This window comes from Oenanthe melanoleuca, chromosome 3 (genome assembly GCF_029582105.1).
Source record: "Oenanthe melanoleuca isolate GR-GAL-2019-014 chromosome 3, OMel1.0, whole genome shotgun sequence".
Lineage (NCBI taxonomy): Eukaryota > Metazoa > Chordata > Aves > Passeriformes > Muscicapidae > Oenanthe > Oenanthe melanoleuca.
The window spans coordinates 96613448-96685536 of NC_079336.1; positions in this window are offsets into that span (position 1 = coordinate 96613448).

Here is a 72089-nt window from a genome sequence, read left to right on the forward strand (position 1 = left end):
AGAGAGAGTATTATGTATTCATTCCTTCAGTATTAAAAAAGTAACCCAAAATTTATTATGTACATAAATCTTCCATGAAAGAATTAATCAAGAAAGAAAAAAAAATATCATTTTATGATATTTCAGTACTGAAAGAGGCTTAGAATAACTGTGAAAAGGTGAATAAAGAAACCATGATATAATAGTTGCATCTGACCATCTTTGCACTCAAAATAAAAATGAATAATATCAGAGGGGGGGTAGATATTTATTGGATGATCAAAAATGAGAAGTTCAGGATATAATCAAATAATTTATCAGTAAACTTCCTCACAAAAGCTCAGGCAGGCTGTCTGTATATCTGGTATAGTCAGAGAGGGAATATTTCCACTTCGTTTTCCCTTTGCATGGTTCTCTTACATCAAAACAAAGAATAATTTGCAGATGACAACGAGCACTGTGAGTTATGTATTGTCAAATGTACTCTGTTGCAGAGCTTCTTTCTCAATGAATGAAGAAATAAATCCTTAGAAAGGAGGAAAAGAATAAGATTAAATCTGGCTACTTCATTTTAATTGAATTTACTATATTTTAGTGACTGTGTATGAAGCAAGCATAGAAAAATGGCACAGGAGGAAAAAAAGAAAGACATTTTTTGATAGTGCAGACAATGGAAGAAGCAGGGATAATACTCTGCTCACAGAGTGTACACCCCTACACAAATACACCCCTACACACACAGTCCCTTACCTGGACACTTGGAAAACTGTACAGTTTTAATTTTTATACAGTAGAATTTTGACACAAAAACTGTATATTTCATGTGCCTCAGCTAGGTGTTAGTTATGTTCTTCAAAAGGATAGACCAAATGAAAATGGTTTTAGTCCAAACAAAGTTTTAAAATAAAATATGCAAAATGTATTTTATTGATACCTTGAGGTTACTTGAAGAGGGTTTAATTCACTTAAAAGAGAAATAGAACAATAGAGATATTTGTAAACCTAATAAAGCTGGAAGAAAATGGAAAAACCTTGAGGGAAATAACAGACTATATTAAACCCTGAAGGAAGACTGACTCTGAATTTCACATAAAGTGCAGTGTATGAATATGTCTATTTGGGACTTCTTCTGGTCTTGCAGTTTACTCTAGATGAGATATGCTGCAAGCTCTAACTTCTGTGGACATTATATTAAATCAGAGGGCTGCAATACACACTTCAAATGAGATGAGCTTCACATCTTGCAGACAGATATGCTACCCAAGCTTAATCACCAGCAGACTGTGGAGAACTCTTGGTTCTATAAATTTTAATAGGTATGTAATTGTGTCATCTCTATAGGCATTTGAAGGCATGCATTCATTTCAAACTATGTAAATCCCCAACACATTGTTATAACCTTATTATCTACCCTGCCTGTTTGTTTTCCTTCAGTTTCATCACTGCAAGCTATCCCTTATTTCAAACACAGAAATGAGAGCTTTTGCATGGTGACCAATATCTTATGATGCTCTTCATGGAAATGGCAAAGCCAGTTGGACTTTGTCTGCACAAAATGAACTCCTTGATGATAACCATCTACTACTGATACAAAACTCTCCACTTGAATGAAACTTTATGAATACTAAGTGGGACAAATTCCCACTTGGAAGAGTTGACTATTTAAAATAAAAATTACAATCTGAAGAAGAAAAGAAGAATTACCTGAAAGAATTTCAGTTCAGCCATTTAAGAATTATTTTCATTGCTTCCAGTATGTGTTGTTTTGGATACCAAAAGGGAAAGAAATTGTCAAATCCTGCAGTGAAACTTCTAATTAAACATTAGTCAAGATTTCATGGAATTTTCATTTTTACCCTTTCCCAGTTTTTTTTGTTGTTTGCTGCAGGAACAGTTCCATTAATTTCAATGAAAATTCTCAGTGGAGAAACAATTGTACTATTCACAGTAAGGATATCTGAATCCCCTTTGCAATTATTTCAGCTGAGAAACATTTGCACACAGAACTTCAGCCGAATATAGCAAGGATTTTAAGAATTCTCTTAATGGATCACTTTTTTCACTTGCAGGTGTCAGAACTATTTGTCCTTTTGACTACTTGCTGCTCCAGATTTGTAGGTGACCAGTCAACAACCTGGAGTCAGGATATCACATAATCACACAAGGCAGGAGAAGAGAGAGAGCAGTGGAGGTGAGAGTGATTATCTTTGTCAAGGGCAGCAGTCAAATCAAGAAGAATAAGCCAGAAGCACACACCTTAAATTGATCAAGGGATGGCTCATTAGGAGCCTTGCTTCTTGCTGCTTCTGAGGTAGCAAAAGGGCAGAAGACAGACAATAAAGACTTGAGAAGACAGATGCAGGAGGAGCTGCTGCAGCAGAGGGGTTTGGGAGATAAACAAAAGGAAAAAGAGGAAAAAAGTCACCTGAGACTGAGTGGGAGATAGAAAAGTTTTCTTAGCATAAGATACCACAAGAGAATGATTTTAGGCAGTGCTGAGAGAAAGGCAAGAGCCCCCAAAATGCTTGAGAGAGGAGGAAACTGAAGGAACAGGTAAAACCCCCTCAGAGTTTGATTCAAGGGGAGCATCCAATTCCAACACTGTGGTGGGCAGTGGCAGATGGGAAGAGGTAGGAAACTAAAAAGAAGAAATGTTCAAAGATGATTCTTGGCTCTGCAGAACAGAAAGAGACATCAAAAATGTTCATATAAATTTCCTATGGTGACATCAATTTTATGACTTGGGTGGGAGGAAAGGAGAACTCTTTCTTGTTTATTTGTTTGTCTGTGTCTGGTTTTTTTTATTGTTGTTTTTATTAACATATTTGTTAACAACCTATTGTTGTTTTATTAACCTAGTATGTAATTGTGCTGCCTTGGAAGGGTGACAATGAACCAGAAAATCATTTGGAAAGGTTTCTCTAAATACATGACCTGTTTGATGACTAGGAGTTCCCAACACCAGTTAGGAAATTTAAAAAAAAAAAAAAAGAAAGCTTCTCAACACATGCTAACAGACTTTGTGCCCTTGAGATTCTGCAGCAGTGCAAACACAAACTACAATTCCAGTGAAATACTGGATAGGTGTGTGTCAACATTTAAAAAAAAAAAATCCAAGTATGATATTAACAAGTAGCTGGCTTTATTTGCAACAGTGATGCTTTCCAAAGTTTTCTGGGGACAATCTTCATCTACAGCTTTATATATATATTTTCTTTTTTTTTTGGTCTTTTAATCAATATCTTCATTGATTTTAATTAAAACTGAATGAAGAGATGTGTGAACTCATTCAAATAAGATCTGAATTAGGCATTAAGGGTTCACATGCTGTTCATACAGTAACACTTGCATTGCAGGCAAAGTTTTGCAGAAACAGTTGAATTAATAGAGTCCAAGACTTTCAGCAGCTGCTGAGGAAAGCAAAGGCCCCGTGAGACATGGAATCACTCCAGGACAGCAGGTGGTCACTTTTCCAAAGTTGGACCATTCCAATGGTCTTCCTAGGAAAGCTGCTGTTGGGAAGAAGGCAAAGGACTTCTGCCAGTGTAAATCTGTGCTCAAGGCCACCTAGGGTACCACAGCCAGCACAGCTTGTGGTCCCAGGAGCTCTCTGTGGTTTGGGGAGCATCAGTTCCCCTTTCTGAGCCTTGCAGGAAATACCTGTGGACATCCATGTGATGTATCCAGAGCTCCATCAGCACCACTGCCCCAAGCTCTTCTCATCAGGCAAACATCAGCACTCAGGAAACCTCTAGTGAAATGGAAAACAAATAGCTTATTAAAACAGAACTAGATTAAGGCTTATTAACACTTGTAGACTGTCATTACCACTTCATGCCAGATGGGAAGCACAAGGAGAGTGCAGGTGAGAGGCTGACACCTGTCAGTGATGCCTCCAGGTCCCTCCTTGGGTTGCCAGAATTGATGCAGAATCGACCTGGAGCAGAGCAAAAAGAATAAGATAGGTATTTATTGAAAAGACACACCTTTCCAGGCATCATCAAAATCAGGTCATATGAAAACCTTCCTTTTATCATTGCTCCTTTGAGGCATTAACAAAGCCCGAGACATTTGACTTAAATTTTGGATTTTTTTTTTCTTTCTGTTTATTACACACCCAGAGAGGCCAGCTGAAAATAGGTGATAGGAAATACTGAAATGTTTCAAGGCTCAGAGAAACAACATCCTTTATAAAACTTTAACATGTGACTACAGACAGACATATTCTCTGCATTTTATTTGACAGAAGTGATGACAACAATGAAATGAAGAAGTTGAAACAACTTCCAGGAAATTTGAAAATAAAATACATATAAAATATAATTTCACAAAATTCTAGACTACATGGTAACACAAACTGAGTGCTTCCTTCCAGTTTAGCTGGAATGCAGACAGAATGCCAAAGATGAAAAGCAACAGTGACATGAAGGTTAACACCATGTCACAACAGAGCTACCTCAGGGCAGGATGTCAAAATAAAAAAAATTGAGTGGTCTTATTTTCTATAAATATATTTATATAATTTCAGATGTCTTTACATATATTTATACACACAGGCATGCACACAAATTGTCTTCAAGTGCATGCACAGTGCTGGATGAACACACCACCCACATCTGTGAGCACACCCTATGACCCCAATCAAGCTCTTCAAACACCCCTGAGGGATGTGAGCTTTGGAAAGCCCAGGAGGTCAAACACTTTTCTTTCAGAGTCCTTTAGAAAATGCAGGCGTTCATTTCCAAAGGGAAATTCAAATCTAAAACAATCTGCTTTTTTTTGGCCGACCTTGCAGCTTTTCAGCAGGTCTCCAGTGAGGCCCTTGGTGGTGCATGTGGCTTTTTTCAGGAGCTGGCAGAGGGATGCTTCCCCTCTCCAGGCTCAGCCAGCCAGGTGCCAGGGGGCTCCTCACTTCCCACACCAGGGCACTGTCACAGTTATTTTGTTCCTGTGTCCCCTCCAGCTCTGAGCACTCTTCTCTCTGAGTTTCTGACTCTGCAAGTGCCAAGATTAGATTTAAAGGGTAGTTAACAGGTTTTTTGCTTACAGTCTTCCTATCACTTGTACTTGTAGCTTAATCGATCAAAAGATTCTTGTTTCGGCCCTTTCACTTCAAAGCAAGTTTCCTTCTGGGGAAAAGAGATCACAGCTAAAGTGATGAGTTTTGCAAGGATGTTCCAAAACAGCTTTAGAGGGAAAAACCAAATCACCTCTGTGTTTCCTGGTGCAAGTTTCATTAGCACTAGCTCACTAAGGCTCACAAAGCTTTCAGGCATGGAAATAAAAGACTCTCTGTCTGAAATTACTGCCACAGTTCTTCTTAAGGCTGGGAAAGGAGAATATACATGATGGCAAAGAAAATCGATGCTCTGAAGAGCTTTAATCATGTGCTATGGGCCCACCCACAGTTGGGGTGTTTTTCTGAGCTGCAGTCAAATTTGCAAGGAATATTTAAGCTTTTAAGATGGTTACAGGTGACTGTGCAGATTTATGAAACAGTCTAATGGAGTTAAGCACCTTATTTCCCCCAACATTCAATAGTTTTTAGGTACTTCTCTCCTTATTAGATGCCATAATTTAATTTGCCCTTTAGCTATATTTTTTCTCATAATACTAAAGTAAAACACTCTCTTACAGTAATCCTTCTATTTAAACATTGTTGACTCAAATATGCTAAAAAAAATGTACAATCATGAGCTTTTTTATTTGTCAGATATTCACCCGTTCATATAAGAAATTGCACATGCCTTTGCCATTTTCAGGTTCCACATCTTAAAGTAGGAATAAACAGAAAACATTTTTATATTTGTGGAGTAAAAATCCTAAACAGCATGTTCTCCTCTAAAATGGCAACCCCTGTGAAAAACAGAAGCAGCACATATATCTGTATATCCTTTCAAAGTAATAAAAGTCTCTGAGCTCTGCTCCTCAGTGAGCTGTCTGCTACAAACTGTCACTTAAATACAAATCCATCATCATCCTATGCACCCATGCTATAGACTTTTCCCCACAACCTCTGGGAAATGTGCCTTCTTCCCTAAGCCCTTAACCAATAAAACACATTTCTACCAGGCAGCTCTGAAATGTTTATGCTTGCTTGTCCTGGAGAACACAGAAAACAGAGGGATTGCCACATCTGATCAGCTCAATGATCCATCTCAGCCACTTTGTCACCCCCAGCCCTTGCCAGTATCTGAAGGGAGCATAATGAAGCTGGTTTTAAAAGGGTGCTTGTTATCACTGTGCAGAGTGCCCAAGATACCACTTCCAAGGATCAATCAGGCTCTTCATCTTGCTCAAATTATGGACAGGGGAAGATACAGCCATCATTTGGAACCTGCAGAATTCCATGAGTTAGGAAACATGTTGGCACGAAACGTGATGAATTAAAGAATGATGTTTGCTCCACTGAGATCAATCGACTTACACTGATCTGTGGATCTGTTTCAAATCACCCAACTTGGAAGTTTCAAAAGGGATTCTTCTTTTCCTTTGTTAGTTTTTAAATGCAGGCATCCATCTAATAAACTAATAATATTTTAGGGTAAGTCCTTAAGTGGCTTGTCAACTATGATTTATTATTATTCTCAGGAAGATCAGGAAAATATTTTGAAAACAGAAAGAAACTTGCAGGGAGGCATTCACATCAGATGGTTGCTGCAATAGATTAAGACTTTTTTTTTAAATAGAAAAATATCCTCAGTATATCTCCATGCTTTTTGCTGAACATTCATTTTGCAATACAAATAAGGCATTGATTTGAAATACATTCAGATTTTAGGCACAGCTTGACTATGAAAATTCTTTACTCTGTGACAATATAAAAAAAATCCAAACCAACAAAACCCACCAAAAACTTGCACATGTTCAGAAGTTTTTTTTTCCTATTCTGACATGTGGCATGAATTTAAGTTTTCAGAGTGGCAGAATTCACACAGAGCATGCATGTCTTGATCCGTAGGGAAAAAAAAAATTAAATAATACAAAGATTGTTTAAATAATTCCAAAAGCCCCAAAATCTTGCTGACTCTCCCTTAAGAAGTCTTCCTGGAGCCAGGAACTTGCATTGGATAAGCAAGGGTAAAGTTAACACAGCACTGGAAGTACAAAATCTGTCCCTTCCTTTCCTCTTCTCCTGTCTCAATCCTGCCTTGAGATGCTGAACTATCTGAGTAAGATATTTAGGCTTTTTTTTTTTTTTTTTCTTGTTATCTGTTGGCTCTCACAGGAGAAGAAAACCCCAGTGCTGTCTGAGCTAAATCACATAACTGCAAATGATTCCATGAAAATATAAACTGTGGTCTCAGCAAAATTAGCATGAAACTGAGATCAGACCTGATCCCAACAAACTTGTGTTTGGGCTGTAGCTAGAGCTAGTAAATAAACCTAGCAGCAAATTTTAGGCAGAAATATTTAATAAGGTCATTTCTTAGCTGCACTAGCCTGTGGTTCCAAAATTAACTATTTTGTGAAGTGATCTGGGTTTGCAGCTTTTCTTTTTTTTCCCCCAAATTATATTCTGCACTGCCATTCACCTCTGAGAGCACTTTGAAGCCTTATGGCCATGATTTAAGGCAATTTTCTGCAGTCAGGAAAGGCTGTTGTGATTCCTAGGGAGTTATGTCTGGGCACAGTATGCACATTTGTGTGTTTGTGTATATATGCATTTAAATGTAAATCTATGCAAAACATTTTGTCTTTGCAAATTTACCTCATTCCTGAATGGAGGAGGCAGATTCAGGAATAACTCCTCCTTTTCTTAATTTCTACCTGAGGGGTGTTATAGACTAAAAAACTGCATTTCTGTGTCAGAGTAGTAGAAGTATTACAAATAAATGAATATTTTCAATCTGGATCTTTAAAATTTCAGACACTTACAGTGGCAAAACATTTTCTTTTCCTTGTAAATTAGATAGTCTTTAAATGACTGAGGCCAAACATCCCCAAAAAGGAAGGATTTAAGACTTGTTGCTATTTTCTAGAACTGTCAAAATTAATTACATGAGCATTTTATTTTGCCTGGCTACCACATCTCCTTCAGCAGATGCAGTTTTATGCCAGTTTATTATTTTAAGGAAGTGTTAAAGGTAACCTAGCAGGCAGAAGAAATGCTGCCTACTCTGCCTGTCTTCTTTCTTGAAGACAGAAATGGAACCACAGTGGGTCAGTTCTGAGAACCAAACCTAAATTTTCTTCCTCAAAAGTGGTTGCATTGTCCATAGCACCCCTTTCCATGCACTGTAGACATTTGTTTTCTCAGAATGGACACCTCCATCTGGGAGAAATGGCAGGAGGAAAATCCTATCTTTAGGAGACACTCTGACCTACTCAGACCTAAGAATTCAGAGATTAAAAATGCACAACATCTTGAACAGAAGCAAGCAGCAGATGGGAAACCATTATGAATCATAAGGGCAGCAAACCATTGCAGCTGCCAGAAGGAGGTAAGCAACCACAACAACAGCCCAAGCTCTTTCCTGCACATTGAAACTAGCCTGAGCTAAGAAAACCAGAGAAATCCAAATGACCTGAAGTCCTGCAGGATTATACTTCAAAGAGAGCCCACCTCCTGTAGGAAGCATCTCAGATTTTGAAAGGTGGCATTCATTTTCTCTTCATTTCATAGCCTGCTCTTTTCAAATCAGTTGTCACAACCCATACAACACAAATAATAGAAACCCTGAGATTATATAAATATGGTATAAACAAATGAATTGGCAATATAAAATACCCAAATCTGTAGACAAATATGTAAAACTCAATTCAACAGGCAGCTGATCAAAGTGAACTTTCCTGGTATGGCATTAACACTTACCCAAATAAAGAAATGGAAACTTGTTTCTTGTATATGGCCTAGCATCATTCAAAAACAAGAAAACAAAAAACCACAAAATAAACCATCAAACAAACAAATAAACCATCAAACAAACAAAAAATCAAATACCACAAACAAAATTACTATGTATTTACCATCTGGTGTATATTTTACTTGCAAGACCTTGAAGGTTTCTTTGCCTACTTTGCTTATCAATTATTTGACAGGAGTGCTATTTTTTTCTCAGTTTATTTCATGCCCTTGAGGCTAGGAAGGCTCTTCTTTAAATTAATTTCTGTCGTCCTGGTCATGACTGATTGTGACAAATGTTTTATAGATATCTCCTCTTCAGACTCTCAGATAGGGCTTAAACTACTTCAAGACTACTGAATAAATATAATTTATTTCATTAAAACACATTAAAAGGAATTTTGCTCTGACTTACCTTCCATTATAGAATCTTGAGTCAATGGAAATGTAGTGCCTAAATTGGGAAAGAGTCTCAAATTTTATTACATCTCTCATTCTAAATTTAGTGTAAAGGAGAAGAAATACAGCATTTGTTCTCAGAAACAACTGAAATCTGTTCTTTGCATTGGCTTCTTCCACACACAGAGGCAGTATGGTATGAGACATTTATCTCCTGGGCTTTTAACCTAGCTTCCAGTCCTCAAGCCTGGATTATTTGTTGTGATTTAATAAGATGTATTCTGTAGCTAATAAACCATTTAATTCAAATAATAATTGCATTGTTCAACTAAAATTGGAGTGATAATAGTATGTGGATTCCTCCACTGAACTCCTCTTCTCTGTAACTGTGTCACAGAGCAATGTCATCTCAAGTAATCACTTTAGTTTAATAGCTCAATAACCATAAATTATTTAAAATTACATTAAATGAATTAAGTGACATAAAACAATTTGCACTGAAAGGGGAGGGTGTTATTTTCAAGGTGGAAATGGCAAGAACACACTCATCCAGCAAGGTAGCAGCATGGGATGTGGAGCACCTCTCTTTGCAAAGCCTAAAATGCTGCACAACACACCAAGAACTCTTCCAAGATTTAGGAATTTGCCTTAGAAGCCAAATGGATGTGTCTGTAATTTGAGCAAATAAGACTGAAGTGTGACCTGAGCTAATAAACTTCCCTTCCCATACATTTATTTTTTTTAAAAAAAACAGTGGCGTAAAAATCATACAGCCCAAGACAAACCACCAAGCATAGAACACACGAGCTTGCTTTTGTTTCATTGTCCATGATGTGGTTCTAAAAAGTGGTTTTTTGTCTAAAATGTTAAAAAGTTTTATTTTTTAAGAACCATTCAGATAGACTTTTGTCAAGGACAGTGTAATTGTTGAATGCTAAATGGGTTCTACCAAAGTAGAAGTAACCTGTCTTCAAGAACCACTGCATACAATTTTTCCCACTGTTCCCTGAGTTTCATTATGGTTGGTGGTGCTTCCTCAACACTCTAGCTTGGCCTTCTGTTGGCCTCTTAGGTTTCTCTTGGAGTTTAACTCCCTTAGGCTGCCAAAATCCAGTTGTGATCTCAGTGAGGAGGTGGCTGTAGCAAGGGCAGTGTAAAACCACATCAGCTCCATGGCGGAGATGTTTGGTGACAACCACAACCCAGAATTCTGAAGGATCACAATACTCTAAAGCACCAGTAGCACTGCAGAAATAAAGAGTGAATCTAACTGAAAATAATTGCTTTAAAGTCACACATCTGCAGTGATCAAAAAGCCAAACCCAACACAGCATTTCCTCACTTAAAGCAGACTGTGACAAGCAGAAGAGTGGGAGATTTGAGCTCAGGTAAGATAATACAATATTTTGAAGCAGATTACTGACTGATCTTCCAGAAACTATGTTTTTGTGAAATATACCCACCAGTGTGACCCACATCCAACACCCACTTCCCCTGAAGGTGAACATATCTAGAGAAAGAACATCCTCAGGCAAACAGGCTACCCCATGGATTAGGAGAGGTCTCTGCACTCAAATCAGGCTTTGGAAATAAAAGTTGCAAGGTAAAGGCACAGAATCAAAGTCACACATATTTAAACTAGAAGAGACAGAACCAGTCTAGTCTGACATTCCACAAAACACAGAAAGAGTGTTTTCCTGACTGCTGAAAGGTTTGCTTTTGCTTGGTACTGCAACACAAGAAATAATCTTTTCAGCATGGCAGTGGATATGTGGCTAGTAATGACAAAAATTGGCTTTCCCTAGCACATAGCACCTCCTGCTATTTACGGCTGTGACAAGAACAGAGATTTGTGCATTTTGTTGACACTGTTCCAACATTAGTGCATTTATTTGACACACCAAAATCTGAAACATTACTACAGGCCTTAGAAAGAGACTGTGAATATTTTTGAAATATCCTTCACAGTTTGGTCCCCATAAAAAACCACAAAAACAACGAAGGAACCAAAAGATACCCTTTAAATCTTCCCCTTTGTGAATCTGTCCATCATAACAACAGGCTTCTTCTTCAACTTGGCATTAGAATCATTTATTAAATCTTAAACTCCAATAAAAATGTCAGACTGAAATGGGATAAAAAAACACTCTCAGCAAAATACAAATTAATAGCATGATGTTAAAAGAGAAGGGACATATCCTCATTTTGAATGTTGACCAATCCTATTATATCAGAGACTAATTTGGTTTATTACAGCCTTGGGAAAGCATCTTGCTACAGTTTATGTTCATAGGAAGACAAAATAAAAAAGAGCATGTAGCAAAAGCTTTTATACTTTCTCCTTCTCTGTTATCACACACCCAACCCATACTCAATTTAATTTTTTAAGTGCCTGCTAACAATGGCTTTTAAAAAGTTAGGTTTGAGTCAGGCAACCAGAAAAGGAGACTCCAGAGATTCTGGATTGTTACAACTCACTGATCTTTTGTTGTTCCTGACTCTTACAGGCAGGAAAATCTTCCTGCTTTTGAATGGTATGGGACATGGATCACCTAATTTGTAGGTAGGTACTTGCAGGTTTCTTGGATGAAAGCACCTTTAAATTGATAAAAAACACTAAAAATATCTGATAATTTGTAAACTGAGTATAAATGGCCAGACTAGCTCTAGAAAGTGACTGAATGCTTTTATGGGTAATGAATGGGTCGAAACACTTTTCATAAAAACTAGATAGTATCAGTTTGCAAAAACAGGTCCTTGCCTAAATATTTGCACAAAGAAAACAGCACATGGCAATTCAGACTGCTTCAAATTCCATCAAATAAAAGAAATGCCTAGGCCCAGAGGAAGTGATGAGGTGACAGGGAAACATCAGACCAGGGCATCTGCTCTGGTTAGACACATCATTCTCATGCTGACTTGCTATCACTTGCTGTCAAACTTTTACTATGTGTACTTTAACTCCCTCATAAAATAGCCATCATAGCCACCATTTTTATTTGTCTTTGAAAATCTATTTTGTAGATATCAAAATGACCTTTCTAAAAGATTGACAGAACATTTTGCCAGTGCACTTACATAATCACCTGTAAGTTGGATGATTCAGTGTCATTGCTATGCTGTTCATTTCCTGGTTAATCCTCAGAAAGTAGCTTTATCCCTCATTTCACCAGAAAAAATAATAGTAAGAATACTGGAAAGATAGAGGTACCCAGCTTTTCCTATCAGGAAAACTATGTCTGTCCACTCCTGTCTGGAATCTGACTGCTGCAGGTGCTGTTCTCTGCCTGTGGGATGATGACATGAGCCTGATGAGAAGTCATGGAACTTATCAATTAAGCCTTTTACTCTGATGATATGGCTTGTGATGAGGAGGGAGGAGGGTGTTGGGGAGGGAATAGAGAAATCTTATAAAAGCTTAGGCTTCTTCCTTTAGATGATGCCAAATAGCCACAAATACCAAAAAACCAACAGACATCCTGTCCCAAGCCTGGCAAGAAAGGTCTAAAGATAAGGGTTACAGATAAGAAAGCCATAAAACATGGTAATTTGGTAGTTTCTATAAGTAGCATGCAAATATTAGGAAATTAGTATATTGTATTAAATTGGTTATTAGAAATCAAAATATTCATTATAGAATAATACTTATTGTATTGTAAAAGGGAAATCGCTCTCTTACCTCTTACCTCTAATCTCTAATCTCTCTCTAAACTCTCTTGCTCTCTCTCACCCCCTTGCTCTTATCTCTTACTCTCCATGCTCCACACTCTTTCTTACACCCATACCCTCATAATAAACTACAAACCTAAAGAACAAAAATAGTGAGCTCATAAGTCTGTCCAGCGACCATCCAACAATCCAACCCCCACAGGAGGGTACATCTGGATTAATTTTTTTGTTTCTTTATTCTTGCAGCCAAAGAGAAATATTCTGCAGTCACCTGACTCCCTGGTATCAATTTCAGCATGAAGCACAGTCATTAATGTGAAGGTGGTAATTCATGACCACTTGGGATGGGCAGGCTGCCTATGTTTCTCTTCAGCATTTGAATTAACTGCAGTGTGTAACTTTTCAGGTAAAGATTTTCCATGTTCCTGTGTATGGTGTTCATTTAATTTATGGAAAGTTTCCTGTTATGTCCCAGTACAAATTCATCCAGCATCAATATTCATATAAATTTATAACAGCAGGTTCAAAATAACAGTACCCAGAACACATTAGCATTCCTCTTCCATCCAGCAGGCAAGAGAAATACATTATGAAGCAGACCCAAAAGATTCACATAGAAGTACATTGTTTCTGCCCACAAAACATTTGCTATTTTGTTATTCTTAAACAGATGCAAATTCTAAATTACATTTGCTGTAATTAGCAGAAGGTAAGACTAGGGCTTTGAGAGCGCTTTCTCCTTTAAGGGAAGGCATCCTTGTAGCTCAAACGTGCTGTTGACAAAGGCAGAGGCTGACCTAAGAAGAGCTGATGCCTGCTGGGAAAACTCCATGTACCCATGGATGAGACCTGTCAACAGAGTTTACATTGATAAGGTCAGACAGACTACAGAGATGCATTTGTCTATGGTTTTTTTTTTTTTTTTTTTTTTGGTGGGTTTGGGCTGGTTTTTAAATTATCCTTGCATTTGGGAAGCTATTCTGATCATAACAAGAGCAATTTTAGGCAACAGTAACTTCTAAAGAAGCATTTTGTTTCCAAACCAAATAAACTTAGCCCATTCCCATTAAGGTGGACAACAGTCCCTGTATCATCTTTGTAACAAATTTAGCATAACCCTAAGGCATGGATTTGGAATGATATCAATCAAAGGTCAGAGCAACACTAGGTATTTCTAAAAGCCTCTATACCTACTCAAATCACAACTTGTTTCTGAATTCACCTTGGAATTTCATTCCGGAAAAACATTGCTCAAGCTGATACCAGCACTGGACTATTTTACTAGTCTTAATTCAAAAATATCTAGAAGGACCTACTCTGGTGGACATCATGCAGATGATCTTTTCTCTGTTCTCTTTTTCCCTTACAAAAATCTCCCTTCTTCATTCTGGTGAGAACAGATACTAATGCCTCCTGACAATACTTAATGACTCCTGTTAATCTAGAATAATCCCTCAAAATGACAGATGTTTAACTGCTGTATTTTCCAGTTGAAAATGCAGTCCTAAAAACTCAGAAAGCAACTGGGAATCCTGGCTGTGTTAGGTTGCTATCCTTAAGAAAGAAAGTGAGTTAAATGTAGCCTGGCATAGATCTGGTTAGGCAAGTGGGCATGACATTGTGCCAGTAACCATCCTCTTTCTGTCATCACTCATAAGTGAGAACTATTATATTGTAATCATAGAGTAATTTAGCACCTCTGTTTGTTTTTGTTTTTTGTTTTTTTTTTTTTTTTTTGTCTTTATACAGTGGAATTTAATAAAGCCATGAACTGTTTCACATAAAAATGCATAAAAATCCTGCTAGATAAAGCACCAGCCCTACTGGTAAAATGCACACAATCCCTAGAAGCATCCTCAAGTACTGTAAAAAAGATCACTGGCATCACTAAGGAACGACCAGGAAAAGGGTGAGCTAAAAATGTAGAAATGAAGAGTATGTGCTCTGGAAAGCATTTGAAAGGAATGAGCACAGTAACCAGCAGGGAGCCAAAAATGCCCTAATTTGCATGCTGTGGTACTCTCTGATCTGTAAATAAAAGCAATTAAATCAGAATTCTGCTACTGGCTGAATATTGTTATACAGTGGCCCGTAAGAACACGGGTTTCAGACTGTTTATGCAGCTGCTGAGGCCTCTGCTCACCCTGCTGAACACTTTGTTATCTAGGGGATTTCTGCTCAGGCATGAGAAATGCACACAGTTGACTCTGAGTCCACCAAAATATCAGAAATTCTGACATCTTGTATTTCAGCAGAAATGTCTCATAAATATGCAGGCCAAGGACACAACACCTCTCCTGGGATCCAGTGGCTCTCTGGAGGCAGCCTCACTAGTCTCAAGTGTAGCACACAGGTACAAAAGCAAAGGATTGGTTACTGTGACAGGAGAGAAAGAAAATATAACCAGGATTCAGAGACCTTGCTTAAATAAAAAGACCAATCACAACCTCTCCATAAAAAAAAAAACTCCAAGAATATTGTGACCAGATGATTCAAATCTTTTGCCTAACAAAACCAGTGGCTATGTGTGATGCTAATAGAAATCACCTTTTAAAAGTGTTGTCCAGCATGACCAATTACTTTTTCTCCTGAAGTCAGAATTGCTTCTAACCCTTCCTTAAAGCCTGGTAGAAAATAAACCCCTTTTTTCTTTTCATATTCACACGGCTCCCCAGATATTTGTCCACTCTCCCATTTCTTAACCCAAGAAAACTGCTGCAAAACCTGTCTCATAATCCTTCCAAAGGGCTGATAACACCTAAATAAACATCTCATTATAGGACTTCCCTTATTTTCCTAGAGGGATAGGATTCCTTTGACTCTCCTTAGCCATTTGTACCAATCTGCACAGATTCAGATGCTGATTTTCTGCTACACTTTTGGCTGTTGCAGCATCTCCCTTGTCTGCATTCAGTACTTTTCTTAGAACACTGTATTCCAATTATATTTCAGTCAAATACAGTGACAGGAGAAATAGATCAATTTCTCCTAAAATGCTTCCATGTACTTTCAAAATGTAGATTACCATAGATCTTGGAAAGTCTATATTTGTATTAAGTTTCATCTGGAATAATCACACATTTACATCTTTGCACTACACTTTCATGCATATATATGAATGAAATAAATATAGATAGTCACAAAAATAGTAAACTCCTTATGTTTTATTTCCTCCACTCTTCCTTTAATGTGGGAAATACATTTTCACATCAGTATTAGAAGAAGCTGTCTTTTGAGAGCAAACTCTTCCACTGCACCAGAATTTGTGTCATTCCCTCCACTGGAAGACAAAGAGCTTCACCAAGAAAAATACCCTATAAAAAGAACATTTGGGATCTTCTTTTATACTGTTTTCTTATTCCTTCTCAGTATCTTCTCAAAGGCTTAGTGCTGTTCACACAGATCTTTTCCTGTGATTGCATTTCTGTGTGCCATACCACAGTTAGGACTAATGCTCCTAATGAATGTCACTTTTTTCTTTTCCCTGGTTTCCACTTGCAGATCACTCAACTTCAGTGGAAGGCAGACAGGCCAGCTTTTCTTTTACTGTGGGTCATTTTATCATTATCACCAACACTTTTCTCTATTTCCCTGTCTCCAGCACATATCATTGATGAGCTCTGTTACTGAATCACCGTGAAACAAATTGCCATGTTCCACTATAATTTTCGAGGAAAGATGGCTTACACAGAAAATAACTGGCTTTAAAAATCATAATTCAGTTTACATAGTAGTTATTAACAGCAGGCTCCTTTCACCCTTTCTTTTATTTTCAGGTTGCCACTTTCTATCATATGTGGTTATACCTCTGCTGAAAACACCCACAGCCAACAACAATAATAAAGAGCAGTTCTCAGAGTCTCTGGATAGCTGAGGACTATTGATAGCCATATGATTAAAGAGATTAAGTTTGCTGAAGCCCATTTATAACACCAGGAATTTTTCTTTTAAAATATGAACCTTTAAAAACCCATTACAACTGCCATGAGCTCATTCCTTCATATCTGGGTGTAGTAGGGCAAGATGTGTTTCTATAAACACATGATCCAGGATTCTTTTTTTTAATGAAAGAGTAAAATAACTTGACAGAGTGTCTCAGCAAGTCCTCAAAATGACATAATTTTATAGCCAAGATATTCCATGCTTTGATATGCATTCTGAAGCAGATGGTAGGTCTTGGAAGAAGATGAAGAATTAGGATTCAGCCACAGCAAAATGTTCTGGCAAATTAATGCAGATTATAATGTAAAAAAATTATAAAAGATGGAAAGATTGATGCATCAATCATCTCTATTTTAAAATGAACTCAAGTGAGAGCTGCACAAACATAAGGCTACAACTTCATGGTCACAAAGAAGGTGTCATTTCAAAAAGCTGTAGAGGCTCTTCTCATTCTTCAATAAATGGTAATCATCCCTTGTTTAAATATTGTGGTGCTGCTAATATTTATCAAGAACTGTAATTTCTGGAGTGCAGTTTCCAAAGCAGTGTCTTCAAGATTAAAATATGCTGGAGATTGAATTCCTAGAAGCTTGCTTAGATGTCAGGATGAAGAAAGTAGGTCCTAATGTTACTCTGAAACTGTTTAGGAAAGTTCAGATTTCTCCACCCAAAGCAGTTTCCAATACCTTATTCCAAATTTCCTCTAGTGACCTACAGAAAGCCTTGAAAATTCTAATTAAATTCCTGGTGATCCATAATTGAAAAGCACCATCAATACAGAGATCCTGAGTATCTAAAAAAAAAAGAAAATTAGCTTGACACTCTATCCTAGTAATGGAATGAATGATATTCAACCATAAAATGAATGATATCCATCCAGTTTCTGCACAACAAGCAATACATAGGATTACCACTGCACCTTGGGAGATCATTTAGTGGCAACTACAGAGAGGAAAATGTGGTGGTGCTACAAACTGGTGACAATGAGGCTGCACCATGCACTCTGCAGGCATGAAGGCCTCCCATTCTAATAAAAAATTCTTAAGTCCTTGTACAGAATCTGCAATAGTTCTCAGCAGATGAGAAAATAATAGTCCAAATATTAAAAAAAAAAAAAAAAAAACAACAAAAAAAAAAAACTGTGTGAAGTGTATCATCAAAAGAAAGCAGTCAAATTCTCAGAAAACGAGATTTTTATATTGCTCATAGGAACTACTGCAGTGACCTAAAAGGTCTCATTTTCTAGAAGGTACAGAGAAGGTCATTCAGCTTTTCTCATTGTCTCATGAGAATAATATCTACAATAAGAATATCTGCACAGATTTCAAGGTAAAGACTGCCATAAACTTAATAAATAAAAAAGGTGGCATTTTATCTGCTTTGAAAAATCTTCAAAGACATTTTGACCTGTTTGAAAAATGCTTTTCCCCAAAGCATATGGTGTGCTTCCTGGTTTATGGTCATAGACTCCCTAATAAATATCCTTATTTTGTTACCTGGTTTAGATTATCCAGAACAATAACATACATTTAGCATCCAGCATTTACAGTATAACTAACTCTCAAAACTTTATTCTAGCCACTACATTTTTAAAACTGAGCTACAAAAGTGTGGCAAGTCTGCAGCTGGAAAAGCCAACTTGCTTTTAGGTCAAAATTAAATGAAAAAATATTTTATAAAATATTATCTTGGTTAAGGTTTAACTATTTGTCTTAACCATATAAAACTTCTGGTACATTGTTTTAAACATTTTTGATTATGCAGGACAATATCATATAATTACCTCAAACTATTTCCTAATGGTAGCATCAGGCAAAAAAAAAAAAAAGGAGTTTTGTTCCCAGACAAAAAAAGGTACATATTTTTGTTTCTTGCAATGGAAAAAAATGTGTACTGACACATTCTTGGCCCAACATGAAGCTGAGATGATACTAAACTAACCTCAAATAGTAATTAGATATTATTTCATTTCATAGAAGAAGCTGATTTGATTTTAATGGCTTAACGTGGTAGGTAAACACATAAGACATTTTATTAAGTCAAAGGGTGTAAGAGTAGCAAAGCTCTTATTGGTCTTGAACATACTTAATTTAAGCCAATGTCAGATCATCTATGTTATGGAGAAAATTTAATTAATGATTTTCTGTTTTGTGCTACCCCAGTTAGCAACCAAAAGGATTTATGTACTAAATTTGAGAGGTGAGTGTTCAGTCTTTCACTATTTCTGCTTGGAACACTTTAATGACTCAGCTAGACCTCCAAAACCCCTGCCTGAACCTGCTAAAAATGACTGTGGTTTCTCCACAGATTTCCTTAAAGTTATGTTCATTCAAAATTAAATTAATTTGTTCACTTTTTCCACGAAGATACTCCCCAGCTTCCTGCTTCTGTGTTCACCTTTCCTGAACTCTCTGCTGGGTTTCAGCCCTGTTGGTTTCTCTCTCCTCAGAGATATACTCTTCAAAGTTTTTTCCATTTCCAAGTGTCCAATTCCTGTCCTTATTGTCTCTCTGCTTCTTTTCCTGGTCTCTCTTTTCAGGGATCAGTTTTGTGTTCCCAATATGATTATTTCTGCAATGTAGCACAGACAACCTTGATTTAAACAGAATCATTCCCATAACCCAGTCTTGCCATAGCACAGAGTCCCACTTAGGCTATTTTCTTCCTCTTCTCCCCACTTCTTGTTTATGTATGTGCCATACACTGGAATTCTGATTTTCAAAAATCTCTTGTTAAAGCACAAACCAGCTGTCACCACCAATCCTCTAATTTAATTTTTCTTTTAAACTCTCAGGGCTTCCTTCTACAAGTTGTGCACCAACCAGGTGCTTAAGAGGAGAAGCAAAAGAATATAAACAATATACAAATCATAAAGATATTGCCAGTTTGGTTTTTTATATCAACTTACTTTTCTCTCAATTAGAATTACTGTCTGTGGGAAATCTTAGGCTTGTACTGATGCCTGGAGAGGCTGACCTGGAATAGAAGCTAGACAGTGTTAAAGGAATAAAGTAGGTATTTATTGAAAAGGTCTTTAAAGGATACACCTTGGGCAGTACAAGAGCCTGGCTGGGGTTCAGCCTAAGATAGACCCTGAGTCATGAGTTCTCACACTTTTATAAGTTTTGGTCCATCTACACATTTGGGTTAATTATCCAATAACAGCTTTGGGTTATCAAGTCCCATCCTCCCAGTTTGCTCTCCTCAATTTGCTGCTGTTTATACTTCTTTGGGCCTGAAGCTGCAACATTGTCCTGGCTGCTCTGGCTGGAAAAGGATTGTTTTGTACAAACTGTGAGGAGAATTTGTTAACACTTTATATGAAGTTCTGAGTTACATAGTAAGGCAGTACAGAATCTAGAAAATATAAAAGCTAAAATTTAAGGCGTCAGTACAAGGCACTGTTTGCATTACAGGGGGAAGCATTTAGTTCAGCACAATATAATTCAGGCACCAAAACAAAATTCCTGCTATTTTTTTATGCATAGTTGCTTTCTGAAACATGACTGCTTCCTCCCTCCTTGCCAAAGAAAGTTAGGCACATTTTTTTCTGTCAGCTTAAACCCACATTTAAGGTTATTTGAAACAAAGCCTCAGGCTTCAGTCTTGCAGCTGGAGACCAATTCCATCTGTATTAATGAGCTCTATAATTGTCCTATATAACATAGCTTTCAAATCTGTAAATCTTTTAAAATTATTTAAATCTCGTTTTAAACTTACAGAAATATTTCACGGATTCTGCTTCCACTTGTCAGAGAAGACTTCAAGCTAAAACTGTTTAAGCTGTATTTCTTACACATAAAAATAGTTTTAAAAATCAAGTATTTGCATTCAAGAATTAACTTTTGTTTATCATGCAGTCTTATCCATCACTTTCCTAAACCCACAACTAAGCTCACACCAGGTCACTTCAGCTCAAACTTTTCAGACATGTTAATCAGAATGCACATGTCAAACAGGAGCAATTATATACAAAGATTGCTTCAGCTGGCCCCAAAACCAAAGTTCTTATTGGCTCATTCTATGCCTAAAATGCAGAAGCAAAATGGTTGATCAAGATGCTTATGTCTGAGACATCATTTTAGTTTACAAAAAATATCCTCGAATTAAAGCATTTTTACCAAACTTGCAACACTCATTATCTTCAAGTAAGAGTTGTGATCTCAACATCCAAATAAGATTTTAAAGAAGCTTGATCTCATATTAAAGAAGCCCGTAATTCAGATCCATATTTCCTTCTCTATTTCTGCAGACTACTTTAACAGCTTTGGCTAAAACCTTACTAAAATTTGAAAAGCAAAACGTTGTCAGCAAAAAACCAAAGCTCCTAGAGACTTAGACATTTTTTGCATAACTACTTGACATTTTATATTTCCTAGCTAAACCAGGAAAGTGCCAAGTTCTGTTCCCAGCTATACCTGTGAAAAATTGGAGAAATTCAACTGATTTCAGAAGAATATCCATGGATTTACATTGGCTATGGAGTTCTTCCTTTGAAACTTTGCTACAATGTTCATTGCCAGTGGATTTTAGTAATCTACAGGACGTAAGATGGTGAAAAATTGGTGCACAACCACCTGAGTGGTCAGCTCCTCTCTGAAATGACTCTCACACGTATGCAAACATGGCAGGGATTACTGGACTCCACACTTTGAGAAGTTAAAGAGAATCTCAGTTTATTCTGTTGTGATGAATTCTGACACAGCAGTCATGGCTTTTTTTTTAATCTACACAGGTTTTTCCCTTTGGTTAATCAAAGTATATAGAATTGGTTAATCTGTAAAAATTCAATAGCAAAAAAAAAAAAAAAATCCAAACAAAAAATAAACAACACAAGCAAAAGCATTTTAGAATTATCACCAAGAATGTGGTATCCTCCTCAAACACTTCAAAGTCAAATTCAGTTTTACTTGCTGTGTAGAGCTGAAATTGTCTGGCAATGATAAAAAGAAAGGATTGCTGTAGGAGGTTATGAACCTTTACACCTAAATGAATTAATATCCTCCAAATTCCCTTCTCACAACTGCTTCCTAAAGCTCAGAGTTCAAGAACACTGAATGAAAAGTCGAGAAATATACAAGTAAGTTTTAACTAAATTAACAGATCTAATGATACATGCCTGAGATAAAAAATCTACCTTGACATGAAGCCAGGTTTCCTTTCATTTCTCTAAGCTTGAGAATTTAATTCTCCAGCTTCTTGCACCAAAATTTTGTGAGAAAATGTTAGCAGTGCATTTTGCAGATGCAAAAGACTTTCAGAAATGCCCAGCCCTGAGGGGTCACATTGAGAGCAGAGATCTCCAGGGAGTATTTTTGATAGATTATACTGGAAGAGCATCATTTCTTTGACCATGGCACTAAAGTTTTATATTTTTGCACTCCACTTGCACGCTGCAATGCTATTCTACAGCCAATGGCAGAGTCACCAGATTAAAACATTTCTTTTTTTTGCTATTCAAAACTTCTTGAAATCTTTGATGGATGACATTGTATCAAAGAAGGACAGTGAAACAAAAGTCCTACGAAAAGACTGTTTTTTTAGATTATCTTTCCAGTGGGCAAAGGATTTTTCATATTGTTCATTTTATCTCTATTTTTCCCTTTTTTCAAGAAAGAGTCACGGCCTTTATGTTTATGCCTGTGCTTAAAATGAGGGAATTCACAAGAAGGGCCCTGCTGTGCTGCCATCACAGCTCAGTCCAGTTTTCTCCCCCAAGAACAGCAGCTCTGCCCCACTGAGAGGGGTGGGAAGATGGTATTTCTGTCTGACCTGTGGACATTGATATTGCTCTGCCCAGTGTAACTCATTCTTCATCCACTCAGAGGTAAACAACATTCCACAACTTTTCCTTTAACAGCATCCTCCAAACAGGAAGGATCGAGATTTTAGCATCCTTTTTTCTGTTCTGTGTCTTTTCCCAGCTCTGAGATGCTGGCTTTTCTCTTGACATTCAAGATTTCCAAATAATGCAAGCATCAGAATCCTGTTCACAAAGCAAGGAAAGCATTTTCAGTTCTCCTTGCTGCCCACCTCTCCCGTGGCACAGCCCTGCCAAACAGCCAAAGAAATCCCAATCCTCTGCTGGCATCCATGGGTGCGTGAAGACATTATTTCATCTACCCCTTGCTGTTCATGCTGTGACTTCATTCACATATAAGGCACTTGTGCTGGGGGCTGTTTACACTTGTTCAGCATCCAAAAACCCCACCTCTGGCTGGGACTCACTGGCTGTGGCTCAGGTCAAGGCAGGGCTGGTCTGTGTGGGCCAGGGAGAAATGTTATCCTGCTTGCAGAAACATGGGCTAAGAAATAGAAATGCTTAAATATTTGATGGAAGTAGGAGGCAGGAGTGAAAAAAAAAAAAAAAAAAAAAAAAAAAAGCAGAGAAAAAAGCTTACTGAGGACAGATCTTCCTGGAGTAGCAAACCAGGTATTTCAGAATAGGGAAAATGTCTGATGGCTGTTTCTGTTACATTCTGAAAAAACAGAGCTTATTTAAAAAACAAACAAGCTGAAATTGCACTAGAAGTGTTGCCAGTTCTTCCACCTACACAAAGTATTCTTGCAGGGTCTTTAAATTTGACTAGCTGGTCAGGTTATTGGAGTCATAGTAGCAAATTCATCTCCTGTTGGTATTGCAGCTTATTTTCAGCAGTATGAGATAGCAATCTACATATAAATTAATCAGTGTTTTTCTCAATAGCACAAAAACATAAGCTTGCAAAAACAAGACTACCAATATACAAGCATTGTTTGCTAAAGTCTTTGTCAAGCCTGTGTCATTACATTTACAAATCAGCATAAGTCCACTCAGACTCTCAGTGCTTTCCTGTGCAGGAAGCTCAGCAGTTTGGCAGATTGCAGGCACAGATTCAATATGATGCTTTAGGGAATTAAATCTGCTATTCTTCAAAGTAAAGGTGCCATATTAAATGTAAGCAAATCAGATATGACCTGTAGAGGGTGCCATGGCAAGCTGTGTGTGAAAAGAGAAAATAATGATCAGCTGAGTTCTTAAACACCGAGTGAAAACACACATTAAACCTGAAAGGTATGATTAAATTCACAAAGGGGTTTGGGGTGAGGTTTTTTTCCTTCAACTGCTTTGGTCTTGTTTTTTTACTAAGTCTAGATATACAGATATACAGCCAGGAAAAGGGAAAAAAAAAAAAAAAAAAAAAGAAAAAAGAAAAAAGAAAAAAGAAAAAAAGAAAAAAGAGCAAGTTATAAATAAAGAACTGACGTTAGGAGAGCTGATAAAATATGAATACCATTCCAAGGAGCTTAATGTGTCATAGCTGCATAATAGAAAAGGGAGTGAAGTGCGTATGTGCCCCTGCTGCTTAACAGTGGGTTTGAAAGAGGCAGCAAAGGCAGCACAAGTGGAAAATTCCCTCCTTGGCTGCTTTCCAAGGCATCTATTCAGCTTATGAAAAATACGATGTTTTATTTGACATCAAGTGTATGGATCGGGTTTTTTGTGGTTTTTCTACACAGAAACGATTGGAGAAGAGAGTGGGACACTAGAACCCAGTATCTTCTGTCATTCCCCCTGCCCCCTCCTGCCCTGCCCTTCATTATTTTTAAACCTCGCAGCAAATCTGCAAAAAGCTTTCTTCATACAACACAGCCAGTTGTCTATTTGATGGGTAGCTTTAAAATGCATTTCTGTGATGATCTTCCCTGGTCTCAGAGGTGAGCAGTAGCCTGGTAACCAGGGGCTGCTAAATTCTGATGCTTTGATTCAGTGCAGCTCTGCTAAGCCCGCCATCTTCCATCTCCCAGGGAATCACTGTATTAAATTTACATTAAAGATGGCTGTGTGACTGACCCAAGGGTCATATTAGCATTTTTACTCCGGTAAGTTGGTCAGCAGAACATTTTTGTACCACGGAAATTATTCCGGTACTCTATTGTTAGGAATTAAACATTCATGAGAAATTTGGTACAAGCATATTAGCAAGAATGAGCTGGTAAAAAGTGCAATAAGGGCAGAGCAGTAACAATATGTAGATCTGAGAGAGAAAATCAAATTGGATTCTTTTCATCTCAGAATGAAAGTGGACACCGGGAAACCAGCAGGAACTGACTGAAAGGAATCCTCTGTTTACTGGAAGAGACACTACAAAGGTAATGGTGACAAATATGCTTAAACCCCCTTGTTCTGCAGCACTCACTGGGCTCTGTTCTCATGCAGACCCTTTCATCAGATTCAAAGTTGGCCAGTGTAAAGCAGCTAAATATTATAAGGCAGAATCTCCATTTTCTGATGAGCACAACCTGCATTTTGCATCTTAAACCTGGATTTTACATCTTAGAGGGTCAGTCACAAAGCAGAGAAGACATTTATTCTGTGCTTAAAAGGAAAAAACCACAATCATATGTTAAAAAGGATCAGCTGGGAAAAGACAGTAGAAAACAGAAATCTAGATAACTCACGGCTGTATAAGTGCAGGAGGAATGAAAAAGATCCAGCAAAACTTGGCATGCAGAACTGAATAACAATGACCCTCACAGCCCATTAATATCTATTTGTCTGTACCCTGGATAATTCCCTATAAATGAGAATGACCAAAAAAACCCGACTTAACAATCTAATAAGCCCTGATAAGCACATTTCTTTTCAGTGAACAATAAATTTAAGACCAGTCCAGCTAGATTTCTACTATATTTAAAGGAATTTTGGCTGCTCTGTGCCTCCCCCTGCCTCCGATTTTTGTACTTTTTATCTCTAAAACTACCTTCTAGGAAAAAAAAGCTTTTACTGGCAAGGTGACATCAACATGCTAAGGTAATTTGTAGTATCTCCCTTCTCCATTTCTTGAAAAAAAAAGGAGGATTGACTGGGGGGCTTCCAAACTGGGAATCTGGCTCTGTAGACTCTAGCTTCTAGTTTGTACTTCTGTTTCAATTGCCCATATGTAAAATGAGAAAGAAATAGCTCTTGGATACTTCGGAGTTTTAAGAGAATACCTTATAGAAAGAATGTGAGATGATGCAATGTTTGGAAAAGGGATTCTCAGACTTTTGTCAGACATTTCCTCATTGGATCTAGAAGGAAAAGGATGACTTTTAACTACAGGAGAGGCAGAGGAAAGTAAATTATCTCAGACATGAAGTCAAGGAATTGAAATACAGATATTTCCATCTGATAGGCTGTGCCAGTTCCTGGAATATCTTCTCAATTGTACAATCCCACAGACGAGAATATATTGATTAAATAATGTACTAAAACAAAGATTCATATGTGTCTACACCAAAGAAAACTCTTAGGAGGAATTTTCTAATCTCTAATTAAGCCAAAAAAACTCTTTAAAATACTTTCTCTGATTTTAGCAATAATGTGCCAACTTCCAAACTAAACTGATATATCTGGCACGAGTGACTGACTTGAACTAAAGCCCTGTGTTCCAGAAGGAGCACAAGGACTGCACAACAAACCTGTACTCTTTAGTGAGTGTTGAAAAGGAAAAAAAAAAAAGGAAAATCAGTTTAGCTTGCCATGAGTTCCTTTTCTCCTAGACTGTGGGTTTTGAGGATTTGATTTTTGTTTGCTTGTTTTCTTGGTGGTGTAGTTGTTTTGTTTTGGGTCTTCTTTGGGCTTATCCTTTGCTGTTTTCTCTTCCAGGCTCATCTCAGGATACTCTTAACCTTGTTTTGCTAGGTGTGGTCATTTTTTTCCTCATTTTGTCTATTTAGCACCTCCATCATTCCTAGCAACTTACATTCAGATTCCTGACCATCCAAAATCAGACTGGAACACATAAAGACTGAAAGTCTTTCAAAAGTGTTTGACACACACAGCTGTTACAAATGCATCCACAGTCTCTTCCAGGAATGACACGACACTTCAGTTGGAGCCAGGACAATGGAATTTGCAAGGTAAGGCAGTGTTGGGTTCACAGCACAGGAAAATTGCTGTTGAGCACTAAAAGTGCTCTCGAACGCAGCCATCCTGCTACTGTGCCAAACTCGGGGGAATTCAGCCTGGTTGCCTTCTGGGGGTGGCTGGGAAGTGTCCCAAGCCCTGGCACAAAGCAGGAGGACTAAAAGCTGCTCCAAGTCACACCTGAGCAGCCAGTGCTCCGCCAGCCTGCTCCAGCAGCAGGGACTGGCAGGGCTCCGACGCGCTTTGGCTGCAGATCCTCCATCCTCCAAACACCTCTCACAACAAGAACAGGCAGCAGGACAAAATCCTTGACACTTTGCCACAGGAAGTCCCTTTCCTCTGAAGAACTCTCCTGGGACGACATCCATGGCATTTTAATTGTTCTTGGCAACTGCAGGAGGTGGAAGGACACGGCTCAAATGTGCCAACAGCCTGAATTCACAGCCTTCTGCTCTGGGGTGCCATTTTGCAGAAAAGCAAGACTTAAAGCAACACTTCTAAAGTACACAACAAAGTAGTTTTAAATATTTATTTCCTACTTCATTTTGGACATAATAGCTGAAAAGTTTTACAGTCTCACTGTGCAAAAAATTTGAATTTCTTTTGAAAGAGTTGGATTTGAAAATAGGGAGGAATTTTTTTTTTTTTTTAATCATTAACTATGTGATGATTTCAAAGGTACCAAACACCACCAGTTACTTTTGGCTATCCACAAAATGGTTAAGTTAGTAATAACATTTAAGAGAGCAATTAGCACTTCACAAATTAAGGCTAGGCTTTAAGACGGGCTGTTTACAAATGAACCACTATGAAAAATTGGTGCAGTTTTTCTTTCTTCCATGACAATGCAGGTTTCCAGAATACAAATATTCAGTTGGGTTGCAAAGTAAATTGTAACTGAGAAACAACTCTCTCCCCATTCATTCACATGACACAATCAATAAATCTCCGTCCTTCCTCCCACTTGGAACCTGTACCTCCTACCACCAAAGGAAAGACCCAGACTACCAGGCCATGTAAAATTTCAAAAGTAGCAGTTTGATAAACTTTATACTATCAACTGTTCCACTTTCCATGAGGAGTGTAGTTTGGAGAGAAAGAGTGGATGAACAAAAGCAGGGGCAACCACATCCTGGTGATCTCAGTAGTCACTGTGAGAGGAGCTGACCCAGCAAGAGCTTGGTTCAATGAATGCATAATGCTAAGTACATAGTGGTGTGCAGGCAGAAACTCACTTAATACTTCTCCCAGAGAGACCCCCAAGTCATTAGGCTGTGGTTATATTTTTTTTCCTCTCCAGCTCAATAAATTATTAACTACTTAAGGCAGAAAAACCTTCAAGCTAGTGTGACTCATGAATCTGGCACTGCAGAGCAACAGATAGCTAAGGCAAAATTGAAGGAAATTCTCTGACTTTGGGGGAAATGAATAAAAGGTTTCATGATCATTTCTTACTTTTGCACTAGAGTTTCATTGGGTGGTTTCCTCTACTCTCATACCAGAAGAAAATCAGCCTGGAGATAGAGGCTCTCCTGCAGTAGAGTTTGACAACTTTGCTTCTGAAAGGAGAAGGGCTTCAGCCATATCCCCCAAACCAGCATTTCTTGCTGGTGAACTCAAGCTTTTCAAGCACTGACTATTCATGCACCCAGCTCCCCTCCTGCACTACACACAGGACCTTTATTGTGCTCAGGTAACACACCTGAGTACACCAGCCAACAAAGCACTTCAAAGCTGGTTGAGCTCTGCCCACACACACCAGCCAAGATGAAGAAAGTGGGTTTAAAAGCAATAAAGCTTGTGACTGCTCTCTGCCTCTCTATGTAACAACAACAGTAATGATTCTCCTCCTTCTTTTCACTGTGTGTTTCAAAGACCACTTGGGCAATCTGAAAGGCTTGTGCAAGCCATGGAATATCAAGCTGCCTTCCTGCCTTTATTAGTCGAGCCATAAAACATTCAGAAAAATAAACTGTTTATATTTTTGTGCAGGATACAGACTACAAGTCTGACTTTAACAACATTCTACAAGGTTGCACACAAGATCTTTTGAACTTTCAGCAGGTGCTTTGTATAATCTCATATTGCTAATGATTTTAGGCAGCAACAAACAGCCAACTGTGCCTGACTCAGCAGTCTCTCACTTTCTATATGTATCACCCAGATGAAAAATGCAGCATTTCCCTGCTGGCTGTTCCTTTGAAATTTGCCTTGCACCTTCAAATAAATAGGGAGATCATGGCATTCATAAGGGACAGGGGGAAAAAACAACAAGATCTTTTACTTGGAAGCTGTCACATTGAAGTCTCTCAAATATTTGCCTGCAAACAAAATTAAAGCCTAACTAAACCAAACCAGAAATTTATTGCTCACAGGATCATAGGTCACAGTTCTGCAGTCAGGTAGCTCCTGTGCACTGGAAGAGTGTTGGTAAAAGGTTTCAGTAAGACTATTTATCTACTGGGAGAGGTTGTGTGACTAATCCAGCATAACTGGTCATGGCAAAATAGGTCCAAAATGCAGCAACAAACCATCTAAAATTCATGTGGCGCTGGCCCAGAAAAAAATATGTTTGATGAATTGAGGTGCTGAAGTTTGACTCTGAAAATCTGAATCTTTACCTCACAGGTAAGTTTTCTGAAATGTCTGCTTTCCACCTGTATCTTCTGAGGCACGTGAAACAGATCACAATATATCATGGGAGCATTGCTCTTTACCTCTCAAATTCAACAAAGAAGCAGCTCCAAAGATTGTCTGATTCCATAAGAAACTCAAAAAGGCTGTAGACAAATTCTTTTGGGGTTGTTTTTGTCTATTTCCCTAGAGAAGGAGGACTGAAGAATTGAATGAGAAGTCTGTGTTAAAGGAATTATAGAAAGTATGAGCTAAAGCCAAGATGAATCTTTTTTAACCACAGGCAGTAGAGGCAATTAGCCTCAGAGAGGCAATTAGCTTTAGCATAATTTCACAGTAAAGTGAGAAGGAAAAAAATCAGTAGAGCCTGGAACTTACATTTAAACTTCCCCTGATCCTTTAAAACAGAAAAGTGGTGAGGAAAAGAATTGTCCTTGTTTTCTATTGGAGCAACCAATGATTCTTCAGAAATTTTAGAATTATTTTTGTTTACCTGTTTTAAACAAGACCCTATGGTTTGCTGTGTCATTATGTCTTCTCCAGATTTTTCTCTTCACTGTTTTGATTTTGAAAGGACCTCACACTGTCTCTGTATGTCCCAGACCAGTTATGCCAAGTGATTTACAGCCCTGTCATAACATCTTGTCAGCTAAGAAAGAAATAGAAAACCTAATAAATTTAAAATAAAGTCGCTCAAACAGCAAAAATGTGTGGAGTACAAAAAGCCCTTAGGTCCAAAGAAACATGCTAAGCAAGGACTAAAATGGCAATGCACATTTGGCTAAGGCTCTCTAATACAGGGAAATGAATAGATCAGAAGATGAGAGAACAGAAATGCAGTAAAGACAAGTAGAAATGTTTATTAACTAAGCCATTTTCTTTTTTGGACAGGAAGACACTTCTAGAGACCTGAGTGAGACCAAGGAAAAACAGGGCAGGTTGAGTCAGAGAGTGCCCAGGGGGAGCAGGACTGAGCTGTTCCCTTCCCAAAGTCATTTCACACATCTGCTCTCAAAGGCTCTCTCTGACCAGCTCTGTGCATCAGCCCTCAGCTATGGAATCTAAGATCAGTCATAATCTTCTGTGGTGGTTTGGATAAAAGATTGCTTTCAGGTGCATTTTACACTTTTCATTTCCCTACTTTATGCTTTCCTTTTGCAACAGCCTTTTCAGCTTTGTAGCCAGGAGCTTCTCTCTTGTTTTAATTTTACCTGGTTTTTTTTCAGTAGACTGATGTCAGTCTGACAGTCTCAAGACAAAAGGCATTTATGAAAAATACAAAATCCTAATAAACTCATGGTGCTGACAAACCCTTTGGGCAATCTGCAGTGAAAGTTACATTGGGCAATTCCAGAAGCCAGGTTACTCCTCCTGCTAGCTTGAAGAAGTCCCTTGGAGAGTGGAACTGCAAGTTACCAAAAAACCCAAATTGCGGATTTAATTCAGTACCCTTTGACAAAGCTCAGACAGTGCGGGGGTGGGGGGGGGGAGGGAGATATTAGATTTATATTGAGTTGCAAGCATTTTATTTGAGTGTTCATTAATATTTTTAATATCTTGAGATTTTCAGTTCTTCAGAGCTTCAGTGGAACAGAAAGTTCTACAGCAGAGGCTTGCCAAGGGATATTTGAGTATTTGGATTAGGAGAGCTGCAGGCTTCAAGATCAGCAGTAATTATGGTAACCTAAGTTGGATTCTGGAGCTTGAATTAGCAGTTGTACAACAGTTTAAAATCAGACATAACTTGCAGTTTCTGACAAGACACCTGCAGCTCCTCAGTCTGAGTATTACACCTTACCATCAAGACACTTTGAATCTTAATATCCAGAAATTGCAACTGGGAAAGGAATGCCTCCTGCATTCCTTAAGTATTGTTAGGAAAAAGTGCATTACATGTCCTTCCACATCACAGTTTTATGTCTCCAGTGTTAGAATTGTTTGAGAGGCTCTCAGCTTCAGCCTGTGTGTGTGCCCCTGCCAGGCCACCAACTCTCTCTGAGCCATAAAACACAGATGCTTCACAACCCCTGAATGCAAATGACTCATTTTCTAGTGGATCTGATGGATACCAAAACATCCCCATGATGACTTGTCCCTTCCTTTTTGATGGGATTTTATGCTTTTTCAAAAACAAAATAAAACACGCCCAAGCTTCAAGCTCCCCAGAAAAGGCTCATAAAACTGCAATGGAAACTATTACCTGGTAGATAGTTTAGAACTATATTTTACTACCACTATCCTATCTATTGATTTTCTTTCTAGTATATCTTTTGAATAGAAATGTTAATAATTTCTGTTCAGTAGGTTTTACCTATTTTTCTATTTATGAGCACACACAGTTCCTCCACTTCATTACTTACAGGACTCTTGAGAATGTTTCTCCTGTAAGTAGATCATCTCTTTGCTATGAACTGTAAATTTAGATTGTATAATCACTAAATGCTCTGTGAATCTGAGTGGTGTTCTTTCCTGAATGAGCCATTCAGAAATACTTTCATTTAAAGTAGTGAAACCTACTATGAAATAAATGTTAAAAATAAAAGAAAAAAAAAAAAAAAGAAAAATAATTGCTATTTAGTGAAAACCTTCAGAACACAGCATATATGTCACTGTATATGTGACAACCATATGGCAAAAGGTGACCATGAAAAGGTGGAGAATGCTGTGTAGCTGGATTTTTATTTTCAGCTTAGAATTAATGGTATCACTCTTCCTACTGCTGTTATAAAGTAATGATATCACCTAAAGATTCATTCGTGGTTTTCTGACACATTTTCTTAGGGAAAGCATCCATTGAGAATGTCAGCAAAAAATACCAAAACATAAAGGGTTATAAACCCCAAGACTAAAGTGAGGAATGCCACAAATACCTCAGGTACAAGCAGTCAGAAAAAAGCATTTGCATAGAACATTTGAGGGTGATTTTCACTGCTAATTAATGTGATCTGACAAAACTAGAGGCACAGACACTTCATAAGATGTTCTTACTACAAACTATGTAGAAACTGCTGTTCCCCTTCCCATCTTACATATAAAACAGCAGCAAGATGCAGGAGTCACTGAAAAAATCAGATTTTTGCCCATAGAACCCTGGCTTAAAGGACATACTGCTTATGGAGACAGCTGATACATTCCCAAGGCCTTTTGGCTAATTTTGGAGGTTCAAATCTTTTGAGATGTGAGCCATGAAGCAAGTCCTTGTTTGTGTTGGTCACAACGTTTTCCATCTGATGATTAGTTTCTATTAAACGAACAAAAATAACCAGCACTTATTACAAGGGCTGGAAAACACAAGCTCTGAAAGGATTAAGATCCCTTCTAAATGATCAGTGGGGGAAGTTCTACTGCTTTCAGTGTAGTTCTAGTCCCAGCTGCACAGCCAGGAGCAGATCCTCAGCTGGGGCAGAGTGTCACAGGATCACTGAAGATGCTCCACACCAGCCAAGCATCTGCTGCCAGCAGTTTTTAAAAACTGCCCACACTTCTTTGTGCATCAGTTGAGCAGTGGTGGATGTGCTCCTTATGTTCCAGCTTCCAGCTGGAGTAGGGATGACAAAACCAGTCAGCTCCAGAGCACAGAGGTGAAAAGCCCTGCAGTGTTTGTGGGTGAGAGAGGACTAGCTGGGCTGAGAACCCCCATGGCACTTTGCTTAATAAAACTTTGCTTTGCAAAATGCAAAAAAAGGAGACATGCCAGCTCTTCAATTCCAAGAGAAACAGAGTGCAAGAAATCCAGTATCTAATGCAGCAGCATTTCTCTGATGCCTCATCTGCTATCACTGAAAGCAGAAAAAAAATGACCATCAGTCTCCAGAAAAAAATAACACATTTTCAATTAGTGCTTATGTTCAAACTCAAGAGCACCTCCTGAAATGCTCTCTAAAAATCTCCCCATTCCAAATGAAACATAGTAAGTTAACTCCAAATCTGTCTTTGATAAGAGAAGAAAAACTACATTATTCATATTTGAAGTCAAGGAAAGATTTCTCCAAGGATGTTGGAGAAATTAGACATCAATTATGTTTACTCTTGCTGTGTCTGAGAGTAAGCACACCCATTTCTTTCACTTCTACTGAAAGGCAATCACCAATGTATATTGCTAGTAAAAGAACCATGGAGGGGAAAAAAACAGAGAACATCATTCTGTAGCTGTATATACCCAGAAAATGACAGTATTTTGAATAATTCAAGCAGTTTTGGCCCCTCTTTCCAGAACTTTACAGGAGAACTGGAAAATCTTCATTACAATAGCAACAAGAGTAGGGTAAACACAGGACAACTTCCACAGAAGGGATGAACAGGCTGAAACAGAGATGTCTAAGGGCACTTCTGATGGTGGCCTATGACATTATTTGTGTTACACAAAAACAAATGGAAACCAAAAGTTTCCTGTCCTACCCACTGCAGACCACCAGCAAAGCTCAAAGGCAGCAGGCTTAAGCTCCATATTAAACAATATCTCCTAGAATTTACCTCCTTTTAGTATCTTTCTGCAATATTTGGAGGAAAATCCCTTGAAAATCTGTTTTCTAGATAAGAGAATGTAGACGTACGAGCATGATAGCACATTCCAAGTGCAATTTCCACATTAGTTTTAACTAATTCTGTCACTGTCTGCAGGGTCACTGTTAAGCATAGTAAAGCAGTGAGATATTTTAAATGTTAAGAATGGTCCTTTCCAGATGGACTAGTCCTCTTCCCACTGAGGGAATGAGGAGCACCATGGCAGGGCCAATCTTTTTCTTCACCTGAAACTCTCATAGTAAAAATTCTAATTACTATGATCTGCAGTCCCAAGAAAGAAAAGAATTGTTTTTGTATAAGCAATTAGTATGGTGTGAACTGGAAACAGGCAGCATTATGCTGCAAATATTTTCTCTCAGGTGTGTCACATTTACAATGACATTTAATTCCATATCAGAAATATTAGTTAATTAAAAAATAAATAAACTTGCAGGTACTATAACAAAAGTTGGAAACCGGTTAAGCAATCAAATTGCCTCAAGAAAAGAAAAATGTCTTTGAAGAAAATATTATATATAGCTACCAATGTTTAAAAAGCTCTAATTTTAAAAGGACAAGCAAGAAGAAAAGTTAAAATGGTTGGATATTTTTCATTAGGTGGTCTAAGAATTCTTCTTCTGCTAAAAATAAGAGCATTTTGCTTTATCAGTAAATAATGGTATTTACTTTTAACTTTCCTGTCAAAAAGAGCACCTTTGAACTTAGATGGCTTCACACCACCCAGTATCAACATATTATTCTCTTTATGACCCAGAGGACAGCTTTTCCACCAGAACTGCACCTTCCCTCAAGCTAACTGGGAAAGAACAAAGTAGATCAGCTATGACATGCAGTAACCTCTTATTACAGAACCACACTAAGGCCTGGGATTACCTTAAATATTTACAACAAATAATGTGCCCATACTGAGCTGGTTTTTAATATGTAGGTACCTCCTGAGAAGCTGGTTCACATCCATCCATCCAGCATTTGCTGGTGCTCCATGTGCAGGATTTTTACAATCTCACTTCTGAGCCCTAAACACAATGATGATAAAGATTGGATTTTGCTCCAAAGAACTTACATTGTACATATGTACTAGACAAGGGTAATTTTATTGGAACCAGTAGAAGAATCACAGCTAATATGCACTTCTATGCCAAAACCCTTTCAGCAGAGAATTGGCTCATGAAAAAACCAGTTATTTAAGCAAAGCTGCTCTTGGTCTGTTTGCATCTGTTTCAAGAGGAATCTGAAGAATTCTTCCAGCTTATGTCACTTACTGGAAATATCTCATTGGAGCAGCCACTTCTCTCCTGCCTACACTTCCAAAACCTCCCTATGGTGACATGTGGAGAGGCAGAGAGGAGTGGTGGAGCCAGTCCACCTCACTGATGCCAAGTAGACATCTGCAGCTCAGTTCTTGTGACTGCTTTCCACAGCCTGAGCGGGACAGGGTACCCAGGACGGAGGAGAAGGAAGCTATTCCAATATGTGAAAACTTATTCTAAATGTTATAAACACTTCTGCAGTTACTTGTGTTCATTTTCTCCGTGTTTAAAAAACACAGTATGAAAACCTTCCATTCTTGCAGATGGTAGAAATACACAGAAAACAAAAATGAGAAGCTTGTATATTGATAACACTCCTCCCTTCAGCACTGAGTATAAAGATGCACTTTGTGGCTCCAGAGCCAGGAGTAGGAGCACTGGATCCCCAGGTGTGTTTTCATCTGAAAGCATGATTGCTTTATCTTGCAATTACAAAGATTGCTAACAAAGAAATTTGTATAATCTCCCTCCTTAAAACTCAACCTTTCATGAAGAAAACCACTTTCTTCACATTCACAATAAAGCAAAATGGTAAAATGAAGGTGGCAGAAAAGAGGGGTAGGAAAAAATCACTCATCCCTGTTCAAAGAGACCTTATGCTCATGAGACTGGAAGACTGTGCATCCCTTTCTGTAATCATAAGGGAGGGAAGATCTTTCCCTGAGGAAGAAATGAATTTAATCTTCATTTAAAAACAAAACTCACTTTAATTACCTTTGTGTATTGGTAACTAGCACACAACAAGAGTCTCATGGGGATACTACTTGGCATAATTTAGCTCTCCTATGTCTTGGTCTACTGAATGATAAAACTCTGCTCAGATCCCAGTTGGGCCAAGTGGGTTTGGTCACCAAGTTTACCACCACTTTCACTGTAGTTGTCCTCCCTGATTTAAATTAAGCCTCAAATGTTGATGTTTCCAATGAAGTGTAGTGAAATGGCAGTTTGCATTTTTCTCCACTCACAGTAAATGTAGATTGACTGAACAATATTAATACAGGCTTAAAAAGAATAAATTTGCAAAGCTACTAAAAATCACTGAAGCGTACACAAATGCCTGAGTGAAGTATTTTCATGCACACCTGAGTGGCTGAAGATTAAAGATCTCTGTAGGCCAAAGAGAAAACAAAGAAGTAAATAAAAATAAATTTAAAAAATAAAAATAAATAAAAAATACAAAAATCTGTTTTTAAGTAGATGTAAAAATGAAACACATTTTTTTTCTGTCTTTGAATATTCAAAAATCAAATATATCTTATTTAAGAAACAAAAAGAAAAAAGTTGCTCTTTACTAAGGGAAAAGAAACGTTCCACTTTGAGGTTAGATTAAACAGATTGATCAAATCTGCTTTTTTTTATTCTTTTTTTTATAGCCAGAAAGCTCCATCAGTGATTTTTCCTCTAAGTAAATTACTCACCAGATTCTCCCTTCACCTTCTTTTCTAGTAGAGTTAGTAAAATAATAGAAAATATAAAGTATTTTTCTGGGACTTTTTGCACAACCACTGCTTAAATCTGTTTTTAAATATATTCTTTGATGCATTATTATTTGCATTATTTCTAATGTGCTAAAAATCAGAGTTTCATTAAATGTTACATAAGTTGTATTTTCAGCACAGTACCAAGCCTTCAGTACAATATTTTGGCACAGCTGATCTTGATGAATTAATTCAATTAATTAGCTTGATGAATCAGCTGGACCTACAATTTCTATCTCTAATCAGGCAGTTAACCTGCAAGACAGACAAAATAATTTAAGAGTTCTTAACTCTGAACTGATGTCATGTCTCTAATGGCAACCAAACAAGGCTGTATTAAGTGGAGGTGTTAAACTCATTAATAGCCAGCTATGCTGGGGAAGTGTGGATGCAGAATCTTCTTTTAGTTCTCAGCACCATGCTGAATATGAGAGACATTGCAGTGTGATTTCCAAGGCACAGACTCAGAGTTCACAGTGAACCAGACTGGCAGATGCATCCGACCCTCAGGAGACTGCCTGGGAGGAGGCTGCTCCAGCCCTTCCAGGGCTCTAGTCCAAAGCAAAGCTTTTACCTGAACTCCTCCTCTCTTATATGATGTATGTGAAGGAGAAGGTAGATGTGAGAAGGACTGGTTATGCCATGCTCATCAAATTTTATTTTTTTATTTCCTTACTAAAATGGAAAGGAAGGAAATACTATGTCAACAAACTGCAAAACAAATTACTCAAACAAAGCAACTGGAGAAATAAAACCTAAACCCTCAGCAAGCATGATGTTTTACTGCTTAACCATCTTTCCTAGACTTGATCTGTGATTCATGTGAACATCTGCCAATCCCAGGTTAACCCACTCCCAACAGTACGTGTTTGGGAATGGGGAAGAGCACAACCCTAATAACTGAGGTAACTGGATACATGAATGGTGTCAAGGAATGCCCACAAACATACTTAACCTAACAAAAATACTCACTGGAATTTTCTTTCTCATTTTCAGCCACCAGATAATGGTAATTATTGTGGAGGTACAAAAATAAACTTGAGACACTTTTCATCTGTCAGGACGTCACACTTTACAGGCTGTGAGCACACAATGAACAAATGGTGGCAGGACAAATATTGTCAGTTCTGTCACTTCTTCTGGGAAGAGAGGAATCAGCCAGCATGGGGAAAAAAATTAAGCAGTCACAGAAATTCTGCTGCACAGGTTTAACAGCCCTGATAATCTGTTTCCTGGACAAACCATAGAGGAATATTAACAGAGACCCCAGAGCTAGCACTCAACAGTGTTATTCCAGCAGATGCAAGGTCTTTGGCCAAGATAAGTTTCAGAGAAGTGATATAAACAAAATAAAGGACAGTTGTGAGAACATCCACAATGTATAAATAAAGATGATTCCCTTTCCTTCTTGATTTGAAGGGGCCAAGTCTCCTTCTGATAGGGACTGACATGGTTCTACTGTCTACTCCAAAGCCACACCAGCAGAGCAGAAATTCAGGCAAACAAAATTCCCAACAGAAGCACCTGACTATCAAATGGGCCTGTGAGGCTCAAATCCTCATTCTGGCCCCAGCAATATCTCTTGCACACAGCTAAGCATTAGCTTGGATAGGAAAACAATCTATTCTGACACACTCTTTATTTGACAACCTCTTCTGTCTCAGTCCAGGTCAGGAGATTTCTCTGTATGAAAGACCAGATGGTACATACAGAAATTATTCTCTATAAGAATTTTCCTTCTCCAGAGAGAGGAAGAAAGAGTGATTACATCACCTCTCCTGTATCCCAAACCCCAGAACAGCTTGATTGGTTCAGTTTCTGTTTCCTGATTGGATAGACAGCATGTAATAATAAGTTTTCAGTTGCAAATACCTGTAGGAAGCAATTAAAGCACATTAATTCATGCATTTATCCAGAGAACAGAAAGGCTGACAAATAGACTGTCAGTTTTATGGGTGTAACACTATTAAGAAACCACAGGGAAAAAAGATTGCCCTCATTGTGAGGACAGCTCATAGATCTGCCAGCTGAAGCTCTGCCTTGGTACCCAGAAATATTAATTCTGCTGGTTAGTACCACACACAAATTCAAGTATGTCAACAGTGTTTAATTGTGGTCCACAGAGTGCAAGTAAATGAACAAACTCCTCTTTTAGAAGACCTAAAAAAAAATCTTACAGCTTATCTGCAAAGATAATCAATTTTTCAAATCCTAGCTGGTGAGCACTTTAGGTGCTGAACTGAAAAACAACATGTAATTAAGGACTTGCCTCAAAACACTGTGGCCACATACAGAGATTAAAAAAACTCTAGCATGCTCAAAGAATGCAAAAGCTAACTCTCCCACCAAATTGACTGAAACCACCACTGTGACAACACAGCTGGGGCAGGAAGAAAATTACATGAGGTTATCTCACATCTGCTTTATGGTTCAGGTCCTCTAGCCAGTCACAGCTTCCTTGCACAGCCAGACACAGACTCACAAAAGCTGGCTGGACATGACAGAAAACTCAGGAGCTGCTTCCCTAGTGCTCAGCAGGCACAGATTCAGGGCTTTACAGAGCCATCAGCTGGAACCATCTGTGACTGTCCTACTACTTCCAATTTCTGTAGGAAGCTAGCCTTAGAGAGCCAGGGAGAGAAAGACTCACACAGTCTCAGCTATTGGAGCTGCAATAGCACTGAAAATTACTGCTGCCTTCTAAAGCTGCCTGCTTGGTTGGGGAGACTATGTTCATACCAAATCCTGGAATTCACATTTCTTGGGCACCTCTACTTCTCCTAGTTAATATAAGCTCAACCAATGGCTGAGCTACCTGAAAGCAACTACACAATTTAGTAGCCTAAACCCATTGCTTTTCTTATACACAGAGAAATACCACAGCTAATCTCACAAAACAGAAGTTCCTTTGATGTTTCAAATCATATATAATGTGCAATAATATTTCCTTAAACCTCAAAATATTTTTTTAGCTGTGAAATTCCATAGATGCTGGTGAAGCTTCATAGAGATGGATTCCAGCCACTCTTATGGAGATGAAAAATAAACAAGGCAGTAATATAAAAGCCATCAAAATCTGAAGTTATCTTGCCAATGAAGTAGCTGAAAAAGGGTAAAAAAATCTTCACCAGAAACCTTGGGCTAGCATCATTACAAGGCAGCTTCATTTTGCTATGTAGAACAAAACACAATTCTAGTGCATGGGGAAAAAATGACTCAGTGCTTTTCTGGAATTTATGAGTTTAAAAAAGAGCTCTATTCTAAGGCTTGGTTGACTCCAAGGGCACAGCATTGGCTTGCTTATAGTATGAGGAGAGTGTGCCTCAGGTAAACCCTCCTTGTCTATCATACAAAGGCTTGCATATAGATCTTTTGCAGACTCATTCTTAATAGATAACACACAAACACTTCTGGAACTGGAGGCAAGTCAAGAGGAATTTCATTCCCACAGCAATCCATAGATGTTGTTAAAAGAGACAGATGCTACTTCAAAAAATTTTATTCTACAGGGTTTGGCAGACATGAGTTTGAACTAATAACTTGTTAGCACCAGAGGAAAAGACCACACACACACACACACACACACAGAGAAAAAAAAATAAAATAAAAAAGGCAGCTTCTTGACTGTAATATTTTTGCCTTCTCAAAACTTCAGAAAAAGCTTTTGAGGTACTGCTTATTATTTCACAGGGCCTGAAATAGTAAGCATGCATTGAAATATCACAAGATTATAAAACAAAATATATTCTTTTGTCTTGATAGCAAAATTTTTTATTGTAACAAAATGAAAGGACCTGCACTCAACATAATCAATTTTGAGACTGGAAGATAAAGGGAAGCACCAGAGAGGGAAGAAGGTGCATGAGGCATTAAGGACCTGACACCTAATAATTAAAACCTCACCTGAGTAACCAGCACAGTATTAAGACCTCATTAGCTTTATTCAGGTAGACAGTCAACATGACAGGGCCATAGGAATTGCTTTCCATTCTGGCACTTTGAAGGGCAAGGCAAGCATAGTTTAACAATTATCAGTGGCCAAAGAGTTTAGCTTAAACCTCTTGGTACATCCAAAGCCTAACACCACGTGCAGCCAGTCAAATTCAGTACCTCAAGATTTAAACCCATCCACCAGGATTAGAGCCACTTTTTGTATCCTGTTTGAACAGGAAGCTTCCATCCCTTTGGCAGCAGATCAGCCTTTCTACCCCCTAAGTCCCCTAAGAAAACTGGTTAATGTGCCAGTAGCTGGACACACTCTTTGCTCTTTTTCTTCATACACTATCAATATGGAAATAAGAATTTATTTTTTTTCTCAAGTATAATGTTTTGATTATGGCACATCTGGGGGGCCTTGGGCTCTCAATTCCACTTTCTGCTCTGATGATATTTAAAGTGATAATTGATTAAATATCATGTCTTTTTACAGGTGTCAGGAAGGTATAGTGTCAGGGAATGGCAAGAACAGTGTATTGGAAAAATTCTACAGAAAACCCACAACATACCAAAGTGCTTTATACTACAGACAAAAGAAAGTGAAACTGTACCAACTACAGTATAATTTAACACTTTCTGTTGATTCAGTAGCACATATATGCACTTCATTTTGCTATTTATAAATAGCTTTCATAATTGCAGACCTTGATGTACCTATCAAAGGTCATACAATTACTAAAAATTCATAAACCTAGATATTTCCCTCCTTTTTCATACTTTATCCCTCCTTTTTTTATACTTACCTTTCCTACATTAGCTGCTTTAGGGCCCAAAATATCTAAGAAGAGACAGAAAGAATACACAAAAAAAAAAAAAAAAAAAAAAAAAAACCCAAAAAAAAACCAGAAGGAACATAGCACCCAGAAAACAGTGATGAGCAACATCCCTAACAAGTAGCTGAATTTCTATTCACAAACCTGTCTTAAGTGTTGAGTTGAAGGGTATTCAGATTTAAAAGTTTGAATGGCAGGCTGATGGCATGTAGTGGAATTAGGAAGAAAAGTGTTGCATAATTTCATTGCACCAATGAAAGTGGTGCAAACTGACTTAAAAAGAAACAAAGAAAAAAAACTGTGATGATACTAAAATACTGCAATTTAATGCCATAGGTCCTTTTTTAACCAAAATATCAACTAATAATTTTCTCTTTCCCAAACTTTAAAAAAATAGGAAGAACCAATATTCAATTTTCCCACTTACAATCATGAGCAAGAAAGAAAAAACATTTACACTGAATCTGACCTGGAACCAGCTCATGCTGTACTGGGAGTCCCCAGACACACCACATAAATATCCTTGTTTTCAAAGGAGAAACACAGAAAAATTTGGAACAAAGCAAGTCCATTTTGTACCATTCAAGATTATGCACTTTGTAAGGCAGTCATGAGATAGCAAGAAACTATGGGAAGTGAGCCCAGAACCACTGAATGTGGCAGGAGTTAAGGCAGTGACAAAAAACTTTGTCATATTACATGTATTTACTGTATTGTTGCTCATACTGGAAAAAACATGTGGTTCTTTCGGAGGATTCACAGCTGCAGTAATACCAAGGATTTTTTTTGTAATTCAGAAATGTTCCTGGGAATTTAATCCAAATATTCCCATATTTTCCCCTCAAACTGTACATAGGGCAGCTTTTTTTTTTTTTTTTTTTTTCTTTCTTTCTTTTTTTTCTTTTTTTTTTTTTTTTTTTTTCTAGGTAATACTTCTAAAAGTTAGCAGTTTACAAAATAACTTTCTATAGGTTTTCAGCTAGGCAGAATAAGAGTACATCAAAAGACAGCTTTGGGCATGGAAATTCTAAGCCTAGCTTTTTCAGAGTAGATAATAATGTCCTTTATTCTGGCTGCTATATTTCAATATATGACAGTACCTGACAGCAATAATGGTAATTGGTATCTGTCTCTTATAATGGCCAGTTAATCTGGTAAGTGCTTTTGAAAATTTCCTGGCTTGTTAATTAATGTTCTGACATTATAACATTTTGAGGTTAAACTACTAGTGCTTAAACTTAGATGAAATGATAGCTCTTCCACAAACACACAAATATAAGCCTAACTAAAGGGATAATTAAATGCCATTTCTAATTAAATAAACACTGATTTTTTCCAGTGTCCTGGTTCTTTCAGGAGTGCTCTTAATATAGGAGAACCTGCTCCTCTGAGAGGAAAGAGACACTTTTGGTAAAATATTTTCCTTTTGCTTCTTGTCAAGAAGAGATATGAAGTGCCAAATAGCAGAGTGATGTGGAAAAATACAAGTCTGGGTAGAAGCAGCCTAAGGAACCTATGTGAGTCACACCCTGCCAATTGCTTCTGTGGCTTCTGACTGGAGATGGAGGAAAACAGCACAGCCTGATACAACTGAGTCACCTGGAGTGGAAATCTGATGGAAAACTGTCACCTGCAGGTGACTCAGTGTGAGAGGCTGGAAAGGTGGATGTCTCAAGACATTTGGGGAACATGAGCTGGGGGGGCAGAGCAGTTTGAGCCTTGCCTTGGAGAAGCAGTGCCTTGCCCCACAGCCCCCATCCCTAGAGCCTGTATCCCAGGGCAGCAGTGGTGCCAGTCCCTGGCACAGCAATGTTCCACACCTGCCCCTGGAGCCCCAGCCAGCTCCAGTGGCCAAATGACCACAATTCCCAACTGGGGAAAGGCCCAGGAAAGCCAAGGGGTATTTAAGGCAGAACATGAGATGAGTGTGTCTTGACCCTACATCCTTGTGGAGTTTCTATCAGCTGAACATCTTTGGAACCCAGGAGCTGGTAGCTGTAAGTTCCTCTTCTATATCTCCTCTGTTTTTCTCTTTCTCCTTTTAATTCCCTCTTCTTGGAATTTTTGATGAACTTAAAGTCGAGCTGGTTGAGAGTTTGAAGTGGAATGGACCAAGCTAATGCTTTGAGAAGTGTTTTGTGTTGGCTGAATGCTGCTCTAAACCTTTTGCCAAAGTACTCAGGTTTTCTAAACTTGCCAGTAAAGTTGCTTCTGGTGTTCTGACCTCTTGAAAAGATCTTGCTGGTATTTCTCCCTGCCCTCTAACTCAGAGTGCACAAACAGCTGTAAGCTCTTTTAGAAACCTCACAGAGTTTTTTGGGGCCTTGCACTAAGCCAAGGAGAGATGAGGAAGGACTCAGAGACAGTTCCCCAGTTTGCTGCAGACATTACCACCAGGGACCAGGAAAACACAGTCCCAGTACAGGTGCATGCAGCCCACGTTTTTGGGAGGGAGATAAATGAAAAAAGAGGTGTTCCAGATCAGAATGGCTCAGTGTTGTAGTCATTTTGCATCAGTGGGAGTGACTGTGCAGGGAAAAGAAAAACCAGAAGTGTAAATCATACTTTAGTGGCTAAAAATATAAGGAAAGAGGGAAAGGCTAGGACAGTGTAAAAACAGAAGAATGTGCCCATATTTTTAGTACTGCCATAAGACAACTACTGGCAAGTGCTGTGTAATGCTTTGCCTTAAAGGAAACACTTCATTTTAACTAAAATAAGTAGGTGATATTAATTGCCATTACCAAAGTAAATGCTACAGGGAGAATATCACACAAAGGGGAACTTGTGGGGAACAAGTGAGTGACACAAGAGCCCAAACCTGCCAAAATTAAGGGAGCACAATTAAGCTGTCTCTTGAGGTTTTTCTGGCCAAAGATGGTGTGACTGAAGCTCTACTCAAATCAGAGGGGTTTGATCCCTCCAGCTGCCTCTCACTTTGGACCTCAATATCTTGGTTCCCTTATCATCAGTAAAACTCACAGCTTAAAGTATAAGAATGTTATACACAACAGTCCTTAAGATTACTGAATTAAACAAGAAGGTGTATTTTCTATTTGTTGTGGGAGAAAAATACAATGTAAATTCAATTTAACTTTCAACAACAAGGGAGGAATAGATAAGCAGAAAAAACTAGAGCATTCATATTTATAAAAGCCTGAATGTAGTGCAGGAGCATTAATAAGCCCTTCTGCTTCCTTTAGCACTCACAGCATGAGACTGTTCTTTAAATGAGGAGCTCACTGTAAGGGTCATAAATGAAAACAAGTCCAAGGAGCTGGTCAGCTACCAGTAAAATATAGCAGACATTTGCAGTATTAAAGAAAAAAAAAAAAAAAAAAAAAAGTATTACCAGAAGTTTTTTATATCATCTTATTGTTGCTCTAAATTTGAAACCTGCAAGCCCATACAGAAAAAGGCTTTACTCAGGAATCAGCATAAGTAAACTCTCTAAGAAAAAAACTTTTTTCTCTTTCTTTGGTGCATAGTAAACATCATCTGACACCACTTATTCTGATTTGCTTCTTGCCTACTAAAAAATTCATCATCTCATTGTTCATCTTGATTTGTTCATGTCCACTTAACAATCCCCATATAACTTTATTCAGCTTTGTTTCTATATCAAGCATTTAACTGCCATTATTTGGCATTATCATCTTCATTTGCTTGGTAATACTTCCTTGATATTCTTGTTCAAGGATTCATCAGTTCTTTGAAATTTCTAATTTTGTCAGTATGTCAATATTCCTATCTATGAGCACTGTAACTAACATTTTTTATTGTTCTGACCTGCTTTGAAAACTGATTTTCAATGCCAGTAAATCTCATGGAAAGGCCTTTCTCCCTGCTTCACAACAATGAATATTGAACATTTCCCATATTTTTGTCATGAGGTAAAAAGGAATATTTCTAAATTTATTTACAGCAATAAATATGTATATATATACAAATATATAAATATATATAATGCCATAATTTCCAGGATAAATAAGTATCACTTCAATAAATAATGCATTCTCTTGACCTCCTGCCTTCAGAATAAAGATGTCAACCAGCAGTGCTGTATTTAGAAGTACAACATATTTAGCCTTTCTTAAGCTGAAGAGGAATGTATTTCATAATTCATTATGCCCTTCTGCCTTAGTCTTTTGTGGGTAAAAAAACCAAAATAAGTAGCTATTAAATAGAACAACAAATATGGTATCTCCCTTACTCTTGAATTTTCTTCAAGTGTTTCATATTTTTAACATTAACCTCTTAGAAAATACTCAGCATTTTACCTGAAAATAACAAATATTTCTCACCCACCTGTAATTCCTCAGTCAAAGTGATCTAAGTAAAATAACCTTTTATATTATGCAGAGTGTAAGTCTTAGTTACAAATATTTAGTGTACATCCAAAAAAAATGGAAGCGTTCTCCATTTTCTAATTGAAGAGAGTTCTCTTCAGTTGTTTGTATGAATACAATTCATACAAATTCTTCTATTATCTGTATGAATAGTCTGCAAATTAATTTTCTTGCTGGCATATCTGCAGAAGGTGACAATAGAAGACAAATAAATAATTTATACCATGTGAATGAAGGTATTATAATTATTTCATGAACTGCTCCAAGCAGCACAAACCTGCCCAGCCTCGAGACCTGTTGCAGCTGGCATCACTTGGTCTGGCTAAAGCACTGGCCAAGGGCTCCAGAAGCTGCACCTCAACATTTCCTGTGATTGTAGGTGACTCATTGTACTGAAATTAAGGAAAACTGCAAAAAAGGGCAGCATTAGGAATCTAACCTTCTCTCACATGCAGGAGGTTGAAGTCCTAAGAATGAGATCAACTGCAAAACCCACTATATTTTCAGTCAAAGACACCAACCTTTAAGCAAAGATGGGCCAAATACAGCCTCCCCCTTTCATGACCTTCTGTTCCCTTCTCCTTGTATACAGATTTTCTTATTGCTTTTTCCTAAGCTTCAGCTTGCTGAGCTGCTCAATGAGTTCAAGCATCCCACCTCACTTCCCTGCTGTCCCTTACACACACAAGTTCCATGTTTCCCTTCCCACTTCCCATTGCAGCATGAGCAACATAAAACTCATCTTTCACCAACTATTTTGGCAGCTCTGCCTCTAATATCCCTCCTCTAGGGTATCTGTATTTCTGGTCCAATGTGCAGTTAAGTGTGCTGTAAAGCAAGCAAAATGATTTTCCACTTCTGGCAGGTAAACCCAGCTGAAACATCACTTCAAGCCCTGTTTCTTTATTGTGCATTTCCCCAGTTCTTGTCCCTAATTCTTTAAATTTGATATGTTTGTGGCAGATACAGACCAGTACAAACCTATGGAAGGTAAATGGGACACAAGTTGGGAATATTGCAGCCTAAATGATATCACATTTTCAAATTTCTCATTTGAATTCAGCTCAGTCTCTTTCTTTCCAATTATGCCAACAACACATACAAACTGGCTCCATAATAGCTATTAATTCATCACAGAATTAATGTTAAAAACTGTATTTTGTATAAACCTTTTAAAAAAATATATCACCAAGATATAATTTTGTGACCTTCTCATGCCCTCAGCTGTCTCAGTACAACATTTCCAACACTATCAAAAGAAATGGGTGAATGTGCATTTATATTTCTCTAGGGAAGTCTAGTTTTAAGTAAGAGTAGCCTTCTACCTCCTAAAAAAGTTTCAAGTTTCTTAAGGTAGCTGAAGCTAGCTTAAGGATGCACAAGACCCCCCTATAAGAGCCTCAAATGTGACTATTAGTATATATAATCTTATTATTCAAGACAAAGAATTTCATAAAGATTCATAGATTTAAAGAACTTGAAAGAAAGGTGTGGTTTGATTTTGGATTTTTTTTAAAATGTGGCTAAAGATCATAGCTGGTTCTGAGCAGATTAAGTATCTACTTCTTCTAGTTCTGATCAAAAATAAGGGGAAGGTGGAGAGTATTTTTACGCCAGAAGTAGAAGCAAATTTTTCTGTCTTTTTTTTTTTTTTTTCCTTTAGTTGAATACATGGGTAGATAATATGCATTAGATTCAGGCTTATCCTTCTATCTTCATTCAAATTTCTAAATTAGCTATCCTCGTCTTACTGAAATTGTTGCATTTCTTCTAGATGGAGCTTCATTATAGCTTCATTATATATTATATATATATGCTTCAAGACTGTTATCAAAGAGTGTAAATCTCACTACATCATTTGAAAGGTGATAAAGAGCTTTAGGTAATAAATAACAAAAGCTTTCTACTGGCAAGGTCTGTTACCATGTGAAATAATCTTTCCTGCTAGGCAATAGAAACCTCATTATTTGAGATGTTTAAAAGAAGCCTGGCAGCAGCACTAGGAAATACAGTATATTAAATAATCTTTTATTATAAAGAGAGGATCTGACCAGATGACCTTGAGGGATCCTCCCCTTGCCTGGTTTGTAACAGGCAACAGTTTAGCAGAGGAAAATGCAATTAAAATAGGCTGAGGTAAGGTATGGAGTATTCAGATTGTGTGTGAAGATACAGTATTAATATAAATAAATATATATGTACCAGAAATGAGTCACAAAGTTCCCTGGGGAGCTTAAGTTAGCTTATGACTAGGGCAGTAGACATGCTGTAGAAATATGACATCAAGAACTGGATATTTAAAAAAGATTATCAAATACTTAAGCTTCCTCTATACCCACCTCTGAAAATATGGGTAGATGCTATGTTTTCTTTTCTGGGTTTTTTGAAGGTGTTGGAAACATGAACAAAATGGATAATTTCATGTCTATCTGCAAATTATCCTATGGGGACTCATAAGGAACACACACAGTTTGCTAATTTGTGCAGGACAGGATGGGTGTTTAGTGCATGCAAAAAGGGTCTGAGTTTTGGTTTTCAAATTAATTTTTCAGTAATTAGACAGTATCTCTGCCTCATGTGAATTGAATCAAAGAGCTCATGGATCACAAGTGTCTCAGCGGATCAGGCAACACTGTCTAAGAGGAATTTATCCTTTTTTCTTTCTTTTTATATCAGACTTATTTCAAGCAATAAACTTTGCATTGCAATTAAAACACCTCTGTGCTAAGGTTTTCTTTATATTTTCATTTAGGTAAATATCCAGAACAACCAAAAAATGTGTTGGAAAGGCTTTCCTCAAATCCAGCACAAAACCCCCATCCCTGGATTGTTCCCGTTTCTTCTGGTGCCTGAGCTTTATTTTTCAACATGCTGTCTCTGAGGAAGTGACATAGCATGGAGAGCTTCCAAAAAGCTGAGCTTCAAACTGAAGCTAACAGAGCTGCAGGTGCTGTGCACCTCCACCCACTGGGAACTTGTTAATCCAAGCTCAACTTCCTTCCAGCTCAACACCTCCCACAAGGAAATGCAAGATTCCTCCTTCCCCTTAAGGATGCCTGCACATAAATCTCTAGCAAGGGCAGTCTGCATCATCTCCCACCACTATTCCTGAACAGCTGATGTTCCAGGGAAGGTTTTTGACCTGACAATCCAGGTTTGGTGCAAGTAACTCCAGCCCCTGGGATGGGACTGGAGCAGTTCAGGTGTCCTCTGCTGTTCCAGCCAGGTTTTCTCCCAAAAGCTTCATTCACTGTGACGTTTATCAGGTACAATTGCATTTAGGAAAATTGAAGCTTATTACACATCATTCCCTCACTCATCTGGAGGGCAGTTCTTTCATCTCTCAGCTACCATTTTGACACAGACTTCAAGCTGTTTAAGCAGGAGCTTAGTGCCCAGAGGGCTCCTGAAATCAGAGGGGCTGTTCAACTTGCACTGCAGGATAAGTGCACATGTAATGAGCAGCTATCTTGTAAATGCTGTTCCACAGCAGAAAAAAGGGTGTAAAGAAGGGACAACTGAATCCTTTTCACAGAGAACTGGAGTTTTATTCAACCTTAGACAGTGTCACTTTTCAATTTATTTTATACCTCTGTACTTGGTACAGGGTAAAATATAGTATCTGCTATGGAAACATTTACCATAGCTTGCTAAGTCAGGTCTGGTTTAAATACTCAGTGGACAGCTCCCAGTTTAAATTGAATCCTTGAATTTTTTGCTGCAATTCTATTTATTCCAAAGTCATCAGAAGGATGTGGTTGAGAGGGTCCCTGTAGTGAATTTTTGCTTAAAGCTTTCATTGTCCTCATCTGGCATTACCATGACTGCTGAAAGCACACAGGTCAGATTTGCAGAGCAGGCTGAATTGCAGGGGACATCCAGAGGTGTCATGGACATCAAGAGGACATTCATGTTCCACCAGCATTCCTCACCTGGTCTCAACCTACCTTCCACACTGACCATGTATGATGTACCTAATGATCCAAGACTGCATCTCTTTCAGTCCTGAAATAGGTTTTGGCCTTGAGGATTGAGTTTTGACCCTCTTCCAAAAGCAATGCTTAAGATTTTTGTGGTTTTGAATATAGTTATTTTGTGAGAAAGAAGACAGACATGATCCATTACTTACCAGCCTCCCTGTTCCTGCAAATAAAGTGTTAAAGAGGTTTCCTCTGTTACCAAACCCCCACTGAATATGGGATGCACAACTCCATATCTTCACCTTCTTCAGTCTCACAGCTGTGTTGCATTCAGACATTCACTTGGATCACTGCCTAACAGATTAAAGCCCCAAAAAAATAAAATTAAAAAAAAATCTACTGTGCATTCCTCAAGTAAAATTAGAGCACAGAATCTGGAAGCCTGTCAAGTAACACATTTTGTTTTCATTTTTATGAAGGGTTTTATTGATCACAATTAATTTGGTAGCACAGTTTTCAAGTCAGGCAGAGGGGTGCTGAAGAGGAAACCAAATACATTTGTAATTTTTATTTTGGGAAAACCTATGAAGAGCTTAGAAAGAAATCCATCAGACTTGTCTCTGCATGGATGCTGCTGGAAGTAAAAGAAAACATATCTGGACTTGAGAGGGAAGAATGTGTTATCCCATCATCCAGGTAAGTATGTGTTTAAATGGTAATGTAGTTTAAACAAAAACAAATGCAAAGTAATAGCAGACTATGGAGAAGGCTCTGTACTACACAAGGAAAAAAAAAAGCCACAGCCATGAGAATAAAAGGTTAATGTTTGTTTAACATGTTGCTGCTCAGACTTTGACCACCAGCTTCCTCAATTTTCTTTTCTCCCTCGTTCAAATGCTGCTTTTGTTTTTACAGACTTGAGCTGCTGTAGTGAACATCAACCACCTCCTAACAGCATGGCCCTCTCTGATCCCACATCAGCAGACAGCCCCCCCATACCAATACAGCTAATTGGTGTTTATTACCAATTTATTGGTATTTATATTGATATCAAGCCTCTGCCAACAAAAAGCATGTTTGAAAAATGCCTTCTCATAGAATAACACTGCAGCAAAAGTCTCCTTTTCTGAAGGAGATCAGTGCATGCTGACTTTAAGAACTTTAGTTTCACATGAATTGAGCCTGATGTTGCATAAAATTTTGTCATGTTGCAGTCCAAGATAAGGCAGCCTCTCACATACACCCATTCTGCTGCCTTAACATTTCCTAGGAAAAATTAATAAATAAATGCCATTGCCCAGGCTTTATCCATCTCGAAAAACCAAAGGTCAGTGGTCTACTCAGAGCTTCTGCAAGAGCAGTAACTTTTGAGACATTAAAATATCCCGTATTTGCATTGCCTACAACAACATGATGATCTTTATTAAATTTTATAGCTCGTAATCACAATAATGGCACAGAGCTTTAAAAAAAAAAATATTTTATAAAAATGATTGCTTTATGCTGCCTATTCACAGCTACAACTTGTTGATTCAATTTATGAACAGATAATTCCTTAGGAGGGTTAAGACTCAAGTTTGGGATATCTGTGTATATTCCCTGCATTTCATGCTACTTGGTCAGTCAGCAACATTTTGCAGTCTGCCCAGAATTTTAAGTTACCTCAGGAACTGGCAGAAATCCAGCCTGTATTTTAGAAGTGCATTGGTCTATGACACACTCACACCAGACATGCTGGATCTGGAGGACTGGGCCAGGCTCTTCCCACAACAACTTCTGTTACACGAATCCCTCAGGAAAGTGACAGGGAAGGAGTCTTCAGAACCTCACAAAACTTTTCTGACAATGCCAGTCCCATAGGTAAAAAAATTGCCCTTAACTTTATGAATTAATGTATTAAATTACTCAAATGTTTTGCACTGGTATAAAATAAAAATTCTGGTTTATTTTCTGTGGAATTCCTGTTTTAATAATTCCTGAGTTCAGTGTTTTGGTGACACATATCTGTATTTATTATCTTTGATGTAAGAAAACAAGAAATTGAGTTTTTCTTTTACCAAGCAGAATAAATCCAGGACCCTCTCCCCAATGTTAAAAAGTTCTCAACTCTTTATTATTGCCCTGCAACTCATGCAGTCATTTTCAGTAGCTATTAAAGGAAAAAAAATTGCAAAACATCAGAGAAATGACAGTATCCCAGGTGAGAGTTTACATGAGGCACAGTGGACTCAGACTCCTGGGTCTTATTTGCACAGGCATCAAAACACCAGCATGCCTTTGCTGTCAGCCTCCTGTGCCAACCTGGCTGTCACCTCCTTCCCTTTTCTGTCAGCTTCTGTTTTTCCTGAGGAAGTCCAAAATGTCAGGAGTTTGAATAAAAAGGCAGATATGTATTTCACCATGTCCACCAGCTCTACAGCCCTAATTGAGTCACAAACCCTTCCTTTAGCTGCATTCTTGCACAAACAAAGGCATCCTGCACAAAGCATGAAGCCAAGCTGCTGCAGAAATTTTTACTCTTTTACCTTGCTTCTTCATTTTGATAGTGCCATGAATAATTCCCAAATGGGGAAAAAAAAATCCTAGTTTGTTAATACTTTTAAATACAAAATTAATGCTGATAGCAGCAGGCTTCACAGAAGCTCACAACCTCAAAAATCTTGAAAATGTGGTGACATTTACACCGTTCCACTTGGCTTTGGTTTGATAGGAGCTATCAGATTCTTCCTTAGAAGTTAATGAGTGCCTGTAACAGCGAGTGAAAAAGAAACATGAACTGGAAAAGAGCCTGGCTCTGGTTTCCCATCGTTGCCGTTGTCAGGGAAACAGCTTCCCCATCAATGGATGGCATGGGGTTGGACCAGCTGCTTCCTCCCAGGCTGCCTCCCCAACATCACAGGGCTGCTCTGAACAGATTAGAAATGAAACTGAATAAATGCACATCTCTCCAAAAAGGACCAGTTGAAACACAGCTCAGCAGAGTTATGGATATTCTCATTATGTCTTTTGAGCACGACACCACGAGAACTGTCTCTGAGAGACGTCATAAATCTGAGATTCGGACAAAACATGGTCATTAAGGATCCCATGCCATCCTTTCAAAGATTAAACATATCGTTAGTCTCAGTGCCTTGGCTGTGCTCCAGGTTGAATAATTGCATTCTGGATAACATACCTAAATTCCCCTGCCACTTAAACATGACAAGAAAGCTTTTATCACTTCCTTTTGTAAAGCACCAGGGGTCATTGCTAGTGCATTTTAATGGATTTATGCCACCAGATAAATGCCCAGGAGAAGTGACACACTCATTCCCAGGATGGCACAAACAAACAAACTCATAATTCCATGCACAGCAAATAATGCTACACAAAAGTCTGTTTTACATATGAACACACCAGGGTTCATGCAAAGATTATAATAATAAAGCTAGACATGGTTAATGAAAGATTAAAAAATTATGGAGAAACTGTAGGGAACATGTGCTCACTACAGTTTTTGATACACCCTGAGGATTTAGTTAGATTTAGTTTCTGACATTTCTTCAGGTCTCTACATCACTCATTATTACTTGGAATATGAATTTAGTTTCTATTTAATGACAGTGTTCTGGGAACACATGCTAAAATTTTTGTTAAAAGCTAAATAATTTTACATTTTGCCTTGGTCATCAAGTGTAGCCAGTGATACAAGTAAATTCCCTTCCTGACCCCCTGCTTGGGGCCTTAGGTCTCTCCAGAACCTGAACAGCTCCTTCTCCATGGGAATCTCATGAGGTTTAGTGAGACAAGTGCAAGGCGCTGCCCTTGGGTTGGGGCACAGCCTGGTATCAACACAGACTGAGGGTAGAGCAGATCAAGAGCAGCCCTGCTGCATAGAACGTGGTGGATGGAGGGCTGGATGTGAGCTGGCCATGTGTGGTGGCAGCCCAGAGAGCCCAGCATGTTCTGAGCCCCATCAGGAGCACTGTGGGCAGCAGGGTGGGGAGGGGATCCTGCCCCTCTGCCCTGCTCTGCTGAGACCTCACCTGCAGTGCTGCACCCAGCCCTGGGCTCAGCACAGGAAGCACATGGACCTGATGGAGCAGGTCCAGAGGAGACACCAAGGTGATTCAAGAGCTGGAGCACCTCTCTGGCAAAGAAAGGCTGAAAGAGTTGGGCTTGTTCAGCCTGGAGAAGAGAAGGCTTTGGGGTGATCTAACTGTGGCCTTCCAGTGCCTGAGAAGAGCCTAGAAGAGAGATAGAGAGGGACTTCTTACAAAAGTTTGTGCTGATAGGCAAGAAGGAATGGTATTAAAGTGGGAGAGGGAAGGTTCTGATTAGATACTAGGAAGAAATTCTTTACTGTGAAGGTGGTGAGGTGCTGGAACAGGTTGCCCAGAGAAGCTGTGGCTGCTCCATCCCTAGAAGTGTTCAAGGCCAGGTTGGATGGGGCTCTGAGCAACCTGGGCTAGTGAAAGGTGTCCCAGCCTATGGCAGGGGTGCTGAGCTAGCTGATCTTTAGGGTCCCTTCCAACCAAAAGCAATCTGTGATTCAATGTACCTTGACAAAGCCGAAAATTAAAATAAACTGCTACATTTTTAACTTATTTACAATATTTATGTTTACAGATTTGCTTTCCTCCTAGTATTTAAATCACTTGAAATAAAAGAATTGCCCTCTTATAAATTGTCTGATATGAGTACAAGAAGTTTGTTTGTTTACTTTCTTCCCCAGTAGACCCTGCTTTCATTCATCCTGGGATAGGAAATGACAGTGAAGTAGTCTAGACTTCCATAATTGCCAACAGGATCACAATCTGTCCCTGGTTTTCCCTTTCTCTACTGTGACACATTCTATTCTTTAACTAGGCACATGATGAGATGTAATTTGAATTTACAGCATGGAAAAGAATCCCCAAGCACATTAGAAACTCATCTGCCAACTGCACACAGCGATTGCTCCTCTCATTTCTGAAACACAACCACTTCTGCTGCGAAGCAAACTGACTTTTAATGGCATTGCAACTGTTTAAGATGGAGAAGAAGATAGACACCATACACAGTGATAATATCTGAGAGATTTTCAAGCTGATCCACACTCCTTCAGTGGCTCTCCTGGAGCTTTTCCTGATGGTCTGTGGAAAGCTGCCTCAGTGTATTGTGCAGAACCTTTCTCTAATTGTTTTAACCAGAATCCCAGAAGGTTTCTGGAAAGTAGAGGCTGCCTGTTTTATGTTTGACCCCATGTGGAAATGCTGCATCCAGACAAAGAGGAAAAAAAACTACAAAAACAAAACAACAACAAAAACAACAACAACAAAAAATCACAAAAAACCAAATCAGAACAAAATTTACAAGGTGAGAAAGTATAAAAACTTCAAATATAATGCATGAAGGAATATTAGAGAATGGCACAAGCTGTGGGATTAATGTCTGACTTTCTAGAACCCGTTCATTAGGCATCCATGAAATCCTATAGTATTTTTCCCCCCTTCAACAATTAACTGCAGGAAATAATTTTGCAGTCCCAGAGAAACCAATTAAAAGGTGTTCTTGAACTGAAGCTTGAGTCACAATTAAGTTTCATAAGACTTTCTTATATAGTAGACTGAGTTATTAAAAGAAAGAAAAAGAGTCACCAGAAATGACATTTTACTCCCATTTTGGCAGCAACAAATCACTCTGGTGTATGAATGGGCCCCAAGATCAGTGACCACAGCATTTGCAGGAATTTTCTGTGGTCAGAAGAGGCTTTTTGCATATGTCTCACAGGGCTTCCCTTGCTTTGGTTGCGTGCAGGGAGAACTTGGCTGCATGGAAGACAGGGTTTTGCAGGCATACTTGAGGGGAATGCCAACAGAAATGCAAGATATGCAATTGCACAGCACTTGAATTCTCTAGGATGCAGCAAGTTAGAGAAGCAATAACAAAAAAGAAAAATAAAGAGCTGCATGCCATCCTTCCCCCAGTGAAGCCAAGGCTTGAGTGTGTGAGGATTAGCAATAAGCTGAGGAAGGAGCAATGAGGAGAAGCTACACACTGAAAAATCAGTCAAAAGAACAAATCCCTCTTTTGAAAACACAAAACCTACCACAGTTGGCAGGAAGGAGACTATTGAGAACTATGAACAAGACAATCTCTTACTGCCAAGCAGCAAAAAGCCATCGTTTCCCCATCAGTGAGGACCTTTGTGCCACAGAGGGAACATCCCCAAGGGAAGCAGAGCCAACAACTTCCCATTGCACTGAGCTATGGCATTGCAAGGTAATGCTGAACCAAAGCTAATCCCAGCTACTTGTAGGCTTGTGACTTGGCAATTGATGTTTTTGAGGGCATGCCACTCTTGGCTAAGCAGAAACAAAGTCCCTCTAAGCCCACAGAAAACCAGATCAGCTTATGGTCCCTGACAACTCCAGTTATGCCTCACTCTGTATTCACACAAGCACATGTGCAAAAGAACAAATATGAACTTATCCTCAGATCTGGAGCCCCTTCCCAATTCCAGCCCCCACTGCTGCTCTCAGAGCTGGCTTTGCCACTACACCAGAGGTGTGACAGTAGTGGCAGAGTCCAATCTGCTGCTTGTTTGCTGCTGGCTCTGCCCTTGCTGTTCAGGGGACAGGACTGGGTCTCAACCCATCAGTTTATATTTTACAATCACTTTATAATAACAAGAGGTAAATAAAATTCAGATTTTACATTGTCCAGGGACTTAGCACAAAATGTGATATTAGGAAATCTATCTCTCTACCCATATCTGAATCCTTCCCATAGGTTGGCTAATGAATTAAACAATAGGAGAAAAGGGTTATTTGGTACTTTTAAACTAAATTTGTAGTAAGACTTGACATGGAATCTGCTTGCTAGAAAATGCTGTGTCATCCACTATAAAAGAAATGAAGTCTGTAATGGTAATTTTTTCAAGGTTTTAACAATCCATAAAGAACATTTTAGCAGTTTCAAAAATACAGCCAATGCCTTTTCACTAGGTAATTTTTGCAATTTGCAAAATTCTCGTCCTTACAATCCAGAGGGAACTGTGCTACTCATTCAACACCACCTAGGTTGGGAAAGAAAATGGTGGAGAAAGAAAACAACAGCAATTTGTCACTTTCTAAAAAAAATTATTTTTTTTTTGTTTAATTGACTAATTATTTTAACATTCACTTTTCTACAGCTAAGTACACTGCAACAGGTATGACATATTTCCAGCCATGTTGTAAAGGTATTTAATAGGCAACAGCCATGTTGCTATCTCAGTTAAAATCTGCACCACACATGGCCATGAAAGTAACACCACAAAATAAATAATATAGCTCTAATATCACTGGGAAAACAACCTTTGTGAAAGACCACTGAGAGAAAATATCTTCATCATACTTTCACTTTTACTAAAAAACTCAAATAATGAATATACATCTGTTCATTTCTCTTCAAAGTTTAAAATAAAAGTAAAGGAAAATAGTCAGGGCCCTATTCTGACTTGTAGATTAATCCCCATTTTATGCTTAAGGAAGAACTAACTTTCAAACCTTCATTTTCTTAACTCCACACAAATCACCCCTGAGCAAATAAGAACGGCCATAATACACAAAATTCTCTCAGGATCAAATCCATACTGAATCTCTGCTGAGATTAAAAATATTTTATTTTCACTTTTCTCATGACACTTTTCATTTTGGATTTGCCCCCAAAGGAATATGTTGCTATAAATTACCTATTCTTAGAACACATTCCAAGCTAGAGCTAATTAAGAAGTCCCAAAAAAAGTTGTGCTGGGATATTTTCACATGAATCTTCTGCAGCCTGGAGGTTGGAGGAGCTGAAAGCATGTGGTGTAAGGTGGATGGAGCCTCCAACTCCTTATCAGAGAACTGAAAGGAAAGCCACAGGATTTCCTTTGGCAATTCCTCAGCTCCAGGGAGCTGGCTGTGGAGTCTACCTACCAAGAGAGAGCTATAAACCTTCCTCAGAAAGCCTGGTGTGACTCTAAATTTAATTCTTGATGCAATGCTTAGGTCTCTGAGGTCAGTGAGATTTAGAGGAATTGCATCCCAGCAAAGTGTCCACCTGGACTGTATCAAAGGCCCAGATTCAGATTGATTTAATCTGCTGGAACTTTCTCTGTATTCCAACCACCCTCTATTTGAGGTCTGGAGTTATCCTGGCAGGTTTTAATTACCCAGGAGCAATCTAAGCTGATCATCTTTTCCCAGTATCTAAATAGCACTTTTTTTATCTCCTTTTTAGTGTTCCTGAGTCTTGTTGTGCCTCAGCATTGATATAAAGCACAGCAGTTATACCCTAGGGAATCTGTCTCCATCTGCTCCCCTGCACCCCCACCACATCCTTGTGCAGCTTGGTACCATGGCTACCATCCTTCCATTCTGCAAGATTTAACAGTGTTTTCCATGGGTGGATGATAATTTTCTTTTTTTTTTATCATTTCCCCCTTATTTCTACATCTTTAGCTCTGTAATATCACTTCTAGTTTTCACATGTCTGAGGGCAAGAGCCATACTAATCCCCTAAACAATTTTATTTTTTTTTCCTGCTTCTCAAGAATTCTGCTTGTGTTTACTCATTTTGAAGACTTGGCTCAACAGCTCAAAATCACGTTAGAGAGTTACTGTTAAGAATAAGGGAAATCCTGATCAATATCTCCCTCTCAAACTTTCCCCTTGTCATACACATACCTACCCATATCCCCAGAATAACCCCATAATACAGAAATACCAACCACCTCTAAAAGACAATGAGACAAAGCTTCTATTATGGGACCATCACCAAACAAGAGAGAATTTTTCTAGTGACACTAAAGGTTCAAAGCTCTGATATAAATTGACCCATCCCACAATCAAAACAGGACTGAGAGAAGAGTAATGAAGACAAAAAAAGAAAAAAAAATGTAGAAAATGTTAATGCAAAACCAAAAGGCAGAGCACCATTTTCTTTTTCCCATTTGCTCTGGTGGAGTAGAAAGCTTTAAGAATGAAAATAATTGGTACCCACTGCAGGGCACTGGTTGGTGTGGACACAGATGTGCTGAGCATTATTAACCAACAAAACAAACTGAATATGAACATCTGGCTAATGCTTTTTGCTGGATAACATTGCACCCACTCAGTTTCTATTGCAGAGGAGAGTTGGACTCATTTGTTTTCTCTTGCTTCACTCAAAAAAAATGAGTTGAATGAAAAGTGATTTAAATTAAAAGTCAAGTGAGCCAAGCTGAAACAAGAGAAGAGTTCTGGCAGTTCAGCATACACAATTTCTTAATCTGTGTGTGAGAAGCATCTCTCAGGACAAGCACAACAGTTAACACTAATGTGCCAACATTGCAGGCTGCAGTACGTTGTCAGACCAGAGCTGGCTTTAAACTTGTTTCCTAGTGCTAAAGACAGTGGTGTCATGATATTAGAGAGCTCTGGAAGAGTTATTTTACCTCAGTTCTCTAAGCAGACAGAGCACAAGGTCTGCAGGATAAGATCAAGAGGCTGCAAGTCTATTAAGTGCCAAGCAAGCAGGTCCTTTTTATGAACAGGGAATTTATTAACATGCTTAATACATGCAGCTGACAAATATATTATTGTTTCCTTTACAGTGGCATCTAGAGAGGCCTTTGGCTGAGATAAGGACTCCCAGCTGTGCTAAACATTATGTAGGCATAGAGCAAAGACAGGCTCCATTCAGAGGAGCCTGCATTGTGCAAAGACACTGTGCAACTGTGGCTCAGATCTGCCTGTCAGCAACACTGCAGTTTAAAGCCTGGATTTCTAATCTGCATCTTGGAGCAACAACTTAAGGATTCCATGTAAAAACATTGCTTTGCCAACCTGATGCTCTATTATAGCCACCAGACCCTAATAAATGATTTGGGTGATATATTAGTTAAATACACAGGAAGTCTAAAATCTATGTATTTCTTTATCACTGTATTAAATACTGTGACACTAACTCAGGTGCTAGTTAGCCTATTCTGCTTTACACAGCTCTCTGTCAGTCTTCTATAATAAACTATGTGATGACTCATAAACATCTCAAACATTTCCCTGGGTGCTCAGTATTTTATTACACGGATGCCAATTATGTTTGAGCAGCACACTGCACAAGCCTGAACAGTCATCTATTATATGAATGCTTCCATTGATTCCTTTACTACAGAGGGTTAGGCTTTCATATATCATACTGAATAGAATTTTTTTCCATAGGCATTGGGGGTAAACTGTTGGTGAAAGTGCTTTCACAGGTTACAGGCACCACCACTGTGCTCGACCTTACTCAAAGATTTGTCAGGTTTAGAATAATATATCTTCCCCTCACCCCAGCCCCCATTGCCCTTTTCTTTTAAAGCAGACTCTGCCATGAGGAAAAGAAAATAACCAATTTTACAGATATAAAGTGATAGCCATTGTGCTCAACACAATTTAACAGGATTGACTTAAAAAAGGAGCTTGAAAATAACAGCATGAACAGCAGGTTGTCCTCTAAAAATACCCAGGTCATGGAGCACTCAGTAATGAAAAGCATCCAGCTCATGCAGATGTATACAATACAGGACCTTGAGGTACAAAACACACTGAAATCAATAATGGTCTGGATATCATAGTGTTCTGCTTTTAATAAGAAAATAATCAGAGCTGGCTTTTGCACCAACAAGAACATTTCTAAGTTACACGTTAGTGCCACATGGTCAAGGTAACACTGAAACCACAAAAATATTCAGACACCTGTTCTTGAAACACTGACATTTATCACTCACAAACAGCACATGCCTGTTTTTAACAACTCAGGGGCTGTTGACTGCTTCCCTGGAAGAAGTAAGAATCCCAGCTGGAGCATTGGGCACCAGGCAGGAACTAAGCCCCATGAGGCAAGAGTGAGAGCAAAGCACACACTATCACAGCATTGCCACTGTTAAAAACCCTGCAGATACCTCCAAGACATTATAGAAAGGCCCAGCTCATCTCCTGAACTGTCTATGCCAAGCCAAGGGAGAGGTTTCTCTTCCTGGTCTACTGAGGGACCAAAGTATTCCTTCCTCCTCCTCCTTTGAGCTGGGTCTCCAGCTGTCACTGTCACCTCAGCATCTTTCTAAGATATATTACCAATGCTAAAATGGGCTCATGGGCTACTTTTTTTAGGTCTTCGACCTGGCACAATGGATTGCTGCCTGAAATGTGCAGCAATTTTGGCTCCAGTAAAGTAAAGATTTCCTGTCAAACAGATTAGAAGGTTAGACCAACCCATATTGCCCCTCCAAAGTGAGCTGCTAAGGAGAAACAGGAGCATAAATACCACAAAGTTACTGGCAAATGGGGTCAGGAATTTGTAGACCATGAAGGTCCTCTTCCTCTACTTACAGGGAGATAGTGGTGGTCAGTTCAGACTGGGATAAGACTGGGCTAAAAGAAAGTCAGAGAAAAGCACAAGATAGCAGATGAAACTCCATTTTATATCTGGGAGACAGAAACAAAATTGATGCTTTAACAGCATGCATTTATAGCTTGCAAGCCTGATGAGAGGCATACAATAAAAACTATTTAATCACAGAAATGATCTGACTTCACTAGAATGATATGGTTTGTTTTAAAATGCTATTTTAAAGTGGAAAAAAACTCTTTTTTTCCTGTAGGTTGCTTTGAATGAACCCAGGCTTTGGGGGTAAAGTCTGCTACTAAGTGACAATTATCACATCTTGTACAGTGTCTCTTGCACATCCATGCAGAATCTCCCTGTATTGCTGACACAGTATACTAAAAAAGTTCTTGGAACTACCACTCATCTATATGCCATAGCCACCTTCCTGCTGTTTTTTGGGGTCTTAGTCTTCTTCCACAAAAAATTCCCAAATAATCTTTTGTCCATCCAGCTTCCTTTTCCATTTCATAGAATATACTTTTTACCTTGCCTCTCCAATCCCAATATTTCCCCAGCTTTTCCTCACAGAGCCAGTCTCAAGCACTAACAGGTGCTTCCCTGCTGTTTCTTTACATTTTATCACTTCATCTCCTGTAGCTGTCCTACCACAAATTATTTTCTGTCTGCCTTTTCCATCTTTGCTTTTTTCTGTCTCAGTCCATCATAATCATACTAATACCTTTTTTTTTTTTTTTTCCTAGAAATACCTTTGAGCTTGGGTGATGTCTGCAAGCGTAGCACTCACAGCAGAGAAAAATGTTTTCCCACTAGAGAGAGGCCACTGTTGCTCAGCTCTGTCATAGCTTTTCTGGTCCATGCAAATAGCAAAAACAACGTATGGCCACTGTGCCTTTTTAGCATTTTGAAAGTAATACACAGAAGGCAAAAACTCATGAGATGGTTTTCATGAGAGATCATGAAAACTCAGGTTTTGTTGGTCATAAAGGCACTTTCAGAGGCTCCACTGAGCCAAGGTGCTGTCTGTCATGTTCTCCCCTGCTCTGAGTTATGTGGCAGTCAGTTTTACTGAAAGACCCTGCACAGCAATCTGCAAATACTTTACAAAGCCATAAAAGCCAAGATTGGAAATTGACATATATACTTTACTCAGCTTGTTCCTTCTACCTGGTCAAGGCCAGGCTCAGTTCTACCTCCTCCAGACACACAGAGGTGGCTCTGATTGAAAGACACACAGCAAGACAGCAGAGCTGCAAAAGGGTTGGAAACAGGGAGAGCTGCCCAAAGCATGGATCAACAAATGAACATCTACTCACCCCATCTCCACCACACAGGGAAAACAAAGCATAGGACTGCAACAGTTAAAAAGAAAATCATTTTGGTGAGAGGTGTGAGGTAAATGCTTCCCTAAGAGTCAGATTCTGTGCATGTTTCTGTTATAGCATTAATACCAAGACCAAGCAAATCATTTGAAATTAATTAATTGTTGAGGAGTCACTGAGATCTACAAAGTACCTAAATATCTTTGCCTGCAGTGATTGTGTAAAGAACATGAGGAAAATGTACTTAACTCTGCATGTCTATTTCCTAAGTAGTAATCTGAAAATTGCTGAATCTAATTGGCAGAAATGCTGAGTACCCACAGACCCAACAGGCAACAACAAAAACATTATCTCAGTGTGTTGAGTTGATGTGGCCAGAAATATGTATTCTATCCCCATCTCTGAAAGCTGGGTGGGGCAGTGACCCTTATCTCCATGGCACATACCATCTGCTAATGGGCCATCTTTAAAACCAGGTGGGGCAATCATCTTCATCTTTTCCACAGCCCATCCTCCCTCCAGGAAGATATCATCTGCTGCTGGCCCATTCAGTCCCACTGTGTGACTGATAAAATTACATCATCCCACTGGGAGATGCTCCAGCCAGGGGGAGGAGCCAAACCTTTCCTACCTAGATAAAAACTGAGATTTGGAACACCAAAGCAGCATTTTCCACTGGATTCCAGAGGAAAAACAGACCCTTCCACATCATCCCTGGATCTTCAGAGGAAAACTGCACCTTCTACAGGAGCACTGCTTCAGCTGAACCACATCTGCCACTGCAGGAGGATGCAGCCACCATTTAATGGGATTGCTACCAACACCCTGATTGACTGACAGGGTGTCAGGCTGTATTCTGACTCTGTTAGGGTTGGGATTGTTCCTTGTAATACTGCATTTCTATTTTAATTTTCCTAGTAAAGAATTGTTATTCTCAATTCCCCTATCTTTGCCTGAGAGCCCCTTAATTTCAAAATTATAACAATAATTTGGAGGAGGGGGGGTTTATATTCTCCATTTCAAAGAGAAGCTTCTGCCTTTATTGGCAGATACCTGTCCTTCAAACCAGGACCCTCACTTTTGTAAACAGATTATGTTTCATATTGGTTAAATGAACTATCAACAGCTGGTGGGGTCTTCTTGCCTTTGACCTTCTATCTGAATTCCCAGTCTGTACAACAGAAACTTTGTTATGACTTTACTGCCTAAGTTAATTTGAAGATAAAATTGACATCTATAAGGCATTCACACTGCAATGAGGAGCAGCAGCATGAAAAAAGCTATCCATGGGATTATTTATAGTTTTTTTCCATCATTGGACATATCCTCATAAATAAGAAATCAAACACTGTTCACCTTTTCTACTAGAATAGAAAGAGGTCCTACAGGAGGTCTGATTAAAGGCTTGTTAGGGGTTAGGTTTCTTTTTGTTATTTCTTACCTGTAGAATTTTTCCAATGAGTTGCTGGGAAATGTCAACTGCTGGTACTTATAGATACTTGAGAGAACATAGGGCTGGCTGGGCCCAGCTAAAAGGAGGGCACAGAGGCAGTAGCTAGCTCTCACTCTACACTTCAGAAGGAGACACTCAAAGCTGCTGTGGCTTGGGGAAAGGATTTCCCCATAACCCAGCCCAGAGCTGTTTCTTGTTTCTTGTTCTTGTTTCTTCTTCTCGTTCTTGTTTCTTGTTTCTTGCTCTTGTTTCTCCTTCTCGTTCATGTTTTTCCTTCTCATTCTTGTTTCTCCTTCTCCTTTTCCTTCTCCTTCTCCTTCCCCTTCCCCTTCCCCTTCTCCTTCTCCTTCTCCTTCTCCTTCTCCTTCTCCTTCTCCTTCTCCTTCTCCTTCTCCTTCTCCTTCTCCTTCTCCTTCTCCTTCTCCTTCTCCTTCTCCTTCTCCTTCTCCTTCTCCTTCTCCTTCTCCTTCTCCTTCTCCTTCCCCTCCTCCTCCTCCTCTGGAGCTTCTGATGCATCTCGTCCACCAGCTGGGATCTTTTGCTCATTCCTGCCATTCCAGCTCAGTGCTCTTCAAAGTCCTGCAAAGGCTCCCAAATCAACTGAACCAAAAGTTCAGGGCTTTGTGAAGCAAAGCCTCTCCTCCATCCTTTCCCGTCTCAGCCGAAGAAGATGTCACGGAGTCCCTAGTTCCATTTGTTATTAATTCCATTGTTGTTGTTTTTGTTTGCTTTAGTATACATACGAATAAAAATCTGTTATTCCTATCCTCATATCTTTGGCTAAAAGCCCCTTAAATTCAAAATTATAATAATTTGAGGGGAGGGAATTTATATTCTCCAATCCAAGGATGGGTCCTGCATTTCCTAGTAAGCACCTGTCTTTCAAACCAAGATAAGGCTGAATCCATCATAATTCATACACATGAGAGGACCATATTGCACAGTCAGGGCAGTTTCTCCTTCACAGAAAATTGAGAAATTTGGATAAAATTGTAGGGGATGGGGGCAAATCATTTAGAGGAAAACCAGATGTTTAAACTGCAGCTGCAGACTTGCTCTAACTTGGGCCTCCTTCTTTCTACTTTCTATATATCTAGATGCCCACAGGGATGCTGCTGGCAGCTTAGCTTGTTCTGAAGATATAGTGGAACATATAGAAAGTGTAGTAACTTTCTTGCTCTGTAATAGGTTGTGCTCACTAGTCCTTTGGTATCAGGAATTCTTTTAGGGTAGCATATAGTGTTGCTGTAAGATATAAAAAAGATTTTCTACCATGTCTTTAAAAATCTGCAAACATATTTATTCTGCAAGAGCATGGGGTGGGGGTGGAGAGAAGTTATCATGTGGCCAAATGTTCTAGGCAATATGGCTTACTGCATATGAGTGAGGAAACTTCTGTCAAGCTTCTGTAATTGAATCAGACTTTGACAACATGAGAGTACTAATTGATGTTTTACAAATCCAGTAAAATGGCAAAGGGAACAGAGAAAACAAAAAATGAGCAACTCGTCATGAAATGCAGTGTTATGTTGGGTGACTTGGTCATGCAGCTGAGTAAATATAAATAAATATAAATATAAATATAAATATAAATATAAATATAAATATAAATATAAATATAAATATAAATATAAATATAAATATAAATATAAATATAAATATAAATATAAATATAAATATATAGATATATATAAGTATATATAAATATATAAATATATAAAAATATATATATGGGGTAAGGACTAGACTTTTTGAAACTCTCAGCTCCAAAATGTGCCTTAGATAAATCCAGGTGCTTCCTGCAATCTAAACTGTAGTAAAATGTTGGATGCAGAGGACTGAGAGTTTGAGGTATTTTTTTCAAATATGGCTTACAAACCAGCCCAAGTCCACACATGGCTGTTGAAAGCCAGCAACTCAACTCTTCTGTAACTAAAAATGCATCAAGAATGTTCATCAGACATTAAAAGCCCATGAGTTTTCTCCCACTGCTTGTGAGTCAAATATGCTGGCACAAAAAGGTAGGAGATGAACATCTGTAATTAGGACCTGACTTTCAATAAAAGGAATCTCAGGTGCATGGAAATAGCACTTTCAGCAGTTCAGGTGCCTGGATGTGGGCACATCATGAGCAGATGGCTTACACGGTGTGCCTGAGTAGGATGTGTCATGGCAATTACACAGCAACCCCACACACTCTCTGCAGAGTACAGTGACAACAATATTAAAGTTATTGTTCGCTAACATAAAGAGACGTTATGTGATGATCTCAGTCCCTTGAGAGGAAGAGTTCAACAAGGCAGAGTTCCCCAGCTACTGCTATCAGGAATGATCCCACTGGACCTGTCTAAAGAGAACAAGAGGTTGATGGGACACACATATTTTCACAGAATCACAGAATAACCTGAGTTGGAAGGGATTCAGAGGGATCATCAAGTCCAACTTCATAGCACCATCCCCAAGAGTCACACCAAGTGCCTGAGAATATTGTCCAGACCTTTCTTGAGCTCTGTCAGGCTTGGTGCTGTGACCATTGCCCTGGGGAGCTGTTCCAGTGCCCAACCACCCTCTGGGTGAAGAACCTTTCCCTAATCTCCAACCCAAATCTCCCCTGACACAACTCCAGGCCATTCCCTTGGGTCCTGTCACTGGTCACCAGAGAGAAGAGATCAGTGCCTGCCCTTCTGCTTCCCCTCACAGGAAGCTGTAACTGCAGTGAGGTCTTTCCTCAGTCTCCTCCAGGCTGAACCTCAGTGACCTCAGACTCCTCACAGCTTCCCCTCAAGCCCCTTCACCATCTTTGCTGCCCTCCTTTGGACACTCTCCAATAGCTCAATGTCTTTTTTATATTGTGGCACCCAAAACTGTCCCCAGCACTCGAGGTGAGGCTGCCCCAGCTCAGAGCAGAGCAGCACAATCCCCTCCCTTGCCCTGCTGGCCATGCTGTGCCTGATGCCCCCAGGACACAGGTGGCACTGCTGGCTCATGTTCAACCCCCAGGTCCCTTTCCCCAGCACTGCTCTCCAGTCTCTCATTTCCCAGTCTGTACGTCCAGGGCTGCCTCATCCCAGGTGCAGGATCTGGCACTGCACCTTTTGAACTTCCTGTGGTTGGTGATTGCCCAGCCTTCTCGTTTGTCAAGGTCTCTCTGCAAGGCCTCCCTCTGATGCAGTTTTAAACACATTTTCAACCACTCAACAAGAGCTTACATTTTTCTTTAAGAGCCATCCACCAAACCTGAATAGTACAGTTCTCAAGACTGAGGTCTTTGGAATAGATCAAATGAAAGCTTCTCCTATTTCAGGTTTTTAAGGAATAATTTCCACTCATCCTTTCCAATCCATATCTTTTATCCACTTCCATACTGACTACACACAGGAGGAATCTGCAACAAGCAGATTGAAATTAGATGCCAAACCTGATATGAAGGCACCACATGCATCTGTAGAAGAATGTCTGTAGTAGAATATGCTTAAAGAAGAATTCTATAACATGTGAATTACATAAAGGACTAATATCTCCCTCTGAAGATTAATAAACTCATAGTCTGTGAATGACCTCTACTCTCTCAGAGGCAGATACAATATATTCTTGCCTCTCAGCTGAAATGCTCCTTTTTGGAGTGTCAGTTTTCCTGCACATGCTGATTTTCCATCCTCCTGACTAGTTCTGATGGCTTGTCCCTCCTGCTACAGCTCATGGTTTATTAGTTTGAATACCCTTTCTTGGCTAGGAAGGACACTGTTGCTAAAATAACACTTTACTTTTTAGTATCCTCACCTGTAAAACAGAGATAGTTCTGTTCAGTGCTCTGTAGTTCTGCTTGTTGGGGTTAAAAAGGCACCAAGAGCATCCAAGATAGCATAGAGGTGCTGTGAATTAATATTTTTAGTTTTCACTTTATATATTTCTACATTTATTCCCTTTGCCACAAAAAACTGTTTCAAAGAGGAATTCTTCTTTCCACAAGAGCAGTTTTCACTATTCACCACCTATTTTCCTCCTACAGAGAAGCTGGTGAAGCTGGTGGAAGCAGACACAATCACAGGTATCTTCTCAATGAAACATCAAGAACAAGGAGTCAAGAACAGTTTCAAGAACCCACAGTTCAAAATGTATATGAGTGAAATCTTCTAAATAGTAAAAAGCACTTTTTTTTTTAACAGAAAAGTCTTTTAGTTAGAGAAGATATTCACAGTGTATAGTTCAACTTCTGTTTCAAAAATGAAAAGCAACATAAACACATTTTCTTGCTGTTCAAATTCTGTCATAGACCCCACAGAAGACAAATCTTCACAGCATCCAAGATCAAAACCTGGAAGAAGCCTTCATTCTCCATTAGCCAGAGAGATTGAATGTGGCAGTTTGTGCCTCACCTTTCAAACTCAGCTATTTATCCATGCTGGCAAAAATAAAGAAGCTTGAATGCTGTCTCCTGCATTGAATAATCCTCTACACCTAACAGTATTACCATGACAAAAAAGAGTACTTATGATTCCTCCTACACAGGAGAGAGGAAGAAAAACTTGTAAATTGGCAGTGACATCATCTGCTAGAAAGTGATTCACACTTCATGAAACAGCAGGGAAAATGAAATTTACTCCCAACCACCACAAAGCTCTTTCACTGAATCAGTGTGTGGCAGAAATGATAGTAGGAGACATAAATCCTTTCTCTATTTTCGAAAGACAAGGATTGTGTAATGAGCTAGAGTGCATAGAGCAAAATTACCATATACTGTCACTGAAATATATTTCCCCTGTGGTTTTGCCAAAAAAAGGTATGAAGCCAGGATAGAAAATATAACAGGTGATGCTGGAGGCAGAAAGTGGATTAATACACATCACCAGCGATATGTGACTGGCTTACAAAACAGTGCCTTGCATGACTGACAGCACTAGAAGATGAGCTGTTTAATATTCTCTCTGAAGTTGCCCTCTCCTCAGAACACAGCCACACCTGAATACACTGCAACCTCCATGTCCCCTGCTCTGCTGACAACATGCTGAGAGAAATGGAGAAAATATTAACACTTGGAAGATAATGTTTCCCCACATCTCTCTGAACCCTGCTATACCCTGGCAAAAAGAGAAATGAAATAATTGCCTAGTTTTCCTACAGAATTCCTCAGATGTAGCTGCAATTACTATTTATGTTATAGCAGTGCCCATGATGAGCAGATGTTTGCAGACAAATGTGAAGGATCTTGCCTTGCCACTGAGTGTGGTTGATTGAATTATGTGACTTCCAGGCAGTTATCATTTTCTGTCAATGGGTCAAAGCTTTGCAATCTCCTAATAAATTAGGCATGAGCACCACACAGCAAAAGAGAACTCTAAGAAGTTGCCATTTATGAAGATAAAGTTGCCTCCACTCTTCCAAATCTACCTTCAGCAAGAACTACCACATGCTGAAAAGAAAAACATTTATCAAGGTCTGCAAGAAGACAAGTCTGAAGCTCCATTTCTGTGTCGAAGAGAAGGAAACAAAAGATTAAAATAGCTTTAAATGAAATCATCTGCATTTTTCCTTTTAGCTCCCAATGCTCTGGTCCAATACAACAGAAGGGCCCCAAACACAGAAGAACATGAGATACTGCTTTGGGCCAAACCTCAGCAACTAAGTTCTGAAGGCTGCCATAAAAAAAGTAACCACAATTACAGCAAACTATTAACCTGGACATTAGTCAAAAAGTTTCCAGAACTTTGAGAACCAACCTGGGCACTGATTCAAGTAAGCAAGACCTTGAATACAGTTTTGCCACGACAGCTTTACAGATTTTATTGTTTCACACAATTTTTATGGAAAAACCCAGCTGTACTGACAGCTTTTGTCATGATGCAGTGTCCTCTTTGGAGCACTGTGTTGACAAGCTGGAAAGCAATGTGTTGGTTTCACGTGCTAAGGGGAGAGGGGTGGAGCGGCCTGAGGGAAACCGCGCCAGGCCGGTGGACAGGAGGGGCTGTCCCGTCTCTGAGGGCTTCCCCTGTGAGCTGCTGGAACCAATCAGAGAGCTGATTTGGTGATGGACAGCTCGGAAAACCAATTAAAAATTATTTCGCTTTCACAAATCACAGTGGATGGAGCTGGCTAGCTCTCTTTTGGCTTCCGGCTCCCAGGAAGCTGTGGTGGCCTCTGGCTGGGGCACCAGCCCCCTGGTCTGGCACTGGCTCTGCAGGGAGCCCCTGGCCCAGCTGCGGCTTGGCCCTGGCCCTGGTGGCCCCATACAGCTTTCGGCTCGGCTGGGCTTGGCTCAACTCTCCACGTGGCATGGCCGAGCAAGGGGATGGAACAGCCACCAAAGGCTCTCCCTCCCCTCCCCATTCTGAGAAGAGAGGCCCCAGATGATGCACATGGCTCAGAGTTTTTCCAGCAACAGCCTGGCCTGGCTTCTTCATGATCTGGGTACAATTTTAACTCTCTTCATGCCTGGATAAGATCCTCGATCCCCTGAGATCCCCTGAATGAGAAGGAATGAAGCATGGAGACTACAGAAGTCAGCGGAATGAAGATAAAGTTTCTGGTGGGAAGAGATTGAAAAGATGCAACTGATGAGTATCTGAAAATCTTTTCTGTGGGCTAAGGGGATTGTGACTTCACTAAAATTCCTTTAAACTGTGAAATATACTTGGGACGGTTTGGGGTGCTTGAGAAGAAGACTTTTTGCCTCAGGGAAATGGAGCTCTCTCTGTTCTGGGACTGGAATATGAACAGAGACATTTGATAGAGAAGAAGATGAAGAGAATTCTGTTTTTTTCAGCAGCCTACCTTTAAAAGTGGTACCCCATGTGTGTAACATAACCCATTGAACAGCTCTAAAAGGACTGTGAAAGAATGAGAGGAGAGTCATAATCTGCAATATTTTCCCAGGCAGATGTAGATTGTGAAGTTGAAGACACCCCCTAAGCCATAACTAAAAGGAACTTTTCTCTCTTAAGTGAACTGAAATGATTATTTGGGTGGATAACTGACTGAAGTGTTTTCTGTATGTTGTTGTTAAGGAATGTGGAATGAAGGGAGGAGGGAACAATCTAGGAATCTTATTCTGAATTCTTTTTGTGTTATTAATAAATTTCTTCTTATATCCTTTTAAGTTTTGAGCCTGCCTTTTCTCTGTTCCCAAATCCTATCCCTAAAGGAAATTAAATATATTAAAATTGGCAAAACCCAAGTCACACTGTGACAAGGCCACAAGCACAAGAAGAAAATAAATGAAATGTACCTTCCTGTTTCCATCCAATTTTGGAAAAGGCAGTTGCGTGGAAGAAAGTGGTAAGTCAGCCCACGCCTGCTACAAGTTTCTTTCTTCCATTTTTTTAATCAACTACCAATGTTAATAATGTAAGGCTTATATAAAAATTGGTTCAATATAATCTCCTACACAATTATAATCTCCAACAGAAAAAGTAAATTAAAGCACCAAATAAAACACATTTTTGTGTAAAAGATATCTAGGAAATATAGAAATTATTCTGAGTTTCTGATGATTTTAAACTAAGCTGTGCCTCTCTTGATTCTGGAAATAGAAAAGGAGTTATGTTAGTATGACTTTTCTCCTGGACAGCTCAGTCCTTGCAGGAAGGGTTCTCTGTTCATGCAACACTTTTCTGGGATATAAACTTCTCCTGTGGGATATAAACTTCCAGCATCTGACTGGTGCATTGTACTTCTTCAGGATTTACTGTTTAGACTCAGGCAAGAATCCCTTTGTTTAAATAACAGTTGTATTCAGAGTAAAAGCTTATGTTTGTTTCCACAGTTTTAGAAGTAACTGTAACAGATATTATCTGCCATTTCATAACATTTTTTCAATAGTATTAAAAAACCAACCTAATAAATAATTATGAAACAGTCCCATAATCCTCATTTTACTGTTATGCGACTGTAGAAGTGGAGTCTCACAGATCAATAAATGGATAAAAGGAGAGGCAAACCAATTACTGTCTCTTCTGAAAAACAGCTTCTCCCTCCACATACCTTTCCCTCCTCTCTGAGAGTGAAGTGGAAGTACTTGGTCTGTGTGACACTGTTACTTGCCTTTGGTGACCCAGCAGAGAAAGGATCACCAGTGGCATCGTTGCCATTTTTACTGATGCTATCAAAGTGCAGTAAACCACTAACCCTGGCTTTAGTAACAGTCAGATTTGTTGGGGTTTTTTCTTCCTTTTTCTTTTTTAAAATACCTTTTGCACCTCAGTATCAAAAACCACAGAAATCAAAACCTGTGCTAGAGTACTTAAGTGCAC